Consider the following 72,089-nt stretch of genomic DNA (forward strand, 5'->3'; position numbering starts at 1 on the left):
TGTCAACCCCAAGTTGTAATACAACAGCCTATTGACCCTGCAACACAACCACAATCGCCAACTGCCGGGACGACACAGATACAAACGGGAACCATAACCCCGCATCTTGGTCCGTCGGTTAGTGTCGCACAACAAAACATGGCTTCACAACCATGGATGGTGCAATACCAACAACCTCAGTTTCAACAGGTGTACCAGGGGTCTGAGCAACAGATCTTTGCAAATAGTGGGCAACCCTATATTCAGAATGGGTTAAACCAACCACTTTACAGTGGCCAAGCCCACCAACCATATCAGTCATATCAACATCAGTTGCATTATACTGGTGTGCAAAGACCTACTGCTCAGGCGATTCCATCATATCCTGGGTATGCCTCACCAAACCTGAATCAACAGTTGCCATTCGTGGCGACCTTAGAATTACCAGATTTACATCGATTGACGAACGATCCAATCGCCTATGCCCATTGGTGGCCAGCGATTCCTCACAAACTTCCTTCGGACATTCCCAAATTCAATGGAAATCCTGGCGAAGACCCGTCGAATCATGTGATGACATTCCATCTGTGGTGTTCATCGAATACCTTGAATGATGATTCGATAAGGCTTCGTCTTTTCCAGAGGACATTGACTGGTCCGGCGGCCAAATGGTATATTGAATTACCTAGAGCCTCGTTCGACAATTTTAGTTCCCTAGCCACGACTTTCTTAACACACTTTCAGTTACTTATAAGGTACGAAACTGGAACGGAGATCTTGACCAATTTCAAGCAGACAACGGCCACACATATATCAGATCATATACATGAGTGGCGTCGTCGTCGCAGAATGGTAAAGACCTATGTTCCAGATCAGCTATTGGCTGAGTGGTTTATAAAGTCGCTTCTGCCTGCTATAACAGAAGATGTGGCCAAGGGAGGCGTCGTAACAGAGGAGCAGGTTATTGCTCGTGCTCAATATTTGGACTTAGTATATACTCAGTCGGGCACACTCTATGATAAGATACCTGACGCCCCCAGACCGGAATTTTCAATCCCTCCTCCTCCCGGATCAAATAGTGACTCTCATGCCGGTGATGGCGTGATTGGAACTGCAAACGCTAAGTCGACAAGGGATTCAGATAAGAAAGCCTGTAAGACTTCGAATCAAAAAGCAAATCAAGAGATTCTTGCTTCGGAGGTAAATGCTGTATCTACGGATAAAGGCAAAAACTCCAATCAACCAGGAAGCAAGAAGAATCAAAACAAAGGGAAGAAGAAGAAACAAGGAGAGTCATCTCCTCGAAAAACTTCTTCAAGCCCTCCTCGAGATAGGAAACCACCTTATGGGTGTCAGATATGTGATGAGGATCACTGGACGAGAGAATGTCCATACAAAGCTGATCTAAAAAGATTCTTAAAGAGTTCGCAAACTCCAGCTGTGTTAACTGATCCGTTTCCCGATCGAGGAAAAAATCTGGTTGGTAGTGGAAATGCTTCACCGTCGCAAGTGCTTATGTTATCGATATCGAAGCAACAGGATGATGCTTTAATTTCGACAAGGAACAAAGATTACGGGAATCCACAGGTGTCGAACGATAAAGGTAAAGATCAACCTAGCAGTTCGACAACAACTTCGGCAGAAGTTGTACCCCCCATCACACATGAATTAACAATAAAACCGCCAAAGGGAGTAGTACACAAGTCGACATTTAATCCTCGTGCCAGAGCGGCACAACATTATAATATAGTGGAAGATTTGGCGCAATCGCCATCTGCTATGTCGACTCTTGAAGTACTACAACATTGCCCATCCCAAAGGCAGGCATTGTTATCAGCAATTGGTGGGGTGGATCCTAAAGATTCCAATCTTGTATCCTTTGATCACAAAGGATATGATCCTCAATTACCAGCTCAACTAGCTTTCCTCATCCAAGTGAAAGCCCTCAACAAAACTATTCATCGAACAATTATTGATGAGGGGGCATCGACATGTATTATGTCGATGAGTTGCTGGAAAACTTTAGGATCTCCAACCTTGACGCGATCATCAACAACATTAAAAGCATTCGACGGGAGGACATATACCCCTTACGGTATCCTTAGTAACTTGAAAGTTGAACTAGGGGGCAAAACAGCAGAAATAGATGTTGAAGTCATCGATGGAAATCTTGACTATAACATCCTACTGGGGAGACCATGGATTTATGCCATGGAAGCTGTTGTGTCGACCTATTTTAGGAAAATCGCATTCCCTTTTCAAGGAGAGATTACGATCATTGACCAACAAAATTTCCTCCCTAATGGTTCACAAGTTACAGGAAGCGTTCCTCTGATCCATGGAAGCGACCATTCGTTTCAAAATATCGGAGTAGGTCTCCTAAAAGACCCTGCCTTAATGGGTACTTTCGCCCTACCGCCTCCAAGTAATCTGGCGGGAGTGGCCACAGTGGAAACCTACAAAATGAAATCTAATCCAATCTTCTGGTTGGATTCGGAAGATTCCTAGATATTTTGTCGGCTCCGAGGATAGTTCCTATCTTGTGTCAACCTCATTAAAAAATGAAACAAATCCCCGAGGTAAACCTTCATTCCAACCACCGAGTTGGATGCAATGAAGCTTGGGGGGCATGCACCTCGATTTGCATTATTATGCTGGGGGCATGCAAACTTATCATCAAGCAGTTTTAGCACATAGTTCATGCTCGTTAAAAAATAAACGCAAGATCTGAGCAGTTTTAGCGCATAGTTCATGCTCGTTAAAAAATAAACATAAGTTGTGAGCAATCTTCCCCTAGAGTTCAAGCTCATTCAGAAAAAATGAACCGGTAAATAACCCTGGTGAAAGTAACTTTTGACAGCCATATTAAAACCCTTGGTCGTGTTCTTGCAGTCTCACCTCCATCCGTTCATTTGGCCAATCATTCCTCTCCATATGTTTGTTTACCCATTTTGAGGAACCGCTGCGAAGAGTGATTTCACTTAGCCATCCTTGTGACACTGCCGTAATTGGAATATTCCAACTTGTACCTGGAATCTGCTGCTATCCCTGTTTATCACTCGTTCCTCAAAAGATGAGTCTTCTTTGAGCTCTTTTCACTGACTCGTAAAATATGAAAAGTTTGCCGAGTTTTGGCCTTCCAGCTCGTTAAACGACCGGAACGCTATCCCTCCTCTAAATTTTAATCTTTTTGGACCTGAGGGATTATTGCACAAAAGGATCGAGCGCTTGTCTTGTTCGGCTCGTTAAAAGTACCGAACAACCATCCCTTCTGTATTGTTTTATACTTTTTCGGACTTAAGGGATTAGCTGACGAAAAAGGAATTATGGAGTTAACTTTCTGTACCTTTTCAGACTCTCTAAAGATGAAAAGGACCGAGTTTTCTTTGTCGTTAGACTCGTTAAAATGATTAAATAGCGACAAACTTGTCTTTAGACGAGAACGAGTTTCCCTATCGCTAAGCTCGTTAAATCATAGCGATGGGCTTGCCCGAAGGGCAGGTTATAGAACAAGCATATGTTATCCTCCTCAAGCTTGACAAAAATAAAGAGGTACTGGTCAGAAATGACTGGGGAAAAATTGGGAGAACATCAAAGTTTAATGGTAGCAAGTCACTCTTGAACATGACACTTTTCCTCCGTACCACATCGGGTTGGGTTGTTTCATTCACCGGTCTCATCACCATGGTCCTCGCCAAACCATCCACATTTGGGGTAATGCTACCGATCCATCGTATCAGTGTCGTTATATGTTCAAGAGGGGTCATTCTGAAAGTGTCAACCGTGTCCCATCCACTGCCATACATTATCCTTCATCCATTCATGATCGCCACCCTGAATCATATGTCACAGTTTGTTTTCACCTCCACTAAAATCATTAGCTCAGTTCCGTGTCATTGATGTGGGATTCATTAAGGCCCTCCTTTGACGGATCGCTTCTTGTCGACTTCAGCTCATTATCCAAGAAGTTGATCTAGGAACAATCCCCATCAGTACTTTGAAGCTTGCATGCCTCAATGGCAAGTTTCTCACTTCCGGCGACAGGTATACATCAATGACCTTCAACCAGAAGATTTTGCGTGGCGTTCAACGCCAAGTCCTTTATTCACGCCACGTGAATTGTACTGCAGTACCTTGAGGGTCATCGTCATTATTGGTGATTCCTCTCGCGCTTGTTAACGGTTTTCATTATTGACCGGTAATCAAGCGATGTCTTTCCATGTTCGACTTCAGCGCAATTCTCACATGGATCGACTTGTACTTAGAGTGAAGATCGAACGAGTTTGAAGACCCCGGATCTAGTTTCATCCATCCAGGCTGCGATATATGTTCAGGAAATATCAAAAGCATTTGCCATGTACATCATTGCAGCAGATGATCATCCTACTCAAAGGATGATAATTTCAGCAGAAAATTATCAGTCTATCTTCAGACGATCGTCTGTCATATGTACCAAAATGTATTTATAAAAAGCAGAGCATGGGAATGCCCGCCTCAGCTAGATCATGAGAATAATGATGAATGAAAAATAATGTATTGTATTGTATTGTATTACAGGGCACTCTCCTCAGCACTGGAACGAACTTCGGATCCTCTAGATAAAGCATTTCACCCGATAAACGGCCTCATACTTTAGGGGGCAACTGTTATAGACATTTTTGTGCCTCGCATCATGGAGCATGGAATGTCAATAATTACAGGGATCCTCAGTCCCTAAACATGTTGTTCTTACCCCTAAAAGAACAAGGTCATCAAACAACAGCACTTCCAATCAGTTCTCCACCTGAAAACACTTCAAAACAGGCTTATTTTGGATCATGTCAGCTGCTTAACTGAGCTTCTGCGCTGTAATGCAACTGTCCCACTCTGTACCTGCGCTGGAAGTCAAAAGTAATGAAGGCTACCTGCGCTGGGCGAGATTGGCCAAGTGGCACAGTCATCCTGCAAGGTGTCAACTGCCCAGGAAGCTTCCAAACTGACACTTGGTTCATGAGATTCACCCTGTGATGAGTAAGAGGTACTTGATCACCATGTGTAAGCAAGAATCTCCAAGTGGACTCAAGAACTGAAGATTAACTGAAGAGGGAGAGGACACTAGTCAGCTCTATGCCAGCCTCAAGCTGACTCATCCTTTCTTCTTCTCTCCTATATATAGAGCTCTTCTATGAGGTCTAGGAAGGCTGGAATTTTGTGCAAAGCAAGGAAGTGCTGTTGGTTTATAGTTAGAGCTATTGGGTGATTGCTTTTATAGAGGTGAAGAGGAGATTTCTTGCTGCTGGGGAGGTGCTGCTGGATTGGAGCCATTAATGCTTGTAACTTTCTCAGAACCCTGTTACTTTTATCAATAAAGCTTTGAATGTTCTCCTATATACTTGTATTGCATTGATGTATTGTATTTACTTGTATATTTGATTCACTCTAATCCATGCATCAGCTATGAGTACATGTATCTTGTAGTTTTCTTCTCTCTGTTGTGCAGGATCTGTGTGTAGCTGGACCGGCAAAGAGAGCAAGGAGCTGGGAACAAGAGACAAAGAGAGAGGATAAGGATCGACAAAAAACGAAAGACACCGGTTGGTTAATCTTTTCTTCCTTCTCTCTGTACTTTCATAAAGGAAAACATTAAAGCTTTACTTTCAGTTGTTGCTAAGGACTGTCACCCTTAGAGTAGGGATAGGGTCATCCGAGTCGGATACTTTTCCCCACAACATGCCAACACAACGAATCTTTGCAAAAGATCCGGACCTCCTTGATCACCGCCTTGTTTTGTGCGACTTCAGCCATGACAGCAGGTTAGATCTGAAGGCAGCCGAGCTCCAGCCACGACAGCAAGGCAATCCAAAGGTCGCTGAGATCATATTTATGAAGAACAAACAATTGGACATTGGCTATGGCCAGTTTTGTTAAATTGCCTAATTTTGAGGACCGAAAAGCTAAATTCTGCATATCAGTTATGTAATCGGTTAAACGATTCTTTTGGCCTTTGTCCAAGGATCTATATAACGAGGAATGTAAATAAGACGAGATAGTTCTTGATAAGTTTGTATAGAAAAGAGATATAACCAGGAAGGCAGTAACAGGCTTGTATTATTTTGTTATCGCCCAAATCTGCGCTGGACTATGTAATTATGCATGTATTTGCCTCTATGAATTAATAAGAAGGGAGCTTCGCCTTATGTTTTCATGAATCATATTTTTGTTTGAAAGTTGATGAATTGATAAAGTGCTGAGCAATGTTTCTATTTAAAAGGGAAACGTACTGGTTGGCTAGGGCCTAGCCAACCCAACATGTTTACCCTATTTTATGTTCTTGTAATTTATGTTTATATTGCTAAGTGTGATTTAATGTACAACACATGAATTCCTGTTTGAGTGAAAGCGGATCCGCAATGTGAAGTAGTTAGAATTTATTTTCCTGCATCTGATTTTGGATTGGTTTCCCCGCCTGGTCCAAGCAAGAGAAATAACCCTACACCAGTGCACGTTGGTGTGTTATTCATTTCCTGTAGTTTTGATTGATTTGGTTTTCCCCGCCTGGTCCAAGCAGGAGAAATAAACCTGCACCAGTGCACGTTGGTGTGCTATTCATTTCCTGCAGTTTTGTTTGATTTGGTTTTCCCCGCCTGGTCCAAGCAAGAGAAATGAACCTGCACCAGTGCACGTTGGTGTGATGCAACAAGTCTTTTTAGTTTACTTCCAACAATTTTCTTGCTTTCATTAATGCTTCATGACAGGATAAATTATAAGGATTGTTTCTTTATTTTTGCACTTTGTTAAAATCAGAAACATTCATTTTTATGTGTGCAATTTGATTTCACAACACTTGCAGTAGTTAAGCTCTTATTTCAAGAATTAAATACTAAGTGTAAGAAGCTCTGATTTGGTGCAAGAACTAGTTTCTTGTCACGGGATCTGAGTGCTCTGAACTTGAGAAAGTTCAAGCCCTTGCATGAAGGAAAACACTTTTAGTATAGACACTATTTATACCCTCTTCATAAACTTCTGTTCTTGCACTAGTGCAAGCAGACTGCACCAGTGCAAGATAGATTAGTGCAAGAAGGATATCTTTATATAAGTAGGTTTGAAGGGCCCATCTATTGAGACTGCTAAAGTGTCTCTGCTAAAGAAAACAACACACTCAGTAGTTAATCAATAGTTAGCTAGAGTGATTGCTCCTTTATTTTTAACTCTCTTTTGCAAATGCATTCTTCCTTGTTCCGGTCTAGATTATTTTGACGGTTCAAGTTGTCTTTTTCTTTCTTTAGTTTGATTCTGCAATCTTTCCTTTAAATAAAGTAGGGATTGACATTAGAAATATTCATACCATCTCTGGCATTGCCTCTGCTTCGTCTCTAAGTTTACGAATCCCCCAGGTTGATAATTAAGTGTTGAGGAGTTTTCTTAAGTGCAGTTCCTGCACCCAACAAATCCTTGCTCAAATCCTGCACTCAAAAGAAATATTTAGAGATGAATCCATAAACACCAATCATGCAATCTATCAACAATTATAAACAAGCCCTAATTATTGGAAATTTAAAGAATAAATCCTAACTAAAGAAATACAAACCCTAGTTATTGAAAGACAAAACCTAACTACTAACAATTAGAAAGCAAATACTAACTACTAATTACTCATAAATCTTAACTCTAACTCCTAGTGTAAAATAACTCAGATGATGAATTTCTTGAAAAGTAGCCCTTGAAATCATAAGTGAAAACCAACAGAGACCTATTTTAAATCTTGTCGTCGTTTGTCGAATGCTTTGAAAGAAAGAATAATTTGTTTGTTACCCAAGCCAAAATACAAGATAAGTGTGGAAATAAAAATACAACCCCTTTAAACCCTAAGAGCTCAGCCAAATAAAAATGGTATGAGTATAGTGATCTATGATAAGGAATCATTGCTATGTCTTTTTTGTATTCCAAAGATTAACTTCTCTTGCAATCAAAGAGATGAGTTCACAACTTAATTAAAGAAGAGGAATTATGAATACAACAATATATTTGAACCATTTTATAATCCAACAGTGTTCCAAAACTAACTTTGTAATCCTTTATTTAGTTAATTAGTACCTTGAAGCAAAACAGAGCATAAAAGATATAATATTTGGTTTGAACCTCTTTCCAAAAAGGATAAAATTATAAACTTTGTTTCACACACAAATACTCAATTCAACATGAAATTTGTTTTGTGTTCATATATCGTGATGTTTTCTTTTGGTAACAAAGTTATACTTATTACAATAAGGAATCCATACCTTGAGATATAGTGTTAAACTACAAATCCAAGAACGCTAATGCTCCATCAAATAATTTTCAAAACCGCAAGTCATATCCAGACTCAACAACAAAATATACAATACAAATTTCTACTAGTAAATCCTTGACACACTCACAGAAAAATATGGATCAAACTTAGGGTAGAGTTAAAATCGGCTTCTGAAAAGAAAAAAAATACTTATGGAGGCATTCAAATAAAAAAAAGTACATTTTTGTATGCAACAATTGAAGTCAAGGAGATATCAAGTTATTCCCCAAGATCAAATACATAATGATTATAAATAGATTTGTAATTTCAATGACATTTTTAACACACTGGAATATAATTAGATCAAAACAATGGACTTCTACAATACATATCTTAAATTTGAATGATACCATGCTTAATCTTCCTAATTCGATTTATAAATCAAATCATTAATGAAGAGAAAATCATATGAAAACGGGTTGTGTTGGGGGCTCTCCCAACCAGCTCGTTGTCCTGGTATAGCTAAATCACCAGCTTAAGTAAATACGAAACAACACAAAACAAGGAGCCACTGCCGTGGCGGTAGTCCCTGCCGGGGTCTGCAGGGACAATACAATACAAACGCTTAAAGCTGTAAGTACTAAACATTTGTGGAAATTTGGTGTAATAACCAAATAGAGACAGTGCAGTATGGAAGAGGTATCAGTCCTTGAATTAGCAGGTTTCCTGGTTATTATGAGTAGAAATTACAAGTTAGCTAACAACAACTAAATGTTGACATCTATATGTTGAAGTTCTGCTTTTCTAGACCCTTTGGGGCCAGAGAAAAGAGATATAATACCAGCACTGAAGTGGAGTAATTCAGGAAGATCTATCAACAGAACCTCAGCCCTAATATGCGCCTCAGAACCTCAGCTGGTCATGTACTCTGAGGATTGTAAAGAAAGGATATCAGTTCTGTCCATCAAATCAGTACCACTATTCATGCATTATAAACCATTAAACATACTTACAAGTAGTAAAGTTGAACTTTGAACTATGTGTTCAACATTCAACATATGACAAACCCATCATACCCTTAATAATGACTACGCTTAATATTGGACTGCATGATTGTGTGTTAAGACAATGAAACTAAATAAAATAGATGAAACCTCTATATGGTGCAAACCAAAAATATTATGGATTTCGTGACCCTATAGTTCATATGTGATGCAAATAATCACTAAATGATGTGTGCAAACTTTGTGAAAAAGAGAATGTAATAGAAAACATTGGGAAAACTAATACTCAGTCACTCTAACAACTGTGGACACAAGAAACAGCTAATGTTGGCCAATCATTATGCATACAGAGAATTCAAAATCCTAGCATGTCGTAGCAAAGCAAGTGAAAATGGAGGTAAAATAAGTTGAAAGGGATCTATCGCATGCAACTGAAGGAGTAGGACCAATTGTTAATAAAATACCAGATATAGTTGGTACTAGCCTCCAAAAGAGTTCCTTAAAGAGAAATACGAGTGGAATTGAAACCTATACCTTCTTGAGTCGTAGCTCTTCCTGCCTTTGTTTCTTGAGATAGGAAAGCTTTTCATCCACCTATTCCAGGTATCACAAGAACCATTATGAACTTAAAGAAGCTTTATTTGAATGAAGATGCTAAACAGAAATGCACAAAATCATTTAGGAACAGGGTTTGGAGATACAAAGTGATCGAATTCAGCCCTTTGAGATGCTCTGGATTTTTTGTGAAGCTTTATATTCAATGGCTTAGTTTTCTCTTTCACGGGGGGCTTTCTTAGAACCTATAAATTTGACAAAATGCACTTTATAATATAATTCAAATAAGAGACTTTGGATGGCATTTTGAACTTTTGAAATAGGAATTCAGTCATTCAAAACTATCATCACCATGATACATAAACTGGCTTGCATAAGTTTAAAACTTGCCTGTGGTTCATCAATTGTAAGGGGAAACCTTCGTGCAATTGGTATTTTGGGCTTTACCTCCTCCTCCATTTGGTGTTGTAGCTTTCTCATAAATTGTTGCTCTTTCACTTGGCCTCTTTTCTGCAAAACAGAAGATGTTCCGTTTCTCAAGGTATGCATAGACATTGGTTTATTGTGAAACATTTCACTGCCCAATGACTCCAGCAATAATTGTATAACCATGTCTAGGTATAGGTAGAGGTACAGTGCTGGACATATGGTCATATCAACCCGTAAGTGCATTATTTAAATTAATTGAAAGGGTAAAGAAAAGGATATTATCATAATTATGTTTCTATCTCTGTTAGTAGTCTGAATAATGGGCAGGGAGAGACACTATTTCTGATAAACATATTCTATTCAATGCCTGCCATACTTAAAAAATAGGCACTTAAGACGAGATAAGCAATGAACTAGAGTATGCATTGCTTTGAGAATTTAACATTCACACAAATTCTGTATTTGGAGCCAGATACAGTCTCAAGCTTACAGCCTACATTATCATGAAATTACTGGAATGTCCCTATATGTTGTCCTTCCCAATAGGATAATTATTTTCTTTATCCCATTATAAAGCCAGCCATTATTTTGCAGTGAGAATTTCAATTTTTTTTGTAGCTGGACAATTTCAAGAGCATTCTGTTCATAAGATATAATGAATCGTTGATTCTAAAATTGAAATGAACCATCACAGAATATTTTGATCTACGGAATTTTTTTAAGTAACAATCTACATGGTCCAAAATTAGCGAGGAAAAGCCTATGGAAAATTCTTCAGATGCTGAGATGAGATGAAATTCCAGTCTAGAAATGGATATTGCCTTCAGAATATATAATCTTCAAAGCACATTGACCCAAGTTTGATACTCAGTCTCTTCTCTCTGGAATGATAATTTACTGCAGTTCCCAAATCGGTAAGCTCTGTACTGGTACCAACAGGGGGCTTATGGTGGAACTGTTTTTGTTTTAAAAAACATAAACTTTAGAAAAATTTATTGCAAAATGCAGAATCCTAGAATGCCGTAGCAAAGCAAGTGAAAATGGAGGTAAAATAAGTTGAAAGGGATCTATCGCATGCAACTGAAGGAGTAGGACCAATTGTTAATAAAATACCAGATACAGTTGGTACTAGCCTCCAAAAGAGTTCCTTAAAGAGAAATACGAGTGGAATTGAAACGTATACCTTCTTGAGTCGTAGCTCTTCCTGCCTTTGTTTCTCGAGATAGGAAAGCTTTTCATCCACCTATTCCAGGTATCACAAGAACCATTATGAACTTAAAGAAGCTTTATTTGAATGAAGATGCTAAACAGAAATGCACAAAATCATTTAGGAATAGGGTTTGGAGATACAAAGTGATCGAATTCAGCCCTTTCAGATGCTCTGGATTTTGTGTGAAGCTTTATATTCAATGGCTTAGTTTGCTCTTTCACTGGGGGCTTTCTCAGAACCTGTAAATTTGACAAAATGCACTTTATAATATAATTCAAATAAGAGACTTTGGATGGCATATTGAACTTTTGAAATAGGAATTCAGTCATTCAAAACTATCATCACCATGATACATAAACTGGCTTGCATAAATTTAAAACTTGCCTGTGGTTCATCAGTTGTAAGGGGCAACCTTTGTGCAATTGGTATTTTGGGCTTTACCTCCTCCTCCATTTGTTGTTGTAGCTTTCTCATAAATTGTTGCTCTTTCACTTGGCCTCTTTTCTGCAAAATAGAAGATGTTATGTTTCTCAAGGTATGCATAGACATTGGTTTATTGTGAAACATTTCACTGCCCAATGACTCCAACAATAATTGTATAACCATGTCTAGGTATAGGTACAGGTACAGTGCTGGACATATGGTCATATCAACCCGTAAGTGCATTATTTAAATTAATTGAAAGGGTAAAGAAAAGGATATTATCATGAAAAATGGTGCGTGAAAAACCATGGCGAACATATGATACTTGGATTAGGCTCAAAATCATAACAGAGACAACGCGTAAAATAATGCAAAAATAGGCCTGAGCTTCAGAATTTTGACAATCTCTCCTCAAAAATGTGAGCTGTAACTCAAATATACTCCATAATCATTGTGCAAAACCATACCCAGAAGAAGGAAAAGAATTGAACCCAGAAGCCACTTATTTCTATTCCCTGGCAAGGATGCTGTAGAGGCAGAAGCAGTAGACGGATAGTCTAATAGCCAAGTACTTGTTGTAGATTCGTATGCTCCTCTGGATAGTCTAATAGCCGAGTACTTGCCGTAGATTCCTATGCTCCTCGTTCGAGATGTTATTGTTAGTGGCTGTTTCTTGGTTTCTTTTTTCTTTGTGCTTCTACTTTTACGATGTCCATAATCAGAAGAGTCATGAGAACAAGTGCTAAGAGAAACAATGCTACCATTTGAGTAAATTGGCTTATGCTAATGGATTCCATGTTATGTGAAGTAGAGAAATGTATGTCAATATGTAGGTTCAGAAGGTAGTTATGTTTTGTAGGCGAGAAATTATGCATTGCTTTTGCCAATTTATAAAAGAGTTCAACGTGTTTGCAAGCTGGTTTTAAGTGTGAATGGAACTGAGTTTTTGGGAATATTTTACTGCAAGCAAGAGGTAATCATTTGAAAAGATTGAAAGACAGTGGGTAATGGATGTTTTTATAAGCTTGTTCAACCTCGTGGAACGAGCATTTTTGGAACCTATGTGATAAAAGACATGCAACCGAAAAGTGTTGTACCACCAAATAGGGAAACCCGTGCAAGATCACAACACTTCAATGCAGGATAAATTTCTGACAGGTGCAAAAATAAATACATATACGGACTGATTTGAAATGGAGTTGAAATACTTCAAGATCAGATTGGAGAGGATATAATCCAATATGAAGAGAATTTAAGTGAGCAATCGGTGCAATTAAGTGATCTATCTGACATCGGAGGCAGATGGCATATGAAATGATGTATGTGACAGCAAAAGTAAATCGGAAATTAAGTGATGTATCTGACATCAGAGGCAAATCTCAAATAAAATCTTGGTGTTAGATTGCAAGTGAGGTTTTGGCAGTTGAGTGTGACAGGCTCGAACTTCTCGTTGCACAGAAGAAAGGATATGACAGTCAGCGATATGGCAATCTATAAAGGGAAAGAGTGGAAGTAATGAGGGGAAGATACATACCCATAACTCCACTCTGCATAAGCATAGGGTTCTATAGATGGAAAGCAGAATTTACATAAAATGGCTAAGCTATGGTTTTATGTGTTACTGTCATTTTGTGAAGAGACATGAAAAAGCAATAGGGGTGTAGTGTCCTATCTAGGGTGCTAGACTAGGCTATATTTATTATCGACCAGGATGCGTAGACTTAGAGGCATGCGTCTAAAGTATATAGACATAAAGGATTATTAGCTAAGTGGTTATGATGGTAGGTCACAGGACTTCTTTACAGAAGACTGAGGTATGTTACCTATCACCCAAACACCTAGGTCACTCAGTTAATATACCTAATTACCACACTGTCACTCAATTCATTTATCAAATTAAAACACTGTGTATCACTTCAAACCCAGATTTCAATCTCCTTACAGAGACACCATACACAAAACCCCTGTTTAACAAATACTCAACATTCACTAATATTCATGCAAGCTAAAGACATCTGGAAATTATAAACATACTTTGAAATGAAAGCAGAGTTCATAACATTGCTTTGGAGGACAACAGAGGATCGAATCCCTTACAGGATACGATTCACGATCCCAGTGATGAACTGTTCAAGCGATCTCATAAACATAAACCATACGCATTTGATTGAAATCAACAACCAATTCTAATTACTGTGCATGTCATGTAATACCCTAAGTTGCGAATGAAAAGGAAATAACAGTATACCTGTTTAACGCAGGGCCCGTCCGTGTTCCAGAGGTATACTGGACTGTGCTCAACCGATTATCAAATCAACTCAACAAGACAAAGATCGTAACTGTAACTGTGTTCTTGATATTAAATTCAAACTCTGTTTCAAACGATACAACGATTACCAATACATTGATTACACAGGACTGTATTTACATATGTGTTTACAACCCTTACATTTTGAAAACGAATGTACATTCATGATATGGCTGTTGCCGCTTTTATCATGTCGAGATTTTTAAAATGTTTCTATCCTAAACTTATTTCAAAAAGGAACAAAACTAAATCAATTTAGAATGCTTTGCTATTGCTGCCTTTGTCACCAACATGCTATACTTTGACCACTATTGACCGCGCATGTAGGAGGGTCGATTCTGCTGTAGGATAGGTATTCGTCCATGCTTGGACATTCTACTTTTCATCCCTACCCTTCGTTCTAGCCTAGCTGTCATGCCACATGTCAAACAATGAACCAATTACAGGATGTTGGAACTTTCTGTAGCCATTTTACCAAAAATCCCTAATTCTTTAACATAAAACTCCTAAATAAATTTCAATGCATTTTAATAACTATAGGACTATTAACTAATCAATTTTCAAGGGATCTAAGAGATATATGATGGAAAGAAGTAGGCAAATGATATGTTTTAGGAGGAAACAGGAGGTCATAGGATGGTACCAACATCTCTCCCCGACTTAATGAATTAGCATGTCCTCATGCTAACCCCGAAGTGCTTCCCTTGAACTCTGTCCCTGCCTGGATCTCTGCTGCCTTTAGCAATGTGTCCACATTCTTTTTCACCTAGGCATCTTTCTGACCATGGAGCTCTTGCTTTAATCTTTTGTATTTTTCTTTGAGGGTCTTCTTCTGGTTGTACCACTTGGTGGCCCATTTACAAATATCCGTTTGCTCAGCCTCAAGTTCACTGATTCGCTCCCTTAACTTTTCATTCTTATGCTGGGTCTCTTTACTCTGTGCTCGGAGCATCTCATTTTCTTTCTTGATAACCTTTTCTAACATATTAGCCTCCATGAGTTCTTCCTTCAATTTCTCAATTTGTTTCTCCAGTTTCTTCTGTTTCTTAATGGGAGGTGGTGAACCTTTTTCCTGCCTATTATGGCTTTCAACCTCTATATCAGCTCCTGGTCCTGGTGGTGAGTGGTCACTACTTTCAATATCCATCGGCTTGGGTGCATTGGATTCAAGCTGGTCTTCTTGTAACTGGGCTTTTGGTGCTCTCCTTGTTCTTCTTGAATAAGTGGTGAAAATTTTATCTTGCTCTGCCTTCTGAGCATCTTCTTTTCTCATTTTCCTAGTCCTTATGCTGCTCATAGGTGGAGGTACCTTGCTGGCTTTGGATACTGGGATCTCTTCATCGATATCCTTCATGAAACCTGAGTTCTCCTGCAGTTCTTCTTTGTCTTCCTCATCTTTAATTTGATTAGCAGCTAAGAACTCCTTCCACGGTTTCCCTCTTCTCTGCAATTCATGCTCAATAAGAATTTTAATTAAGCCAAAGTGATATAGGCTCTTGTCCTCATTTCCCTTCTGCTTTTGTATGGTCTGTTAGCTACCTATACCAATAGGTTTCATATTTCATGATTGGCAAAGAAAGTTCCAAATATGCTCTGCTTTGATGATGCAAAGATCCCATATTTCCAAGAGAAGACAATGTGTGTATATAGCTTGATGTTGTCCCAAGTTTGATGGATGGTCCAACAGCCTAATCTGGATCATGCCATGTTTCAATTTTCTGTTGTAGAATAGAGAAAGAAGCCTGTCCAAACTGTTTAATCTTGGCAGGCAAAGTAGCTAGGTAGAGAAATAAGGTTCCCAACTGCTTAATCTGGGACCTTGGAAGCAATAAGGATAGCCTTAGATAGAGGATCAAAAGGGAAAAAGCCAAAGAAAAGAAAAGGCAAATAAGGGTCTGCAAGTCTAAGTGCACCCTCCATGAAGAAACAAAAAATGCTAGGCAAATAGATGGGTAAGCAGTTGGGGTTGCAGAAGTGTCATTCCTTTCTAGTTGAGTGTTTGATAAATTGTTTACAAAGGAATAACAGTGGATTGAGAAGGTCCTCTTCTCCATTATGATGCAGGAAAGCAAAGGAGCATTTCTAACTTCCCAGTTTCCCCTTTCACTCTCACTACTAACATCCCCTCATCAGTTGAGATTCATGGAAAAATTTGAGGTTTCATGGTGGTTCTTACTCCTTTATAAGCCACATTTCTTGTCTAAAATTCTTTTTATTTTGATCTACTCCCTAAGCTAAGTTATCTTCACATAAACTTAGTGATTTCATCCCTCATCCACTTCTTCCATCCATATTAACCCTTAACTTCTATTATCTAAAGTCCCTTATGTTTCCCTTCCCCCTACTATTATAACACCAAGGTGTATAAATCCCCCAGCATTGCATAAATATCCTCCCCTTAGCACTATAGCTAAATAAGTTAGTTGAGGGAGACATTAGTCCATCAGGGGCTATGGTCAACCCTGTCATGGGATTGCTCTGACCTCTGGTTGGAGTAATAACCACCCCCTAAGCCATCCCCTCACCTCTGCCCAAGTAATTCCACTAAAATCCCTTCCCTCTGCTTGAAATCCATTTATTAACCCTTTTTTCCCCGCATATTAACCCCTACCCCCAAAAAACCCACAAATAACCCTAAACCTAAGGTTCTCCGCCCAGATTATTAAATCGAATATTTTAATATGCTGGCGGGACCCCCCCAACCTGCATGATCCGTCGGAAGGCCCGCCAGCCGTCGATCGTCTGCCACCCACGATCCAACGGTGGGTGGGTGTTTTTAGATCTGGAGCTGCCGACCTTTAACGTCCGGGGAAAGGCGGTATTGGGTGCCGTACCCGGGACGCGTGGCAGGCGGCGGGGTTGTTCGGAGCCCCCCTCCCCGATACCGCCTTTCCCCAAAGGTGGTGCGGGGAAACCGCTTACCACCATCCCGTTACCACCTCCCCCTTACGTCATGCATACGTCATCATGACGTAGCACCCTTCCCCGCCCCCGCGCCTTGTGGCCCTCCACGTAGTCCTGCCACCTTATCCACCCGCCACCGTGTCCTGCCACCCTGGCCTACACCTCAGCAGCCACGTCATCCCCGTACCCGGGCCCGCCATGACATCATGCTGACGTCATCGGCGGAAAGGCGCCAATTACCTATTTTTCCCGAATTTGTCGTTAAAGTCACGGTTTGAGCGGTTTTTATGTCATTTTCGCGCAAAAGAAGACATAGCTGTTGCAGCTGGTTCACTGCCAAAGCGCCTCCGGACCTCCAAATTCAAATTTGCAACCGTACCAACTCATCAACTCAGCCTTCACGGTTCGGCCCGCAGGTTTTCTAGGCATTTCTATCCAGGTATTCACCGTAATTCCCCATTTTCGCCCATGCATACCATTTATCTGTAAATTCACCATTAAAACACCTATCAAAATTCCGCAATTAAGCATAGTCTACTACCTAAAAGTGAGCCAAGCTAACCTGCTTACCCCCAGAACTATAAATTCAACACTGAAATAGTCAATTCACGGGCCAAAGCTGTGAATTCATACTCGAGGTGCCAGGCATTGTTCCCTTTTGCCGGGTGTAGACCAGCAGCAGTTTTTTACCAAAGTAAACCTCACATACCCTCTGCAATTTACCCCTAGCAATTCACAACCCCTGTGAATTTACCAAAAACTGCAGAAGCAAGCCTGTTTTTCCACTGTAAAAAACATTTCAGACTTTGTCTACAGTTGGCCTATCATTTAAGCTCTTAAGAGCTTTGCAAACCATTGCACTCATCTTATTCAAAATCAAATCATGCAATGGCTGCCCCTGCACCCACAGCTCTCAGTGTTGCTCCTTTAAATCCACCCAATAAAGACTTGCAGTCCTTGCCTCTTGCTGACAAGGACTACCTTATTGAAGACTGTGTGGTAGACAGGGACTTTCTGCAGACCTTCAGGCAGTTGAGAGAGGACTACCTGAATGGTCATGACACATATGGGATATGGGAGTCAAACCTGCCATACTATTGTCTCCCATCTGTAAATGTCTTTCCAGAAATCATTCGCCTATGTGCTGAAAACTATGATGTGCAGCACAGAGCCATCAACACCCCATCTGGGAGGATCCTCTTCTACATTAATCCTGAGTCCATCAACAAAATGCTACATTTTGATCAGACAGAGCTGCTAATCCCATTCTCCATGAACTATCTGCTGGACACTGGTGCCAAGATGACCAGTGAGGAGATTCAAAAGGTCACCAGGACATTCATGAGACCTGAGTGCCAGCCTGCAGGGCCACCTCCTTATTCAGATGTCCACTTCACTGAAGTAGGCAGATTACTCCTGGACATGATTGCTTATGTGTTGGGATACAGAACCAATGAACATGTGGATGAGACAATGCTAGTATTACTAGCTGTTTACAACCCAGGCCAACCCCCTGCCCGCAAATATAACTTTGCCAAGTTTATAGCGAACAAAATCCATGATCAGTTGGGTGCAGTGGATAGACAGGGGGTCTTTAAGTACTCGGCCTATATCTATCACCTCTTTATGTACTATCAGTCTGAGGCTTTTCCATGCTATATCAAAAAGCTGGATTATAGAGGGGAAAGAAGATCTGTGATCTTCTGGACCTCTGTCTATCACAAAGTCACAAACTCGCCCTATTCCTATTGTGAGTTTGTTGACCAATTTGTGTATCCAGTCTCTTGCCTATTGATGAGGTCCCCTCCTCCCAGAATATCAACTAAAATGCAGAAGGCTCTGCAGCTTTCCAAAAAATGTAAAATAGGTGATTGGTACCTATATGAGGATCATACAGTCATCAGAGTCTATGGCTGTGAGCTCTGTCCATACAGGCTCCCAAAATATGTGCCTATGAGGATGTTTGCCTTGGAGTATTACAGGCAGCTGATTCAATCCAACCTCACCCACTTCCACAGTGCCAAAAAGAAGGCCCACCTCAAGTTCAAACACCAGTTGGGCCCCTGCATCATGAATCAGAAAGAAGGGTGGGAAGATGCTGACCTCATCCTCAAGGACAAATATAAACTATCATATAGTTTTCGGTGGGTCCCTTATGACCCTGAGGGCTTCATTACTGCCAGAAGAAACAAATACAGGCTTCTAGGTTATAGACATTGCCAATACCCACACATTGAAAGATATGCCAACCACCAAGAATGGCAGCAGGGTACTCTAGTTGAAAAGCTAACTGAAGAAGAGATAATGCTAAAGAATATGAAGGAGCTTGAAAAAACCATTGACCTAGACTCTGTGCAGCAGGTACCTTTCAAGTGGCCTTATTCAACAGGAGAAGGGACCTCGGCCTCAAGGACTGCACCAGTTACACAAGCACCTTCCACATCAGCACCAGCTGCAGACAAAGGCAAAGGGATAATGGGTGCAGAGGATGAAACAGTGAAAGAAAAGCCTGCCCCTGCAAATGAGCAGCATCAAGAGCCCCAACAAGGGCAGCAAACAGAACAACAGCAAGAGCAGACTGCCCCCTAACAAACGGAGCTACCAGCAGCTCCAGTAATGCAAACTCCACCTCCACAGACTGAGCCATTGACTGCTCCAAGTTTGCAGACCCCAGCACATGAAGAAAGGGGTATGAAAAGAGATAGAGAAGAGTCCACTCCAATTAGTGGATCCTCCCAACAACCAGGAGCCAAAAGGCAAAGGCTAGACTCCCCAGAGGTAGAAGACATCACTGAAGAATTCCTTGACAGCTCAAGGAAAAATAGGGAGGGCAGCCAGCACACAGGGACAAGCTCCTTTCAGCAGGAGCAAGGATTGCAACTTGGTTTGGAGGTGTCTTCCTCCTCCCAGCAAAGCAAGAAGCCCAAGAGCACTAAGGCTTCTTTCAAACAAATAAAAGCTCAGAATGATCTGCTGAGGGCTGAGGTCTACAAGCAATTTATAGATGCAACACCAGCCTAGCAAGAAAGGCTAATGTCTGTGTATGACATTAAAGAGGAAAAAATAATCCTTAGTCACTTTAAGCCTACAATACCGCAGCCTAAGTCAGCTGCAGATTTTGTGAAGACAAGGGTGGAGGTCATGGCCAAAGACATCCATCCCATGGACCAAATAGAACTCCACAAGCAAGCTGGAGAAATGGTTTATGCAACCTTGGTGGAGAGGGCAACCATGGCCCATGAGCTGAAAGAATCCCTAAAAAACACCAATACACAGTTGGATTTCGAGAGAATGTCCTCCTTGGCCAAAGACAATAGAATAAAGTCTCTTGAGGACATCATCATTGATCTTGGACATGATCCTAGTGATCCAAAGGGTGTGAAGGCCCTTATGAAGAAGAAAGATGATGACCTGAATGCATTAAAGAAGAGGTTGAAGCTGCAGCCCACAGAGCACCCTCAAACCGCAGAGCTTCAAAAGCAAAAACAGGTTGATGACCAATTAGACCTTATAATGCAGCGAGACCAGAGGATCAGGGATTTGGAGAAAGAGCTGGAAGGAGCATTACAAGATAAACAGGGAGAATCCACTTCCCAAGCTCCTCCAACTACTTCAACAACAGCAACAACTTCAGGGGCAGCAGTGGCCCCCACAACAGAAGCAGCAGCAACAGCAGCAGCTCCAGATGCCAGTGCAAGTATAGAAGAATTGACTAAGGCCATCAAGGAAATGGAGCTCCAGGCCAATGAAATAAAGAAGGCCAAGGAAAAATTGGCAGAACTGGATGCCAAATATGACAAGTCAAAAGTAACTGTAGCGGAGCAGGGCAGAGAAATAAAGGCCCTAAAAGACAAGATCAAGGCCTTAGAGAAGGAACTGAATCTAGAGACTGCCATGGCCGACATAAAGAGGATTCTATGGGCCAAAATTGGCCATTCCATCAATCAACAATGGAGGTCAATCAAAACAATACATGAACAGATGGACTTAATGGGCCAAGCACAAGCAGAAATCCATAAGGCCAAGACAACACTGGGAGACAAGCCAGAACAGGCCAACAGGATGATAGACTTCCTGAACAGGCAAGAAAAGGAGGAACTGGCAGCCATAGGCATTGCCAACAGAACCGAGGCTGTCCTCATTGCTAAGAAGGTACTAACTCTCAGGAACTATGTACAAACTGTGGAGAGGAAGTGCTATGAGATACAAGCTGAGGTGGAGGAATATAAAGTCAAGATGGCAGTGCTGCAATCAAAGGGACTGCCCAGCCTCCTAAGTGGTGCAGGAAGACTGATCTCTCGAGATCAATTTGCCAACAGAATGGCAACCACTATTGAAAATCAGATTATTGCATCTGGCAGTACATCTGAGCAAGCAGGGCCCCCCACAGGACAGAGCTTGTATGAAAAACTTGAAGGCCTGTTCTTCATTGAAAATGAGGTAAATCATCTGTTTGAAACTCCTCCTAACTTTTATAGGTATACAGAGGCCGATGAGACCTTGATAAAAATTCGGAGGCATCAAATGCCTAAGGAGGATTGGTGGCAAGCAATGCTTCAGATTTTGCCATGGTAGCCTCTGTTGTTCGACCACTGCCAGCTCCAGGTCACTACAAGACAAACAACATGACAAAGTCAGAAATAAAGGCAGATGAAAGGGTGACTCAGCATAAGGACAATGACAGCTAGCCTAAAGGATAAGCAAATGCGCATATTTGGACAGCTTAGCCTCAGCCAACTTCGACACCCACCAAGTCATCAATTTCTGACTATTTTTGACAGCTAAAGCAATAAAAAGTTACTACAGCTTTTACTTTCTCAGCTACCAAGCTCCAGGAGTTGGCATAACATTTATGAGCCATTAACTCCTTTTCTTGATATTTTTACATGTAAATTTTGTATAAATACTCCCCTTAGTAACGCATAAGGGGTTGGTGATTTTTGACTCCAAGGAGAATCTATTGTATACTTTCAGTTTTATCTAATACAGAGGGCTGGACCAGCTCAGTGATTTCCTGAAGTATCTGATGTCTGGATGATGCTAGATGTGCTGATGCAGAATTCCTGTGTTGCCTGATGAAATAACAAGTTTTCCTCAATCTCTGTTTCTTGTCTTCTTATGTTTATCAAACCATCCTCATGTTGTACTAAGCTAGCAGTGAAGAAAAAGAATAGTACAGGATTTGTTTTATTACACCTTGTGCTCAATTTTTACTGCTGTGAATGTTTGTCTTCAGGATTAACGATGTACATGAATTCTTAACTGCTCATGTGTCTATTAATTCTATATGTGTGAATGTCAACTAGAAATTCTTCATTGCTTCTAGATTGATATTCTTACCGTCTTTTCTTTAGCAGTTTACTGTGAGATTCTTAATTGCCTTACATAAACTGGATACACCCACTTAATAACTATTATGAACGTTTTTCCTCAGACACAAATCTGGCTCTGCAGCATCACTACGGTATCACACAGTATCAGACAAACTAAAGGACCACTGATCCCATGCCCAATGGACTAAGACATGCTAGTAAGTACCTATATATATTAACTGGAATCATCACCAAACACATTTCAAAAACAAAACCTTGAACATCATAGCTAGCCTAAAATACTATCAAAACAGAGCTAAACTTTAAAGAGAGAGCCCTCTCTGATTACAGCTTGGCTAGAGGCTGCAATCCAAAGACTGGTTAGTGGTTACCCCGGCTGTATTCCCTTGGGAGTCATAGGGAACAACCTGGGTGTTAACATGGTCTTCGACATCTTGGTTAAGCTTTGTAATAGAAAATATGGTAGGCTAATAACGCATTGTCTTTTCAAGTGTAGCAGTAACTTAATATGGTATAGATAGACAATACTATAACGGCCTTCGTAGGTTACGAATTTTTGGAGAATATAGACCATCTCATCCCAGGGATGCATCAACCAACTCCTTGGAACACCTTTCTTCCAGTTAACTGATGAGACTCTGGATCTAGACATAAATTGAGTCCACGATTTCTCTTTAAATTGTTTTGTTTTAAAGTACTTCTCCCCTTCTGGGCTAATCCCTATTGACTGGGCTATGGTGTCCTCCGAAACCCTGAATGAGAAGTTACCTATCAGGGCTTTCTCTCCATTGAATGTGAAAGTAAATTGTTTGGTAACCTCTTCATTACTTCCATGAAATTTCTCTAAAAATGGCAACCACTGTATCTCTCTGAGAATCGAAATGCAATCTTCATGATATTGAGAACTGTCAAACAGGCTCGGCTCGACCCTATTGGTCATTTTGGCAGAGGGTCGTGCTCTAGCAATTTCAACAAAGAAATTTCAATTTGTTACCTGGTGGTGTCGCTCCCTTAATATTCAGTATGATGCTCGGTCGGTCGACTGTCTTGTGACTTTGGTGGGAGTCGAAACCGAATGGTTATATTTCCCTCTTGTGGCGCTCACTGCTTTCAATCCTTGTCGAAACCAAATGGTTATATTTCCTCTTTGTGGTGCTCACTGCTTTCAATCCTTACTGTGGAAGTCACGGGAGTCAAATGCTAGCGTGAAATAACTGAGAATGATGGTGAAATAACCACTATACTTACTTCATAGTGTATTCATCCTTTGGAACAGAGGAATGGCTGTACCGCTTGTATAGATGTCATCATAGGAGCGCTGGAAGTGTATATGCAATACTGGGGTATGATTTCAGGGAGTCCTCTGAATCATTTGACCACGTCAAGTGGTGGAATCATAATTCGGCCGTGTGGAATACAATGAATAGGCCCGCTTTAACATTTGTTTCCTTCCCTTTTTTTTAAAACACAATCCACCACGTGTCCTGTTTCTATTGGTACTCGACCAAATGGAAGATGTTGGTATGACTGTAGGGTGCGGTTGGCATAACAAGGTTGATATGAAAAGGGGTAATGGATTTAGAAGTATGAAATAGGTTGGGGTATGACAGATGATAAGAATTAACAGTGAGATAAGGGATGATGGAAAATGTAGTGCCCTTGAAATCGATCATAACAGTCACAGTCATTAAAATTAACATTAAAAATTAATCTAAGAAATTAAATGTTAGGAATAAGGAACATATTACACTTTTGTTGGTTATTGTTGCATTGACATGTTGAGTAGGATTGGCATTGGCATTGGCATTGCTGACTATTCTTTGCTGTTCATCACAGGTCCCCTGAATAGATTCGAATGCAACAGGTCCCTCTGAAATCTTGAAGATGTTCATGCAGCTCCTTATATGTATACAGGTTCCTTGAGCTTGGGTTTTTGATGGAGTCTTGGTGCCCAGCAACCTGTGAATCCTTGTAGAAACTTGATGAAACTTTGTTGAAGTAGCCCTGAAGTATCAATCTCTTAACAGGTCCCTTCTATGTGTCTTAAACAGGTCCCATTACTGCTAGTGTTGGTAGCATGGTATTTTGGACAGAATAGGTCCCTCTGCATAATGTTTATAACCAGGTCCCTCTGAGATAAAACAATGACAAAACAACTTATTTATTGAAATCTGGAATGCTGGAACAAACTGCTTTGAAGATGTACAGTGAGGAGATGAGATAAGAAATCTTTAAGAATTTACAATGGAGAGATAAGAGAACAAAATGCTGATGCTTCTCTCCCCGACTAAAGTTTTGACTTGTCCTCAAGTCATGACTCAGTGGATAAATCAAACAGTGAACAAAAGAAAGAGAATTCTTACCCGCCAACGAATTGGTTTTCAAGTAGGAATTCGGGGTTAGAGTGTGCCAGAGGCTGGTTTTCACATCTAACCCATTGTTATTAATTTTTATTTTATTTTATTTTTTATATATTTTTTAGTTTTTGTTTTGTGTTTTTTTTTTTTTTTTTTTAATTTTCTTTTTGAATTTCTAAATTGAAAGGAAATGAACTAAGGCAGGGATACTGCAGCTGAGGGCTGCAATATCTCAACCTCTCTTTGCTGAGATACTATTTGGAGAAAATCTTACTTGCTGATGGGCTTAGTGTATAGTTTCAGGCGATGACCATTGACAGTAAAGGAATGACCTTCTCCATCAATAGTTTTGAGCTTGACTGAACCATTGTCGTAAGCCTGAATAATTTGGTATGGGCCCATCCAATGGGTGGTAAACTTGGCTTTATGATCTCTGAATTTAGAGTCAAAAAGTAAAGCCCAGTCACCTTCCTTGAACTGCTTCTTCTTGATATGTGCATCATGCCACTGCTTCCTTTGTTTTTGCATGAGGATTGTGGTTTCCTCTGCTTGCTGCCTCATTTCATCCAGCTGGTTTAACTGCTGAATTCTTTCTTGTTGTGCTTGGTCCAAGTCAATTTGAAAATCTGCAGCCAGTTTAAAAGTATGTATTTGAAACTCAATAGGAAGCATTACCTCTTTGCCGTACACCAACTGATATGGTGTAAATCCTGTAGTATCCTTCCACATAATTCTGTAAGCCCAGAGTGCATCTTTGAGCTTCTCTTCCCAATTCTTCCTGTTCATTGCCATAGTTTTAGTAATGATCCCTTCCAAAGTTTTGTTTGTGGATTCCACCTGCCCATTGGCCTGTGGATGGTAAGGGGTACTTTTCCTATGCTTGATTTGGTATTTGTCTGTGATGTCCTTCACTAGCTTTGAGGTGAATTGAGTACCTTGATCAGTCACTATTTCCCTTGGTACTCCATACCTTATAAAAATCTCTTCAAAAAGGAAATTTACCACTGTGTGTTCGGTGGCTCTAACCAATGCTTTTGCTTCAGCCAACTTTGTGACGTAATCAGTACATACTAAGATGTACTTCTTACCATTGGAGGTTGGGTTAATGGGTCCTATAAAGTCTAGAGCCCATTTGTCAAATGGCTCTAGGTGAACTTGGGGCTGAAGGGGCATCTCATCTGTAGCTGTTGGCCTGCCCATTCTTTGGCAGCTGTCACAACTCTTCACATACTTCTTGGCATCCTTGAAAATGGATGGCCAGTAGTATCCAAGAGTAAGAAATTTGAATGCTGTCCGCTTAGCTGCAAAATGCCCACCACACGGTTCATCATAGCAAGATTTTAAAATATCAATTACCTCATCATTTCTTACACATCTTCTAATGATCATATCATAACCAGTGTAAAATAAATCGCCATTAAGCCATGAATATCTAGCACTTTGTTTGACTAGTCTCTTATTTTCCTTTGCAGTAAAGTGTGGAGGTGTCCTTCCTGTAGACAAATAATTGGCCAAATCAGCATACCAAGGATTTACTATGGAAATTGCAAATAAATTTTCATCTGGAAAATAATCTTCAACCGGAACAACCTCACCTAGATTTTGCAGTCTAGAAAGAAAATCTGCCACCTGGTTCTCTTTGCCTGGTCTATCTAACACTGTGATGTTAAATTCCTGTAACAATAATAACCATCTGGTAACTCTGCCACTAGTTATTGGTTTATTCATTAAATGTTTAATGGTAGAATGATCAGTATGTACAAAGACCTCATAACCAGTTATATAATGTCGGAATTTATTCACAGCATATATGATGGCAAGTGTTTCCTTTTCCGTGACTGTGTAGTTTAACTCTGCAGGTGTTAGATTTTTTCTAATGAAATAAATGGCATAATTACAAGATTATTCTTTTTGGCCTAATGAGGCACCCACTGCAGTGTCAGATGCATCTGTAAAGATATGAAATGGTAGGCTCCAATTAGGCCCTCTCAAGACTGGTGCGGTTGATAACTTCTTTTTGAGTAGTTCAAATGCTTGTTGGCAGTTCTCATTCCAGTTGAAAAGTACATCTTTAGTTAGAAGTTTAAACAAAGGTAAAGCTATTTTACTAAAATGTTCAATAAACCTTCTGTAATAGCTTGCATACCCAAGGAAACTTCTTACCTCTCTTTGATTCTGTGGAATTGGCAAATCAACAATGATCTGGATCTTTGCTGGGTCAACTTTGATGCCTTGAAAAGAAATATAGTGGCCTAATACTATCCCTTCATTTAACATCATAAAGCACTTTTCATTGCTGAGGGACAGATTAGCTTCAATACATCTTTTCAAAACTCTCTCAAGGTTTTCTAATGCATGTTCAAATGAATTTCCATACACTGAAAAATCATCCATGTAAACTTCAACACAATCATGAATTAAATCAGCGAAAATAGCTAACACAGCTCTCTGAAATGTAGCTGGAGAGTTGCAAAGTTCAAATGGCAAAACATTGTAAGCATAAGTGCCCCAAGGACAGGTGAATGTGGTTTTGTCCTGGTCTTCTGAGGCTATCCTGATCTGGTTGTAGCCACTGAAACCATCAAGAAAAGAAAATGATGATTTCCCAGCTAGGGTGTCTAACACTTGGTCAATAAATGGTAGTGGGAAATAATCTTTGAGCGTTGCTTTGTTCAGCTGTCTGTAATCAACACAAATGCGCCACTTACCATTTTTCTTGGGCACTATAACCAATGGGGATACCCACTGACTGTCAGAAATAGGATATATGAAATTAACTCTCAAAAGTTTTTGCAATTCTTCTCTGACAATATCTTGGAGCATTGGGTTCATTCTTCTCTATGGTTGCCTCACTGGTTTAATGGTGCTATCTGTATAAATATGGTGAGTGCATGTGTCGGGGTGAATCCCATGCATATCGATGTAGTCCCAAGCAAAGGCTTTCTGGTATTTTCTCAATAGTCGAATCAATTTCTCCTGCTGAGATGAGTCTAGGTGATTGCCTATGTTCAGAGTTTTCCCTGGACTAATCTCTATGATCTGACTCTGTGTGTTGGTGATGGATTGAACTGGAAAAATCTCGTGAAATGTGGTTTGCAAAGATTGAATGGTGCATGTTTCCTGAAAGTTTTGGGCCAAAAGTACATCTGCAGCATGATATTGGTCATTTCTCAAATTTTCGGACATATCAGGTTGAGAAAGGAATAATTCTACCAAATCATTATTGTCTTGTTCTTGGAAATCATAGATTTGGTCAATGCTAAAAACATATTGTACTTCTTCTTTATCATTAAATTTATCATCAAGCCACAAATTGTGTGTTACTGCTGGTGATTGTGGCGATGGATAAAGAGTGAGTTGTTTTCTTTCGGTCCCTCTTGAAATGATCATGTTGCCCGATCGACATCCTATGAATGCATCAGTAGTCACTAACCATGGTCTACCAAGGATGATAGGGTGCCCTCCTAAATTGGATTTGGGTTGAAGAACTAAGAAATCCACTGGATACTCCCAAGAGTCCAGTGAGACAATTATTTCCTCCAAAATCCCTTCAGGAATCACTTTAGACCTATCAGCTAGTTCTAGAACAATCGTTGTATGTTGCAAATTTATGAGCTGGAGTGTTCTCATGGTTTCAAGAGTCATGACATTGATTGCGGCCCCAAGATCTATCAAAGTGTTTGGAATTTGTATGTTGTTAATGATAGTGGTCACTTTGGGAATGCTAGGATCAACATACTTTTCCATGGAGATGGTATTGGTCATAAGGCCTGCTAAATGGCCTATAACATGAATTGTTTGAGGATCAATCCTTTTTCTAGCAGGCTTCTTGAGGCATATGTCTTTGATGGCTTTAGTATAGATGGGAATGTCTTTTATAGCTTGCAGCAGTGGAATTTTTATGTAGACATTCTTGAGTTCATCTAAGACATCAAACTGTGGTATAGACAGTGGAGGTTTTATTTGGACCAATCGGTCTGGAAAAGGTGGATGCAGTGGTTGCATCTGCTTGTCTTTGGTATCATCGTTTGGTTTTCTTTGATTTGTCATTTCATTTTCATTTTCTGTGTTTTCTTCTTGCTTATCTGTTATTGGAGAATCTTTGTGGAGTACCCTACCAGACCTCAAGTTGATATTTTGCAAGGGTAGTGTGGAATATGAGGTTCCCTCTTCTACATTGTAGGCTGGCCTCTCTGCTCTATTATTTGGATTTGGGACAGTTTGAGCAGGAATTTGAGTGGGTCTGGGAGGTTGTGAGTTAGCTGGAAATTGCAGTTGTGGTGGATTTATTGGTGGAGGAGCAGGCAATGCTTGTTGAGTAGGTTGAGGCTGATAAACAACTTGCTGAGGATACTGCTGATATGGTTGAGAATGTGATGAATACGACTGTTGGTATTGCTGATATGGTTGTGAATATGGTGGGTATGATTGAGGGTATGTATGATAAGATTGAGAGTACTGTTGAGATGGTCTCCATTGTTGCTGTGGTTGGTTTTGGTGCTGCCATGGCATGGGTACATTCCATGATTTATGTGCATACATTTGATCATTTATAGGAAATTGCAAATTTTGATTTGGAAACATACCTTGAGGTGCTGGCCTTGGCTGCCATGGTCTCTTTGTGACCATGTAATACACGTTTTCCATCTCTGCATTGGCTGCCATATTACAGTTCTGCAAAACCTTAACTTTAGGACAGTTAAACATATCATGATGTTCAGTACAGAAAGCACAAACTTGGATGTTTTCTAGTGGGCAGTATTTTAATGCATGTTTCTTCCGGCATTTTGGGCAGAAGATAGCCATTATCTGATCTTCATTTTCTTGTTTCTTCTTAGCTTTTAAAGTTTCAATTTGGTTCCCTAGGGTGCTTAACGGATCTGTTTTAAACTCTTCTAAAAGATTCCCTATTTCAGCCCTTGTGACACTTGCAGAGGCAGATTTTGTGACTTTGGATGACAGGGTTCTTTTTCCCATTTTAGCTTTACTCCTTGAATACTTTTCGCACAACTCAGCGATTTATTCAAAGGGTAAGGCAGAAATGTCACCTTTTCCCATCAAGTTAAGATCATCCATGTATTCCTCTCGGATACCTTTCAAGAATATTGTGCGGATCAGATCAAGAGGCATAGTTCGGTGTTTGGATTTTTGTAAGTTGTAGACAAACCGTTCTAAATATTCCTCTAAGGTTTCATCCTCTTGCTGGCTCATTCTAAAGATATCATCTTTAGAATCTTTGGATCTGCAATAAGGCTGATATTTCCTTAGAAATATTCTCCTCATGCCATCCCAATCAACTATAGCATGCTCGCCAAGCCTCATGAACCATCTTAAGGCTGATGCCTTTAATGTCGCTGGGAAGAGTCTAAGCCTATGGGCATCATCTGTATAGCCATATGTTCGACATACAATGTCAAACTTGAACAAGAATGAGTCCGGATCTTTCGAAGCCATACCATAAAAGTTTGGTAGCACGGATGGGGGTATGTTTTTCATTTTAATCTCATCATCTTCTTGTGGTTCATGTATAGGAAACTTAAAAGTTGACTCCTCTTCATCTCCCTGTCCTTGATGTGGTACTGATCCAGCTCCTTCCTCAGCCATTCTAATAGGTCTCTCTGTGTCAGTGTCACTTGTTTGATAGAGGAGATTAAAGAAAGATTGTTCGGTGACTGTGCTACTTTCTCCTTGTGTGGAAGATCTAGGAAAGTGCCTCTTCTGCGATTTATGTGTGAATAAAGTTTGCCTTTCAATGAGAGTAAGTCTCTGTCCTAACTTTTGTTTTTCTTCTAATGCTTGGATGACTTCCTCAGCTAGTGTTGTATTCCCTAAAGAGTCTGCTCCTGATGATGATGGGTTAGTTTTTAGATGGTGGGGGGTTTTTACAAATCTACCCTGACTGTCTCTAAATCTAGGCATAAATGAACATGATTTCTAACTGTGTTTTTGTTTGTTTTTGTTTATTGAAGTTTTTTTCTTTTTAAATCCTTTAAGTATGCCTCCCCGGCAACGGCGCCAAAATGTAGTGTCCTATCTAGGGTGCTAGACTAGGCTATATTTATTATCGACCAGGATGCGTAGACTTAGAGGCATGCGTCTAAAGTATATAGACATAAAGGATTATTAGCTAAGTGGTTATGATGGTAGGTCACAGGACTTCTTTACGGAAGACTGAGGTATGTTACCTATCACCCAAACACCTAGGTCACTCAGTTAATCTACCTAATTACCACACTGTCACTCAATTCATTTATCAAATTAAAACACTGTGTATCACTTCAAACCAAGATTTCAATCTCCTTACAGAGACACCATACACGAAACCCCTGTTTAACAAATACTCAGCATTCACTAATATTCATGCAAGCTAAAGACATCTGGAAATTATAAACATACTTTGAAATGAAAGCAGAGTTCATAACATTGCTTTGGAGGACAACAGAGGATCGAATCCCTTACAGGATACGATTCATGATCCCAGTGATGAACTGTTCAAGCGATCTCATAAACATAAACCATATGCATTCGATTGAAATCAACAACCAATTCTAATTACTGTGCATGTCATGTAATACCCTAAGTTGCGAATGAAAAGGAAATAACAGTATACCAGTTTAACGCAGGGCCCGTCCGTGTTCCAGAGGTATACTGGACTGTGCTCAACCGATTATCAAATCAACTCAACAAGACAAAGATCGTAACTGTAACTGTGTTCTTGATATTAAGTTCAAACTTTGTTTCAAACGATACAACGATTACCAATACATTGATTACACAGGACTGTATTTACATATGTGTTTACAACCCTTACATTTCGAAAATGAATGTACATTCATGATATGGCTATTTCCGCTTTTATCATGTCGAGATTTTTAAAATGTTTCCATCATAAACTGATTTCAAAAAGGAACAAAACTAAATCAATTTAGAATGCTTTGCTGTTGCTGCCTTTGTCGCCAACATGCTATACTTTGACCACTGTTGACCGCGCATGTAGGAGGGTCGATTCTGCTGTAGGATAGGTATTCGTCCATGCTTGGACATTCTACTTTTCATCCCTACCCTTTGTTCTAGCCCAGCTGTCATGCCACATGTCAAACAATGAACCAATTACAGGATGTTGGAACTTCATGTAGCCATTTTACCAAAAATCCCTAATTCTTTAACATAAAACTCCTAAATCAATTTCAATGCATTTTAATAACTATAGGACTATTAACTAATCAATTTTCAAGGGATCTAAGGGATATATGATGGAAAGAAGTAGGCAAATGATATGTTTTAGGAGGAAATAGGAGGTCATAGGATGGTACCAACAAGGGGCCACGTTAAATCTTGGTTGACTTTGATGGAAGGGTACTCCATGCTCATGCATTAATGTTAATGCACTATTTCAAAAATATCTCAGAATCTGGTCAGAAAAGTTAAAAATAAAAATAAAAACAAAACAATTCATGGCATTTTAACTAATCCAGAAAATCTCTGAAACGTATTTTTGCTAATCTGAATCAGTTACATTGTTGATGCAAATGCAGATCTGACAGTTTTCTGTTCTATGAACCATGATTGGTCATGAAGATCAAGGGACTGACAAATTGCCTCATTTTGTTGAACAACACTAAGATATTGAAAGAGAGGAAGTAATGAGAATATATATAAAGTCTAATAATAGAGTGCATGCAATAGTAATTACTGTAAAGTAAAGTACTGTAGTGACAATAGATAAAGACAAAGTTTACAGGCCATGAAACTTGACAAATATTTTTGATAAGTTACCCTACTTTGTTAGGGCTTACAAAATAATGAATTAAACCTGACTGCCTTCAATACAGATATCATGAACAATTCAGAGTTCAGTTCGAAGTCAAACATACATTTCAGATATCATCAACAATTCAGAGTTCAGTTCGAAGTCAAACATACATTTCAAGATTGTTAAAATATTTTAAATGGTTATTACCTGATGTTGTTGTGGCTCATGCCCATTGCAAGAGACATATGTATGAATAACATCTATTGCCCCGTCTTTAGACTTGGCAATAAGATTGGACCACATCTGTTTAATATACTACAAGGATTACTCCATATCCTTTGATTTATTTTATAGTGTTTCCACAAATCTTTGTGAACTCTCTAGGCAATGCCCAAGCTTACCTAAACATATATTAGATAACCAAGTATGGTATAGATCCTGTGTTTGGAAATTCTGTAGACCTGGGAGCATGAACCTAATCAAAATGATGTCGCATTTTACAAAAGGACTGTGGGCAATAGATTATATTACACTCACTTTCTGGCGGGTCCAAGGCATTCTAATAAGTATGGCAGTAACTAATAGGAAATTAAAGTTTAAAGGGAAAAACTTGGTTGGGCACTATCTGAATTTTAGTAGTTATCAACCACAAACAATTGGCTAGACAAGACAAGTAATCAGTCTATGAAAGACATGTTTAGATTCTAGAAAAAATATGGTAGCCCAGTTCTAAGTGCAAGAAAAGATGACATTTGTAAGGTTCAAATCAATAACAGCAAAGATCAGACAACAAGTTATCATGCCTTATGGGGCAATTTACAGCCTTTGTTCATTTCATTCCTCTCAATATTGATCTAGATAGAACATAGGAATAATTGGGGGAAGCATATAATAAATTACAATAATGCACAGCCCAACTGGAAAAAACACAAGCACAGACCATGCTACAACAAAAGCACAAGAAACTGCCTCAATCTTTGAAAATGACCGAATTTGGAAAAACACAAACAGGAATCAAGCTATATCACAAGCACGAGAAACTGCCTCAATCTGAAAATGGGATATAGACATTTCAAATTCAAGCCTAAGAATATGAACTCTAAAATTGAATCTCACAATTATAAGAAATTAAAAAAGACTAGGAATTAGCCTTGTCAACGTAAATTTGAATTCACGATTTCTGGACGAAGATCACACTTACAAAGGGAAAATGTGTTTCTCCCCCTTCTACATCATTACTTAGATACATCAGCATTGTTGCAACTCTTTGGCTTCGTTTCAAGTTGAACTGCACAACCAAATATGTGTTCTCAGCATAAAATAAATTTCTAGAGTACAGTTGGAAAGAAATATTAGTTTGAACATCTATAAGTAATCCAAAACTTCAAAACAAAGGTTACCGGGACATTGGCTAACTCATAAGGTCATACCTCATCCGAGAAATAATCATGATGAGATTTATAAAATTCACCTTCCTCATACCTGTGTTCATGTACTATCACTTAGATATCCGGTTATGGAACTATATAATAATAAAACGGATTGCAAAGATGAGTTGTACATAACTAACAGAAATACAATCTGCAATGAGACAAAAATGGTTACATTAAAATTTAACTGCATACCGTAGAACCTGCATAAGTTCTCCATTTTCTATTGGTACTTGAGAATAAACTGAAATGCGCTTCTCAATTGCCTTTCAGATAACAAACAAAATGAAATAAAATCAATCATTTGTACCAAATTGGCTAGTAAAGTTTATAACAGACTATCATGATATACAGTCACAAAGTATGTACAAGGTAAAGACAGAGCTTTTAAACAAGTTAAAGACAAAGCTTTTAAATAGACACTTGTCACACATGCAATGTATAATACAAAAACATATTTCAAACACTTAAAATACCGTGGGGCCCACAACTTTACCTCTGTCTCGTTTGAATGTCCAACGTGTCTACCTCCTAGCTAACCAACGCGAAAACAGGAGTTCCGGGTTCACCACTGGATACTACAAGGCTTAACCCTGAACCCGGGAATGCACCAGATGACCGGGAAATCGCATTTACGGGGCGGTTGGGGGAGCGTTGACCTAACTTCATATCTTTAGTCTGCAACAACGGTATACCTTAAGTTTGCAAAGTGGCATACCTTCAGTTTGCAAAGCCTCATCTAAATGGGAAGCTTGAGACCATGTTTACAAGAAGAAAGGATTAGAGTTTTAATGGCATCAACAATGCGAGCCAGGTGCCAAAAACAATCTGGCCATAAAACAGACAGCTAGCTAGCTAGCTTCGAACATTCTATTTAGAGTTTTAGTGGCATCAATAATGCGAGCCAGGTGCCAAAAACAATCTGGTGATAAAACAGACAGCTAGCTAATGGGGAATGATAGCATACTAGTTCTAGGTTACCCGTAGTTCTCAGGTTTGAGGCTTTAAAAGTGTTTGCATGATACGCATAAGTATGCTGACTATGCTTCTTGTTATGTGCAGCATACATTTCTGTATGCTGCTGATATTCTGCTATTGACTTGCAATTTTTGTTGATGAACTCAGGAAGCAAGCAGCTGGTACTGAAGGTGTCTGTGGCCCTCATACAAAGGTCTGTAGCGGACAACAGAAAGCATACAACAGCGGGCATCATACAGACTTAAAACAGGCATAAAGCATACAGGAAGCTCTTAAGGGGAACCAATCGACTCAGTGCTCGTCACTTCATATATTTATACGGTCAGGACATGGGGTTACAAGGAAGGAGATTCACTAAGATCTGAGCGGGTAATTACATAAATAGTTAAGATTTTTCCCATCTTTTTTTCCGGCCGATAATGAATATCTTTCCAGCTAGTCATTGCCTCTCTTGCCTCGCTGAACTGTGCTCTTCAGGTTCACTGTGCACTGTTGGACCTACCCGTGTAGGTTCGTTGTGCTGTGTTGGTTATTGGTTTGCAGCGACGAAGCTGTGCCATCAAGTTATTCATCGGAAGGAAGGCAGCCAAGAGAGAAGGTCGAAGGAAAGGTTCAATAAGCAGGATTCGAACGCAAGCTAGGAGAGGTAGGGAAAAAGGCCCCCAAGCAAGCCCGTAAACTCTCAAGGTGCGCAGCAAGTAAGCATCTCAAGTTCCTGCTAGCAATGTAGTCAGAATTCCTTTCCAAACAAGTAAGTATCCGTCTGCTCATCACAGGAAAAAGCTTATGATCCCAATATATATTTCTGTTGGGAAGAATAATGAGATGAATATAACAAAAGCTTACCTGAGTCCGGATTGAAGAGATTATAATGGCTACTGAACGAGATATTGGCGATGTAGGCAGGCAGGCAAACTGGGCATGTGGTGGGGAGTCCGTAAGCTGATTTTCTTACGACCAGGTGCAAACCCACCTCCGCAGACTACCATCTGCTTTTTGGATTCACATGGAGTACCCATACCAATTCTAAAGTCTGGAGAATCAGCAGGTCTCAGTATAGGGCATTATAACAACTGGCACATGCAGCATGCAGGACACTGCATGCAGGACACGGAGAACAGGTACCAAAAACAACTTAGGATAAATGAACTTGTCCTCACATCGGGCCAAGTGAGGCGGGAAATAAGAGGGTAAACTGAAAACTTTGGTTAAAGTTTTCTGGCTAACAAAGTGCCCAGCATAAAGTTTGGTTAACCAGTGAATAACCCGCAGAAATTGATGGTCAACGCGCATTTTAATAGCCAGTCAATGGCCTATCGAACGCTATAGTCCCTGCTATGCCGGAGGCAGGGACTAATAACATGGCATAATTTTTTTATTATATTGTGATAGAGTCTTTACATGTACAAGGAGAGATCAAACTCCAACAATTTGTAGAAAGTGATCCCTTGATTGATTACATTACAATAAATTTAAATTGGAACTGTCTCCCCTAACAGAGGGCCATGATTTTCCATTTTATAAAAGAATTCAAACATTACTAAGCTTTCAACCAGCCAATCAGATACAAAAGAAATGAGAATAGAATCATAACAATTTTCCATTGAAATGATATCTAGCAGGACCATTAATTAATCGAGGAAACCACAGATCTGATACATAATTTTACATTTTTTGCAAATCTAGGCATGATCTTAGAATTTTGGAAAAACATGTTTTTTTTTTCACAAATTTGCCTCAAATAACCCTTCATATATCCCAAACCATGGTGAATTTTGGAAAAATTCACCTGTATTTCTCAATTTCCTATATTTGGATAAAAACCCATGTTCCAGAATTTTAATATTCACCCTCATTTGCACGCAAATCGAGGAGGAAGTTGGCAGTTTGAAATCTCTTGCAAATTTGGGGCTGAAGTATCCATTAATTTTTAAAAATCCATCTCTATGACCTGGGTGTGTTTAAAATCATGTGGGAGCATGAAAATATCATTGTGGACACTGGTCAAGTCTCGGTTTCCTCCTGGAAGTGCATCAATATGTGAAACCCCAAATCAATGCAAGAATTGTTGTTGGTGCAAGAACGTGATAGTGAAAGATAAGCATGCCTTTGACTGTCATATAGGCTCCAAAATAGTCTCAAACAGGTGCTCGTATTGTCGGCTAGAATTTGCCTTTGTGGCAAGCTCAGATGATAAAGAAGTCCACATGTATCTTAACTTTGGTGTAGGAATTGCGTAACAAATAAACGAGGGCACTTGATTAAAAATAAAGATTTAATTTTAAATAAAATACACATTTAAACAAAAATATTCATTTTTGCATCAAAATGATGTAGAAATGCAAGGTAGAGGTTCAAGATTGGTAAAACAAGGGAACAAAAAAATAAGTTGTCATAGAATAAAAAGTTGTATTAAATACAACAATTTTGGGGCCTAACAACTCTTCCATGTCGATCATTTTGCATGTCCTCATGCAAGAGAGTTAGTTGTTGTATTGTCGCCCCCTTTCAAAAATCAAAATTGAAACATTTCCTTGGTCATTAATACAATGTTGAAAAAGTATGCAGTTACAATGACAACTGAGTAGTTTGGACTCTAGAGGTGATCTTGTGCTCACAATAATGTTTGTGCAATTTTGTACAAACAAAAATTCCTTTGTAGATAAATGCATGTTGATTTGTTTTTGTACTGGATTCTTTATTCAGTAAGACTGATCCAAAAGAAAATTTGATGTCAGGGGTGCCATAGGAATGCTAACAATGTTGTTACTGTAAGGATATTGTTATCATGAAATAGCCAGCCATCAAAATCTCCATAAGCATCTATGAAGCAGCCTTAGTCGGTAGTTTTTCACCTCATTGTCCTCATTACAAATAAAAGTGACATAATTTGAAATTCGTGGCGTTAAAGATGAACAGAAATACGGAAAAACAAAGATAACAAAGTGATACCTTCCCAGGTGACCATATTACCATTACCCAAGTGTATAGTTTAAGCTCCTCTTGTTTAAGAAAAGTGAATCACCTGCACTAAGGGTCCCACATCCATCAAAACCTTCTTATTCCAAAAGATAAAATCCAAAGCAAAATACCTGAAGCATCTTAGGGCCATTCTCTGAGAGGTAGAAAGTTCATTTCCTAGCTTCAATTTTAATGATGATTGCTTCAGAATGCGACCTAGGGTTTTTGTTTTGAGTGTGCAAATGTGTGCTCTCCATCTCTCTTCCCTGACATAGCTCTGCTGCCAACAGGCATGTTCAGTGTCCCAGTGATTTTTCCTTAGTACCATACAAGCATAACCTCGTTTCCATCAGCCATTTTTTTTTCCACTGGAAAAATCCGTAATTTTTCATTAAGATTGAAAAATTACATATTGTAGATGCTTTACGCATATGCGATTTCCACTGTGTGTATAATAGTGTTCCATATTTACATAAATATATTGTGCAGAGCACTATGTAGTTCTCCGAGAAATGGTTCTGTCATATAAGACTGTTTACATTTTGCCATAAGGCACAAAAATATGCAATTTCTGATCATCATAGATAAACATTGTTTGCATGACAAAAAACAAAAATCCTTTCAATAATTAAGATTCCGGTGCATGTTGGTATTCTTGGTCTATGTATGGTTGGTGAAAATATCTGTATTCATTCCATCCCTTCACCTCTGCGATCTCCCATATGCCTCTGTCCATCAACGCGGCCTCCTTGGATAATTTGTCAGCATGGCCGTTATGTTCCCTGTAAATGTGGGAGCACGAGATGTTGTTAAAAGCTGCCTTGAAAACAAAAACTTCATTTAGGATGATGTTGAGTGTGTGTATGTGACAGTCAGATATGCCATTGAACCAATTTATTACAGTTTTTGAATCCCCGAAAATATTGATGCTGGTGCAATGGTGGTGTAGAGCAAAGTGGAGAAGATGTCGCAAGGTTATGAGCTCAGCAAAGTTATTAGTTCCTGTGCCCAGGCCCGATTTTACAGTGTAATAATGATGTTCATTCAAATGTAATATAAAACCTCCCCCACAGCTTTGATGATTTGCAGCCCCATCAAAGAAGGCCCAAGGGATGTTTTTGTCAATGCAAGGGGGCGGATGAGGATGGCGTTCTTTTGGGGGCAGAGGGTCAGGGAGTTCCTTATAGGCAGCAGTGATAGCGGCTTCGATCAATGGCCAGATGATAGGTCTGTTCTAAAAAATAGAGCGATTTCGAGCCTTCCAAATCTGCCAGTTTACAAGAATCGGAAGGAGTATACATTTCGATCCCTTATGTTTTTGTGCCCAATTTTCCCAAGCCTCGATCAGGTCCGATCCTTCCCAATTTCCATTGAAAGAGAAGTGATTTGAGAGAGATCGCCATAATTCTAGTGTAGCATTGCATCTCAAAAAGAGATGCTCTGTGGATTCCGATGCGTCTTTGCACAACACGCACCAAGTTGGCCCATGTATTGCTCTGTGCATTAGGTATTCTCCTGTAGGTACCTTATTCCTCAATACGCACCAGAAAAAAAGTTTTGATCTAGGCGGAGCTGATAGTTTCCAAATGCTTTGCCACCAGGTCGGGATATGGTCTGGTTTTTTGTGACTGCTGAGTGTGATATATCCGGCCTTTGGAGAATATTTTCCATTCTCTGCCTGACTCCAAACTAATTCATCTGGACCGTCTCTGATTCTTATATGAGATTCGGTTAGTGCAGTTCTGTAGTCTTGCCATTCCTGATGCCATCTGAGTGGCAGATTCATTTGATGCGCCGACTTCCATGCTTGATGAAAGATCCCAGAGTTTCCTTGATCAGCAACATGTGCGATTACATTAATGTCACGGGAGTGTAGGTACTGAATCAGATCTTGTGATAGGGTATGCCTACCTCCGCTGCCAATCCATGGGTCCATCCCTATTCTAGCCAGAGATCCGTCGTTTATTCTCCAAACCAGGTTATCCCTGATTAGGGGCAATGAGAATAGCAAGGCCTTCCAAACAGTTGATATGCCTGTCCTATTCCAACTAGGGAGCCTTACCCAATCCAGAATATCTTGTGGCCAAATGTATTTATGGTATGATAAACGAGACCATAAGTTCTGGCTAGTTAGCAGCGACCAGCTCATTTTAGCTGCCATTGCTTTTGCAAATAATGGAAGATCCTTTAGGCCCCAGCCTCCCCACCTTTTTGGGAGTGCTATCTTCTGCCATCCAATCCAAGCAAAAATGCGCTTGTCCTGGCTTCCAGCCCAGAGGTATTTGTTACAAATTTGTTGAAGTCGAGCGAGAATATTTCTGGGAATCCAGGCAAGTGCCATCCAAAAGACTGGGGTTGCTTCCAGCACCGATTTAATGAGAACGAGGCGCCCAGCTCTGGATAGATATCTGTGACTCCAACAATTTAGCCTTTTCTCCAATTTGTTGACTAACCAGACCCAGTCTGCAATTCTTTGACTCGCAGGTTTTAGCCAGAATCCCAGATATTTTAGGCCCCTGTCCATAGGGTGAATGGAGAAAGGGAAGGCTTGATGAGCAATTTGAGCTTCGTTTACCGAGGATCTGGCGAAAGTGATCGTGGATTTTTGCTGGTTAACCATCATGCCAGTGGCCTTCATGAAGAGTTGGAGGATTCGGGAAAAGGATAGAGAGTCTCGGATGCTACCATCCAGTAGAATGAGGACATCATCCACAAAGAGTAGATGTGTAAGATAGCAATCATCTGTGATCTTGAGACCGCTGAGGGATCCCTCTCTTTTAGCAGATATGATTAGACGGCTCAAGCCCTCCATGACCATGAGGAATAATAGAGGGGAGAGAGGACATCCTTGTCGGAGTCCCCTTTCAGAGTGGAAGAAATGGGAGGCCGATCCATTGATGAGCACACTATAAGATGGGGTCATAATGCAGGCCATGATCCAGTTGATAAGAGATATTGGAAAACCCAGATGAATGAGTAGCATTTTAATGTAAAGCCAGCTAACCCGATCAAAGGCTTTTGACAGATCAATCTTGAGGAGAATGCACTTTAAGTGTCTAGACCAAATAGAATGCAGGGCCTCTTGGGCAGAACCGATGGCTTCATGGATTTGTCTATCCTCCAGGAAAGCAAATTGCTGAGGGGCAATGTGTTTGGAGAGGATGGGTCTAAGACGATTGGCAATAATCTTAGAGATGATTTTGTAAAGACAGTTACACAAGGAGATGGGACGGTAGTCATCGAAGGAGGAAGGGGAGTCAGTCTTGGGTATGAGGGCTATGAAAGTTGAGTTGATAGCATGATATAAACAGCCCGATGCTCTGCTTTCCTCCACCACCCTCAGCAAGTCTTGACCCAAGAGTTCAAAAAAGGTTAGGTAAAACTCAATGGACCATCCATCCGGTCCAGGGCTTTTATCTTTCTTGAACCATTTTAATGTGCCCTCCAATTCTTCCATGGTGACCGGAGCCGTAAGATCTTCAGCGTCTTCCTCATTTACATATCTAGGGAAATGATTTGCCACATTAATAATTTCAGCCAGGTTTGTTCCTGGTGGAGATTTGTATATGCTTCTGAAGTGATTAGTACCAAGCTGGGAGAGCTTATTGAATGAGTCTGCAAGACCCCCCTCTGGTAGAGGCAGATTCCATATAGTATTTGAGACTTTCCTTCCTTTTGCATAGTTCTGAAAAAACTTTGAGTTTTCATCTCCAGCTTTCAACCATATAGCTCTGCTTCTCAACCTGTTGGATTCCTCCCTTAGTCTGAGGATGCTTGCTTTTTGGTTTTCCAGCTCAATCAATCGAGATTTTTCCTCCCCCGAGATGAATCCCAAATTCCGGTCATCCTGTAGAGAAAAAAGCTCAGCTTCAATGTTGGTGAGCTGTTCGGATTCCTTTCTGTTCTTTTCCTTTGCCCAATTGATGGTTAGATGCTTTAGCAAGGTGAGGTTATTACAAAACCCCTTTGCCAGGGAAGCCTCTCTGTCAATGGGATGTGCCTTCCAGAAGTCATTGACCAATTTTATGAAACCCTGATCTTGTATCCATGTGTGATTGAATTTAAATGGGGCTTTTGGTTTCGGGTGTGGCCCAAATATCTCCAGATATATGGGGGAATGATCAGATATACCCCCTGAACCTACCCATTGCTTATAATGGTGAAATTGCTGAAGCAGAGGGCCCTTCATCAAGAATCTATCCAGTCTGCGAGCTAAAGCTGCCGAGCCCACCCTTCTGTTCCTCCAAGTGGGCTGAGGCTTCTGCATGGGGACGTCAATGAAGTTTTTCTGATCCAGAATGTTCCTCATGAATTCCGTGATGGCATCCACCTGTGCCGAGGACCCCCATGATTCACTGAACCCCAAAGAAAAATTTAGATCCCCCCCCAGAATGGTGTGATCTTGGGCCAATAGTGAAAGATTAAGGAGATGCCTCCAAAAAGTCTCCCTCTGGTGACAGGGACCATAAACGTTCAAGATTCTGAGAGATTTTCCAAGCTCCGATGAAAAAATATCAATACCCAAGAACCCCAGTCCACCCCAAGCTGCATCAATTCTGATGGTTCTGAGATTGTAGCCGATAGCCAGACCCCCTGATCGTCCAATAGCATCGGTTGCCATGAATTTCCATTTTGGGGCTAGGGCTTGTAAGGAGAGGGTAACGTTCTCAGCCGGACCTAGAGTCTCCTGAAGTAGAATAATGTCAGGCTGTTCTACCTCGAAGAGCCTCTGTAGGGCTAGTTTTTTGGGGGGACTAGCCAAACCCCTGCAATTGAAAGATAAGCATTTCATGGGGGAACACTTCTCGGGGTTGGAATTGCTCTAAGGACCCCTTCGAGTGTAGATTGACGACCTGATGCTACCTCTGCCCCAGCCCGTCTGATAGCTTTTGAGAGTTCGGTCTTCCTGCCTCTGGTGGTCATAGGTCCCGTCCCTGATTGGATGATACCCAACCCCACCTGACTACCTGGTAGATCAGCTTTGTGCGCACGGGATCGAAGTGCATAAGGATGGGAGGTTGATTTACGGGGAGATGACTGCGAGGTAAATGAGGAAGAGGGTGGAAAGGAAGGCTGAACCGAAGAAATAGTCGGGGGAGGGGATGATATGATGCAGTGTGCAGATGATACATGAGCTTTTGATGTAACCAAAATCGATGAAGTATCAAGTGAACAGGGAGATAGGGTTAGAGAGGTACCCGAGACCTGAGCAGCCCCTGCTGCTGCCCGAGCCCTGGTCATCGGCGGGGAGGACGATCCGAATCCCTTCTTTCCTGATTTCTGCGGAGTAGCTTGAGGAGAGACCTGTGAGACAGGAGAGGGACCCTGAGGCTGTCGAGTTATAACAGGGGAGGCACCTCTGGATGGGATTGGAGTAATCTTAGGTGACTCCTCCGATTTTTTATTGAGCGGACAATCCTTGAACAGGTGCCCCACCTGATGGCATCGATTGCAGCGAAACGGGACACCTTCGTAGTCCAGGATCTGTATTCTGCTGTATTTGCCCCAATGCAGTGTGATCTTTTCTTCCAGCCCTTCTCGTGTGTCCAGGTGAACGAGCACACGAGCAAGTGTACGCTTCTTTGATTCCACAAACGTGCGGTCATGGTCCAGGTATGTGCCAAGCGCATTGCCAATCCTTATGAGTACATCCTCGTTCCAGTATTGTAGCGGTAAACCCGGCAATCGAACCCACAGGGGTCCCGCCCCAATCTGTTCACGCTCAGGGTCAAAAAGGGGACTCCACCTCTTGAGCAGGACTGGTGCCATTTCGATGTGCCAGTACTTTGCCAGAACCAGGTCCGTGTAGATTTCTTTTGCGAAATGAAGAGAGAACCATCCACGGGGGAGAACATGGACATCCGGCAATTCTTTTAGCAGACCACCCCAGATCTCCTTTACCCATAGCGTCAATCTGTTGGCTGAGTATGCCCGCCCTCGCACATGTCCTACCAGAACGGTACGAGCCATAACCGCCACTTCCCCGATGGCTGATGTTTCTCCAAACCTTATGTTAATGTCCTTTGACGTCACCTTGATGCACCTGGATTTCCGCTTCTTGGTGCGAGGAGCCGAGGGATGATCCACAAAGGGGTTCTGTGTCCCCTCAGGAGATGTGGATTTTGTGGCTTTTACTTGAACCGCCGGGGTTTCAAAACAGCCGGACGGCCGAAACCCAGACACAGGGGGTGCTTGTGATCCAGAAACAGGGGCCGCCACCGAAGGGGTTGGAAGAACTGTGGAGAGGGGCGGGTGCGGATCAAAGGATAGCTGGTGAGGCGTGAAGGTAGATAGGATATGGAGGGTACCAGGTGACAGGGGAGGTGCTTCCAGACCCGGCGAGAAATCAGAAAACCGTACAGAGGCCGATGGTTCCGGTATATATTCGGGCAAAGAGACCCCGGAAATCGTGAAACCGACACTGAGAAATTAGGGTTATCGAAAATGACCTGGTCTTCGAGCGGATCTGCGGAGTAGTCGACTAGGTCGGTCTCCATGTGACCTTCCATCTTTGCTAGCGGGAACGGAACGGACAACAGCGATGCGAGGACGGCGGGGAAAACGACGCGGGTGCAACAGTGTGAAACGGCGAGAAACGGTGAGAGACAGTATAACCCTCATGCGCCTGCGGTATCTACAGGTGCCCTAACCCTTGTTAACCGAGACCGGCGCGCTCCATCATGTCCAAAATCCCATTGTCTCGTTTCCATCAGCCATGTTTAGCACCTCGGTGGGTTTCCTTGTACTTCCTGATACTTGTTATATATCACTCGAAAGATTGGAAATAATGTATATTATTTATTGACATCTTTTAGAGTGAAAGGAAGGCGGGTGGTATGAGAGTATATTAGATTTTCCAAGAACATAATTAATTATTTATTTTTTCCATGGGAACTATCATCCACAATAATCCTAAATATCAGTTATTCAATGTATAATAGATATCTCAGATAATGACTGAAAGATTCCTCAAGTTAATCATGCTAGGGTTTTCATGAAATTCCATTAGGGTTTTACAGGAGTGGTCCGCCATAGGAGGATTTTCGATAACACCCTCTAAGGGAAACTTGAAAGAATTTCTTGAATAGTAGCTTGTTCAAGTGATTAGGCTAGGATTACGATCTTGGGCTTATGAATATAAAGTTTAATGACAAATCCCCTGAATTGGCCCAATGGATGATCTCATCAACGTAACATCGAGAGAAAAACCAAATAATCAACAATAAAATTCACTTTACAAAATATGAGGCATTAAGAATGAATTTCTTTTGACAAGACTTACCACAGGAGTGCATAATAATATAAATTTCAATAGTTGTGCCTTAGGGAATTGCACTGCTGCTATAACAGTTTTATTTCAGATGGCATGTGTATTAATTGTTCTTATACTACCCTACCCTAATTTAGAGAGAGGAAGATCTCCTTCAAGTGTAGGAGTACTTCCAATGTAGCCATGTGCTTAAGTATAATTACACTCAGTTTTAGAAAGTAAAATTCAACGCATATCGGAGTATTAGAAACCAACTACTTTGATTGATATGGTATCAAGAATTTTTAAATGATGAGGGAACGGGGTGTGTTGATGGTTATTTGAAATCGTGCTTCAATAAGATCTACATACTCATGATTCTCCAACTCATACAAGTCTTTCACAGCTTGATAATAGCTCTCTTAGAGGCATAAGGAATCTAGCGAAAGACAAGAAAGAAACTCCTCAATATCAAGCTCCAAAGGTTGTTCCTCATATTGGAAAGGATGGTTAAGTGAAATTATGGGGTTTTGAGCTTCAAAAACAACTTAAGAACAACTTCCAATCATAGATTTTTCCTCTAATGGTCTTTGAATTAGATCTTCCCAGGTTAAATGTTCTATAGTGATAGTGGAAGCTCACAAATTCACTCCTTTATCCAATTTGGAGGATACAATATTGCATTTAGTATGGGAGTCAGTGGGAATAATAGATGTTTTAAATTTTTGTGCAGCCTCCTTGTCTGAATTAGGGTTTGGATTAGAGTTAGGACTAAGGTCTAGATTAGGGTTTGGTTTAGGGTTGGGTCTAGGATTTGGATTAGATTCAGGTCTAGGGTATGGATTAGGGTTTGGGATATGGTATGGCTTAGGGTTTGGGCTAGGGTATGAATTATAGTTAGGTATAGGGTTTGGATTAAGGTACGAACTAGGGTTTGGATTATGGTAAGTTTTATGGTTTGGAATAGAGTATGGGATAGTATTTGGATTGGATTATGGTTTGGGGTATGGATTAGAGTAAGGTTACACAGGTGGTTTGTACCATGAAGGATGATAACTTGATGGTGCATTGAATGGAAATTGTGGTTGTTGTTGTTCAGGCAATTGATTTTGCATGGGAAACACCCCTAGAGAGAAGGCTCCAAACCATTCTTGAGGCCATGGAGACATCTAACTCGAGGAAGAGGGCCATTGTGACCATAAATTAGGGTATTCAATTGAAGGAGAACTAAAAGTTTGGCATCGAATTGCAGGATTATAAATCTGTTGAGGAACCTGCTCGTGATAATAAGCATTACTCCAAGTATTAAATGATGATGGGTTGTGAGTTATACATAGCATTTAATTCGATACCTTACTCGATTCCCTTAATACTTCTAGTAATCCTAGCAATGATGGATAGTGTTATGTTAAATGAGCCTCCTCACAAATCCTGCAAACTTTCAGGCTACTAAGTGCACACTCTCTAAGGGAGTGCTTCTCCCTATAGTTGGAGCAGAATCTCAAGAGTGGTTCTTCAATTTTACCCTGATTTGCTCTTCCTGCAAATCATCTAATTGGGAAATAAAAGAGAAAAATACATCATTTTCAAATTTTCAAACAAAATATTGATTTCTACACTTGTAAGCTTCTCATCTTGTATATCAGCAATAACATCAAAACTCCTCATTAAAAGTTTTCTCAAGGCCCATTTTTTCGTTCTCAACAAGATACTAGTATATTTTTTCATCACATGGATGAGTATATATATGGGTTTCTTACAACACCTTAGAAATTAGAAGATAAAAATGTGCAGGAAAGAAAGAAAAACTTGCAAGAAAAACTAGGTAAAGAGAAAATCAAACTACAACAAGCTTATCCCCTACGCGCCTCCCCGACAACAGTGCCAAAATGTTGGGTGTAGTATATGGTGGACTAATGGAACAACATAAATTTTCAAACCAAGGTCCATGGACTTCGAGATGCACCACTAGAAATGCCAGAGATAAACTTCAGGAACCTGCAGGACAAAAACCTAACTTGTCTAGAAACTGCTCACACCTTGAGTTCTTGCACTTAATCAATCCTTGCTCAAATCCTGCAGTCAAAATAAATATTTAGATATGAACGCATAAACACCAATCCTACAATCTATTAAAAATTATAAGCAAACCCTAATTATTGGTAATTTAAACAATAAACCCTAACTATCGAAATACAAAACCTAGCTATTGAAACAGAAAACCTAACTACTGACTACTCAGAAATTTGAACTCTAACTCCTGGTGTAAAAGAACTCAGCTGATGAATTACTTAAAAAGAAACCCTTAAAATTATTAGTGAAAACCAAAAGAGACCTACTTTAAATCCCGCAATTGCTTTTTGAATTCTTTGAAAGAAAGAATAAGGTGTTTGTTATCCAAACCATAGTACAAGATAAGTGTGGAAATAAAAATACATCCCCTTTAAACCCTAAGAGCTCAACCAAATAGAAACGGTACAAGTCTAGTGATTTATGATGGGGAATCCTTGTTGTGTCTCTTTGGTATTCCAAAGATTAAATTCTCTTGCAATCAAAGAGATGAGTTCCCAACTTAATTAAAGAAGAGGAATTATAAATACAACAATATATTTGAACTATTTCATAATCCAACAACATTTCAAAATTGAATCTGTAATCCTTTATTTAATTAATTATTACTTTGAAGAAAAACATAGCATAAAAGATAAAATCTCTGGTTTGAACCTATTGCCAACAAGGATAAAAATATAAACTTTGTTTAAACACAAATCCTCAACATGAAATCTGCTTTGTGTTCATATATTGTGATGTTTTTTTTTAGTAACAAAGTTATATTTATTACAATAGGGAACCCAAACCTTGAGATACAGATTTAAACTACCAATCCAAGAACGTAAACGCTCCATCAATTAATTTTCAAAACCATAAATCATATCCTGGCACAATAGCAAAATATACAATACGCATTTCTACTAATAAATCCTTGACACTCTCACATAAAAACATGGATCAGACTTAGGGTAGAGTTCAAATCAACTTCTAAAAAAAACCTTATGGAGGCATTCACATGAAAAAATGTACAGCTTTTTATGCAACAAATAAAGTCAACGAGATATCAAGTTGTTCCTCAGGATCAAATAAGTAAAACTAAATCACCAGCTTAACTAAATAGGAAAATACACATTAAAGAACCTAGCAAAAACTTCTTATTAAATTGCGATCCAATCTTTACATCGTACAAGGAGAGATCAGATTCTAGCAATTTGTAGAGAGTGATCCCTGGATCGATTACATTACAATAACTTTACTTTGGAACCGCCTCCCCTAACACAGGGCCATGACTTGCCCTTTTATAATTATTTTCAAACATTACCAGGCTCCCAACTAGTCAATCGGGTACAAATGAAATGAGAAAAGAATCATAACAATTTTCCATCAAAAGGATATCTGGAAAAATCATTAACTAATCAGGGAAACCATAGTTTTGATACATAATTTTACATTTTTTTGCAAATTTGGGCATGATCCTAGAATTTTGGAAAATTGTAATTTTTCATAGATCTGCCTCAAATAACCTTTCATATCTCTCAAACCATTGCAAATTTTGGAAAATGATTTAAGTATTACTAAATTTCCTATACTAGGATAAAAACCCATGTTCCATAATTTTAAGATATGCCCTCATTTGTACTCAAATCAAGGAGGAAATTGGGTGTTTGAAAACTGTCGCAAATTTAGGGTTGAAGCATTAATTAATTTCTAAAAATACATCAGTACGACCTTGTTACACAGTAATTTGTCACCATTGGTCACCGTCCCTGTTACCCCTTTCCCGTACTTTGGAGGACTCATTCCGGGACCTGTGAACAGTGACATAACTTAAAAACACTTGCATTATGTTCCCCTAAGTATGGACTTCATGTGCCCAGAAGACACCTCCTACAAAATATCCCTGAAAAGTGCCCTTTTTCCATTAGCGCGGGTCCACAGTGTACTACCCGCGCCAATGAGGGAGATCCTCAAAAGAAGGCGCGCCCATTGGCGCTCTGTCTTAGAGTAACACCCGCGCCAACCGAGTTTGGAAAATATTTTTAACAAACGCGCGCCCGGATGTTTTTTCCCTTCAAGTCATGAAGTCTTTTGAGGATAAAGCTAATCTTCTAGATGTCGAGATTCATCATCTATCCCTTACATCTATCCACAGCGGCTTTTTGGAGATAATGCCAATCCATAATGGGTGTCTTGATGCATTGTATCTTCCTCCCCTTCTCCATCTATAAAAGTCTGTCCTCATGCATTTGACAAGCTAGTTTTTGAGTAGTGGTGATAGTGCTAGTAGTGATAACGCTTGTCTTGAGTGATAGTAAGAGTCTTGGAGCATAGGGAGGTTATGCTGCCAGAAGTCTGAGAGAGAAAGGTCTATTGCAAGACATATGTAGCTGCTCGCCCAGCCAGAGGAGAGATTCAACGTCAGAACTTTGGTTGTACTTTTCTCTGTTGATTATTCATTAATAAACGACTATCATTATGGTTTCGATCTTATTGTGCGTTATGATAATGTTTGATCTATATCTTTTCTGACTGATATATAGTTGTATTTAGTGGATTTTATGCTTGTATTTGCTTCGTTCTTTGCATGTGCAGGTATCCATTCGCGGAGATCGTGAGGATCGTGACCTGCCGGAGCAAGGGAACGAGAGTATCAACTCGTCTACGACACTAGCGTTGGACTCCAGGTTGGTTCTCATAATCCACTTTCAATTTGCAACTAGGAACTTGCATGGTAGCGTTAATTGATTGTTGCTAGACCCATTTTGGGCTAGTGGGATCGCCTCTGTCCGCAGAGGGGATTTACCTCTCCAACAATTTGGCGACTCCACTGGGGACAGCTATTTGTTGTTTGATTCATAAACCTTGGACGGAGCCTGAAGTACGGCCAGGAAGCCTTCGAAACGCTATTGCTTTGCATTAGCGGAGTAGATCAACGCCGCTTCAGTCAATCTCCGGGTTGGTTTACGAACCAAACAGCTTGGAGTTTGTCATGCACCTTGATCTCTCTTGTTTGCTTGCTTAGATGAGTTTTCTGAGCTGGATTTTTATGCTTGGTCTGCCTGTCTGTATATTTAATCTGTCTGGTTTCTGTTAGTCAAGCCGTGAACTGTTGGTTTTTATTTTTTTAGTCGGCAAATTTGATTAGCGCGTTTTTAGGCCTGACATTCGTGCCAGTTGGCGTAGGTTTCACATTGATAGACCGCGCCAATCCTTAATTAGCGCAATTTTCTTCCTGACAGTCGCGCCAACCCTGTGAACTTGTTCGTTTTGCTTGTTTACAGCCTCCCAAGCTTGGGTTTCCTGTTTTGTTCAATCATCTGAATGTATCAGAGTCTTTTTTGACTGGTTTTGAGTCTTTTTCTGGCAAATTATTAATTTGATTTCCTTTGATCATTACTTGGAGGTTTGTCTCGATCTTTTCACAATTTTGCATCTTTTTGCTTTTGTTTTTGCAAAAAAATTTCCCCCTCATTTGCCAGGGGGGGGCTAAATTGTGTATGAGTGTTAATTGACTTTGAGTGTTTTTAGTTTATGATCTTTGGAACTCTCACCCATTTTTCTTGGTTTGCACTTGATTGGTTCTTAGATTACATTAGAATCATCATGTGTTTGAGAATTCTCTTGCATAGATCACACTTGCATAATTAGAATTCTTATTTTCAGGATATGAATGAAAAGTGTGCATAGATTACATTTGCATACTTTGGGTGTTTTCCAGTTTCTGTTTCGGTCTTCTCTTGATCCAATCAACTTTTTGGATACTCTTTTGCATCTGTTTGGTGGTTGTTGAAGCTTGTTTTTGGGTTATTCGAGCAATTTAGTTCTTTTTGCTTGATTTCCATATGGCTTCGTTTTGAGCCTAGATCACATGGCTCATTGAGATTTTGGAGTTTTTCTTGGTTTGAAGGATTGCCTTTCTTTTCAAAGACTTGATTGTGTCCATTGAGTGAAATTTGATTTTTTGCTCTCTGTTATCGTATCTCTCAAAAATTACTTAGTGCATTTTGCCAATAAAAGAAAAACGAACAATCTCTTTTGCGTTATATTAGTTAATGGAAATTAAAGTTTTTCGTTGTTGTTAGTGATTAATGACTTTAAAGAAAAGTTTCTTTTATTGCCATTAGCTGCATTAGAGTTATCATTGTTTGTTTTATGATCATTTTGTTTGTTTGAAAGATCTCAACTCTTCTGTAGTTAGCATTCATTGAATGAAATGATATATTTTGGCATATAGCTTGCATTTAGGAATTCTAAGAGATTACATACGGTAAGGCCTGAAAATCGAAACCTAATCAAAGATCAACCATAAAATGAACTAAATGAATCTAACAACGCATTGGAACTTAACGCACACATTTAGAGGTCTAGGCTAGAGACGTGTTCCGGCGTTGTTAAACCTAGTCAGTATTGTTTCACATTACGGTTGGGTGATTCCTCCTTTTGTGACTCGATAGTGGTCTAGCACGGATTTGTGCTCCCACGTACCGTCGAGTATATGTGGAGACCCCACTAGGTTATCATCCTTTATCCACAGGAAGCCGTGTCTGCCGCCTTACAAACCGTAATGCACTGAACACAGCATTCGGGAAGATTGACTGTCGTACGAGAAGTCCTTGGTTTTCATCAGATTGCCAAGGTGTATAAGTAGTTTTACAGATTGTTTGGTAAACCTTTTGCCTAGTTCTCCAGAGTAGTCACTTTTGATCCTTTTTGGATTCCCTAAAAGAAAAGGTTCACCTGAGCATTTTGTCACTTCGGGCTCACTAAATATTCGAAGGAGACTAGAGTCATCTTTTCGTCCTTTTCTCGACTCTTAAAACATGAAAAGGTCAAGTTAAGTCCGTGCGTCTTAAAATTTATTCAGCCACGATTCACATTTACCCAGTTAGATCTTGTTTGCGTTAGCCTGAGTAGGGTTATTTCTCGTTTTCAATGGCATCCTTCCCTGAGTCTACCAGCCAAGGTGTTCCCCCGGATGGAAACCCTAGTCCATTTCCTTCTTTTGGAAATGTTGGTGCTCCGTATATGGAAACTTTGTCTTTGCCTGGGTTAACCATCGGTTTGCCCGTATGGTTGCTTTCGACCTCGATAGTCCCGAGTGTGATGACTCTTGTTCCACCGTCTCCTCCACCCGAACAACATCATGTTGATTCCAAGGTGGACCTCTCCCCTTCTTCGCCTATTTCTACGTCCTCATCTTCTACTTCGCCTGGCGAAAGTTTGGATTCAAGTAACCAGGTGGCTAAGAAGAAGAAGAAGACTCCTACGCGAGAGGTTAAAAGTACAACTCAAGTCGAGCCACCTTCTGCTCCTCCGCGGAAGGTCAAATTTCCTTGTAAGTTGTGCAAGGAGGACCATCTTCTTTGTGATTGTCCTAGCATTCCCAGGGTTTTAGAAGTATGGTCTCATGATCCGGCCCGCCCCTCATCATCCTCTGAAGCTCATGACGATGCTACTCTATTAGCTGGAAATGGTAAGGGAAAAGGGAAGATTCGAATCCCTTGTAGACTTTGTGAAGGTAATCATCCCCTTCACCTTTGTCCGCTCATGGATAAAGCCTCTGTTGTCTTGGAAAGTCTTACAGCTCCTTCACCCCATCTTCCCGTTGGTTATCAACGTCTCTCTGCAGCCGCAGATCGTCCCCCTGCTGACCAAGAGATTGATTCACATTCTTCTCTTGTCCAGGCCCCTCTTCCCGAACCTGGCTATGCCCAGCCTATTCCAGACCAACCATTGGTCGGAAAGAGTGTCGACTCGAGTTCACCACCCATCGACCACTCTGTTTCGGAAGAGCATAATTCCCATGTTCTTCTCGTCTCCTCAGATTCTCCTGAGTCCGGAAATGACTCTCCTATCCCAGCTGCTCCCGAGAGTCCTACTTCGGTCCCTTTAGAGCAGGGGGGCAATCATACGATTCCCCCACCAAATAGTTCAGTCGTTTCCTTCGACTGGAGTCGTTTGACTACCTCCCGCCTTCCATCCCATGTGCCTTTCTGGGTCACGGTACACGCCTTTAATAAGGCGATACCTGGCACTGTTTTGGATGAGGGTGCATCTGTTAGTCTTATGCCTGCCACTACTTGGCAAGCTTTGGGTTCCCCACAGCTTGTGCCAGTTGCGCCGAATCTGATGGCTTTTGACGGAGGAACTAGCCAACCATTAGGGATCCTTCCAAAGTTCCCTATTACTTTGGGAGGCAAAACCGTCTATATAGACGTATCGGTTACCCACGGTGCTTTAGATTTCAGTCTTCTCCTTGGCCGTGACTATGTTTATGCCATGGGGGCCCTTGTCTCTTCACTTTTCCATGTGGTTTGCTTTCCACACGATGGAAGAATGGTGACTATCGATCAATTATCGTTCGTTCGTCCACGGGTCCCTCCTGCGCAGTCGTCATCCCCTCCTGGTTTTCATCCACTAGTTGCATCTGCACCACCACAGATCAACTACGTGGCCTCCTATCCCGTGCCTGTATCCAGCGATGCCGCCGTCGTGCACAGTGTCCTGGGGGCATTGGGTCCTGACTTCCGAGATGTTGTCCTTCCACCGGGAGTGGCACTCTTGGAAGCCCCGACTTCCTGTTCATTATGATGAGGTTCGGTCGGAGCATAGTTCTTTTCCTATGTCAAGCTCCTTAAAAAATGAAACTAGGTCTGGTCGGAGCATAGTTCGTTGTCCTATGTCAAGCTCCTTAAAAAATGAAACTGGGTCTGGCCGAGCATAGTTCCTGATCTTGTGTCAAGCTCATTAAAAAATGAAATGAGGGTTATGAGGATAGTTCTTTTCCTAGGTCAACCTCATTAAAAAATGAAACATCTCCTCCTTTCCAAATCGAGTCTTTGATTAAGATCTCGTAAAATACAAGTCGAGTCTTTCCTAGATCTCGAGAGTGAACCTTCATTCCATCCACTTTGTTGAATGCAATGAAGCTTGGGGGGCATGTACCTCGATTTGCGTTATTATGCTGGGGGCATGCGAACTGATAACAAGCATAGTTTTTCGTTTCAAGCTTGTGTAAACATGAAACCGAATCTAAGCAGAGTTCTCCATGGTTCAAGCTTGTGTAAAAATGAACCCATACCTGATTTACATCTCGTGATTGCCTTTTATCTGCTAAATTCTGTTAGATGAGCCTTGGTTGTTTCATTCCATCGCCACCATCTCTTTGGCCGATCATATGCTTTCACTTGGTTGTTTATCCTTTCCTGAGGAACCGCAACGATGAGTGGTTTTATTAGCCAGCCTCTTGACCATTACATGTTTGAGTAGTTCCACCATTGCCGGAACCAGTTGCTACCCTGTATACCACTCGTTCCTTTAGGACGAGTCTCCTTTAAGCTCTTTTCAGACTCGTAAAAGATGAAAATATTGCCGAGTACTTTTCCCTTTTTGACTCGTTAAAGAGAATAAAAATGGAGGTCCGCTTTCATCTCTTTTCTGACCGTTTAAAGACGAAGAGATTGCCGAGTTACTCCTCTTGACTCGTTAAACGTTAATAAGGGGCGGTTGTTTTAATTTCTTTTTGTCGACCGTTAAAACATAAAAAGATTACCAGGTTTTTGTCGTTTCAGACTCGTTAATGGTTACGAAACGACATGGTTTTGATCGCTTTTTTACTTTTTCAGGTCGAAATCACTATTTATGAAAAGTACTCCTCGATCGTAATGGTCGGGCGGTTCTTTCGAGCATTGTTTTATACTTTTTCGGGCTCGAGAGACACAACTTTACGAAAAAGGACACCCTTGGAGTTTCCTTTTCTGCTGTCTTTTCAAACTCTCTAAACATGAAAAGACGCCGAGTTCTTCCTTTGTCAGACTCGTTAAAACCTGATGACATCGGATTCTGTCGAAATGACACACCACAAGCATATGTTATCCCCATCAAGCTTGTTAAAAATGATTGGGGTACTCGCCAGAAATGGCGAGGGAAAAATGGAACCATAATTATTGTCGTGTCGGCAGTATGTCGCTCTTGAACATGGCACTTGTCTGCTTTCGTGTCTGGGTGGGGGTATCTCATCTCATTTTTCACTTGCCTCCGTGGATTTGGGTAATCCTGTTTGACCTCTCATCTGCTCATTGCCTCGTCACCATGACCTCTGATCCATTGATGTCAAATGCTGCCAATTCCATTATCGTGCCGCCGATATGTTCAAGAGAAGTTGACCTCTGCAGAAAAACAACCTCCCTCTAATAGCTCACATAATCCTGATTCACAAAATTATCTCTCTGTCTCGTGTCGATGATGTGGGAAACATTATGGCCCACCTTCGATCAAGGTCACTTCCTGTCGACTTCAGCTCATTATCCAAGAAGCTGATCTAGAGACTCCCTTTCGGTGCCTTGGAGCCTGCATGCCTCAATGGCAGGTTCTTCATGTTCGACGTGAGGTTTTCATCATTGGCCTCCGATCGAATGATTCTACGGGTGTTCGACACCAGATCACTAATTCGCACGTCGTAGATTGTACCTATAGTACCTTGAGGGCCATTGTCATTATTGGTGGTACCTCCCGTGTCTGTTAACAGTTTTCAATATTGACTGGTAATCAGACGGTGTTCATGCATGTTCGACTTCAGCTCATATATTCGCATGCTTTAACTTGTACTTTTGTTCGGGTCGAGATGGAGCGCAAGACCTTGGATTTTGTCTGTTGTAATCCAGGTGTGATTCTTGTTACATGACTCATTCACTGGATGGCTGCGACCATACCTGAGTCGATTCATTGATCCTAACCAGATGGCTGCGCCCATACTATGGATCTAGATTATTATGTACTCTCTTATGGATGGCTGCGACCATACCACATATATCATGTACTTGAGCTATCAGTTGTATCTCTCGATGCAGATTCTTGGCGGCAGCTACATGTGTTCTTGTAAAGCATTTCACCCCTCTCTCTCTCTCGGGCCTCATGCTTTAGGGGGCATCTGTTACACAGTAATTTGTCACCATTGGTCACCGTCCCTGTTACCCCTTTCCCGTACTTTGGAGGACTCATTCCGGGACCTGTGAGCAGTGACATAACTTAAAAACACTTGCATTATGTTCCCCTAAGTATGGACTTCATGTGCCCTGAAGACACCTCCTGCAAAATATCCCTGAAAAGTGCCCTTTTTCCATTAGCGCGGGTCCACAGTGTACTACCCGCGCCAATGAGGGAGATCCTCAAAAGAAGGCGCGCCCATTGGCGCTCTGTCTTAGAGTAACACCCGCGCCAACCGAGTTTGGAAAATATTTTTAACAAACGCACGCCCGGATGTTTTTTCCCTTCAAGTCATGAAGTCTTTTGAGGATAAAGCTAATCTTCTAGATGTCGAGATTCATCATCTATCCCTTACATCTATCCACAGCGGCTTTTTGGAGATAATGCCAATCCATAATGGGTGTCTTGATGCATTGTATCTTCCTCCCCTTCTCCATCTATAAAAATCTGTCCTCATGCATTTGACAAGCTAGTTTTTGAGTAGTGGGGATAGTGCTAATAGTGATAACGCTTGTCTTGAGTGATAGTAAGAGTCTTGGAGCATAGGGAGGTTATGTTGCCAGAAGTCTGAGAGAGAAAGGTCTATTGCAAGACATATGTAGCTGCTCGCCCAGCCAGAGGAGAGATTCAACGTCAGAACTTTGGTTGTACTTTTCTCTGTTGATTATTCATTAATAAACGACTATCATTATGGTTCCGATCTTATTGTTCGTTATGATAATGTTTGATCTATATCTTTTCTGACTGATATATAGTTGTATTTAGTGGATTTTATGCTTGTATTCGCTTCGTTCTTTGCATGTGCAGGTATCCATTCGCGGAGATCGTGAGGATCATGACCTGCCGGAGCAAGGGAACGAGAGTATCAACTCGTCTACGACACTAGCGTTGGACTCCAGGTTGGTTCTCATAATCCACTTTCAATTTGCAACTAGGAACTTGCATGGTAGCGTTAATTAATGAATAATCAACAGAGAAAAGTACAACCAAAGTTCTGACGTTGAATCTCTCCTCTGGTTGGGCGAGCAGCTACATATGTCTTGCAATAGACCTTTCTCTCTCAGACTTCTGGCAGCATAACCTCCCTATGCTCCAAGACTCTTACTATCACTCAAGACAAGCGTTATCACTATTAGCACTATCACCACTACTCAAAAACTAGCTTGTCAAATGCATGAGGACATACTTTTATAGATGGAGAAGGGGAGGAAGATACAATGCATCAAGACACCCATTATGGATTGGCATTATCTCCAAAAAGCCGCTATGGATAGATGTAAGGGATAGATGATGAATCTCGACATCTAGAAGATTAGCTTTATCCTCAAAAGACTTCATGACTTGAAGGGAAAAAACATCCGGGCGCGCGTTTGTTAAAAATCTTTTCCAAACTCGGTTGGCGCGGGTGTTACTCTAAGACAGAGCGCCAATGGGCGCACCTTCTTTTGAGGATCTCCCTCATTGGCGCGGGTAGTACACTGTGGACCCGCGCTAATGGAAAAAGGGAACTTTTCAGGGATATTTTGCAGGAGGTGTCTTCTGGGCACATGAAGTCCATACTTAGGGGAACATAATGCAAGTGTTTTTAAGTTATGTCACTGTTCACAGGTCCCGGAATGAGTCCTCCAAAGTACGGGAAAGGGGTAACAGGGACGGTGACCAATGGTGACAAATTACTGTGTAACAGACCTGAGTGTGTTTGAACTCATGTGGGAGCATGAAAACATCATTTTTTACACTTTCCAAGTCTTGTTTTCCTCCGCAAAGTGCATAAATATGTCAAACCCCAAATCGGTGCAAAATTTGTTGTTGGTGCAAGAACAAGTTAGTGAAAGCTAAACACGTCTTTGACTGTCAGATAGGCTCCAAAATAGTCTCAAAGATGTGCTCACACTATCAACTAGCATTTTTTACCATGGAAATATTTAATGATAATGCGGTCCACATGTATTTTAACTTTGGGGTAGGAACTGTGTAACACATAAACAAAGGAACTTGATTAGAAACAAAGATTTAATTTTAAATAAAATACCTATTTAAACACAAATATTTGTTGTTGCATCAAAAAGATGTAGAAATGTGAGGTAGAGGTTCAAGATTGGTAAAACAAGGGAACAAAATAAGGTGTTATAGGGGAAAAGGTTGTATTAAATATGAAAATTTTGGAGCCTAACATTGATTACAGACAGATGCATTAGTCTAGACAACAGAGTTGAGGATCATAGGTTTTTGAGGATGTTGAGGATGCTTAAAAGGATGGAAACAACTTTTAGTGGGGTAGGATGTAAGGCTCTCACCTAAAGTGGCATTGGGAACCTTTGTTACATCATCACCTTGGTGGTTGCTTACTAGCACAAATGGACATGAAAAATAGATAATGCCTAGATGAATTGGTTTTGCACGCCATGGCCTATTGCTAAGGCATGCCTCATAGAAGTCGAGCACCTCCTTTAATAAATAGGGCACACAGTAGACAATGATATTGTTGATTAGTTAGATGCAATGAGATAATCTTGGAAAAGGACTTGAATATAGGAGGCAAAGAAAGTTGTTGTAGACAACCTCGTTTAGAAATATGCACTTTACATGACAAACAAGAGGAAATATAAGAGCTTTCATGGTCCACAATCGTGGGTTACAATGGAAAATCAAAGTGGTCCACAACTTGGGGTTATAATGAACAATCAAAGTGCCTTTGGGCACAAGTAGTCATGGATTGCAATTGTGTGGTGCACTCGTTGGATGTACACCATTGAGCATGCATCCATCAAGTGCACATTAACCAGATGCACTTGCTCATGTTGGTGGGCATCCTTTAGTGAAACCAAGTGATCTTGAATGGTTTAGGCTCTCACTTGGGCACAACTAAGTGGACTCAAATACTTTGGGCATTGATCTGGGAGGATCCAGATATAGAAGTGGCCTTGAAAATATCTCAAAAATAAAAGTCATCAGATGGAAGTGAAACCAAAACCAAATCATAGTGCTCATTGCCCTGATTCCAACGGTGCAAACAACACTCATGTCGAAGTTTGTATGCTCAAGTTATAGTTTGTCAAAGTTTTGGTCAAACTTGGCTAAGTGGCAGCGACTAACGAGACAAAAATTTGGCAGAGTCCAGACGCATGGAATCTGGCGGTCAGAACAGGTGAATTTTTCACGTACTTAGTTTATCTAATATCCCTTAAAAACAGGTGGGTAAATTTGAATTATTGTGTTACAAAAAAAAATTGGGGTGGCGACCCACCAACCCCGCCACCCCTCTCAACGATATCACATATATATCGTATATTAAATGGGCCACCCGTGGCGGACCCACCCAACCCCCGACCGAATTACACAAAACAAAACAATACCACAATTAACCAACAGTAGGACCTCATACGGGAGGCACGGGGACTTGAAACCATAACCACCTTCATGTTATGTGCCACTGCCACCAATGGGCCAATAGGCCCACGTTTGTGGCTCCACCTGCCAAATTATATAAAAACACAACGCATTTTCCCAACAGGCCGGTGAAGGGTGGACGACGAATCCAGGAGCCATCAGGGGTAGTGGAACCATGAGCGAGGGAATCTCCAAGATGCTGAAAAGATTCCTTTAGAGGGCCAGAGGTGCCAGTGTCAAAATTTGACAAGTTTATAGTCGATTTTGCACTTTTTTGTGCTAGGAATCCAACTGTGCAGTCCATTTCTCTAGCCGAGGTCTCCATTTTCAGGCCATCATCAGAATTGGAGGTATAAGGGTCATTTTTATAAATTTGCTTGTAATTGATTTCTTTGTTGCCACTTAATGAAAGAAGGCCTCCCCACTTTGAGCAGGGCCCGGAGATGTAGCCCACATTGGGTGAACTCTGTAATCAAATTGTTTGTGTTCCTTTGATCCCATGGTTGCTTTATAATTTCCATTTTTTTCATGTGTTAAGTTACTTGGTTAATATGCTCTTTTATATGCAATTTTGAATGCATCCATCCTTGAAGTTACAATATTTGGATCAAGTTTGGCATCAAAGCAGGTCTTCTTGATGCAAGTTACATGAGTGAATGCTAGCCAAAAACAAGCATCAAATAGGTGAAGGAAAACTTAAATCATTTAATCCCAAAGTGGGGCATGCACCACGAAGACGAAGCATGTCAGATGAGGAAGCTCGATTGGAGGAAGAGCGAAATTATCACAATATCTTCTTCACCATGGCAGAGAAAGTTGACAAGTTGTTTGTAGAATATGAGAAGACAATCAAGCCTAAGAAGAAGTAACCAGAAGATCATGCCTCGGTAAATCATGAAGGTGGAGGAGAAGAGCCTCCTCCCTCTCTATCCTCCAGTGAAAGTTATCTTTCTTCCTCTTATCATCATTCTAACAAGAATCAGAGGAATGTATCTAAAAATCCCTTTTTCAAGCTGGATGTCAAATTTGATTTACATGTATTTAGTGGAGACTATAATGTAGAAATACTAGATAACTATCTAATACAAGATGAAGTGTATTGCCGCATACAACAAATCAAAGAGGATGAATCCAAGATCCAGTTAGCATCCCTTGGATTGAGTGGCAACACTCTCGTCTGGTGGGAAGGAAAGTTGTAGAAAGGTGGTAAGAGTACTCGTAAAGTTCTTTCATCTTGGTCTAAGTTCTTTTCCTTATTTAAGAGGACAATTTTACCCATTGGGTTACAGACAAAAGTCCATGATGGAATGGCAACATTTGAAGCAAAGCAAAGGTCAAATTGTTCAGAATTTTATAGAGGAGTTTAGAAAACTAGCATTAGCATTGAATGTTCCACTAGACATTTATGAGACGATGAAATATATTGGATATTTTCATAGTTATTTGTGTCATTCATTGTTGTTATTTCAACCTAAGTCTCTTGATGAAGTTAGTGTGAAGGTTGTACATCTTGAAAGCAGGGAGAAGCATGAGCAAGATGACTGCCCGAAGAGGGCAGTAGTAGCCAAGAGAAGAGAAGCAAGGCCCTCTTGTACTCATTGTGAGAAATAAGGGCATGATGAGGAGAATTGTTGGAAACTGCATCCAGAATTAAGACATAGGAGGAACAATAGAAAAGAGAAGCAGAAGATAGTTGCAACTGTGCAACAAGACCAAGACTTTGAATCAGAGGATGATGAAAATATCACAGTTGCGGGTTTTACAAGCGGTGGAACAATTGACCTGGGATCATATTCCAGTGAGGAAATGAAGATTGTAGCTCTTGGGATTGCAGCAAATGGACTCATCAACTTGGGTTATGATTCGGGCAATGAGACAAATATTTCATCAAGTGTTGTGCCAAAAATGAAAAGAGCATTAAATGCGGCATGGCTCCAAGAACTCGAAGAAATCAACCAAAGAATTCAGGCGAAGAATGTTGAACTAAGGAGACTCCTACAAGAAGCAGAGAAGGAGAAACAAAGGTTGCAACATTAGTTACAAGCCAAGGAGGAGGCCTTGGAAAAGTTGCAGCATAACAAGCCTGAGGTAAAAAATGATTCTTCAATTTCATGTACGTTTTATGATGATGATTTCATTGCTTTTGAGAAACATACTACAGGAATTGGATCAAAATTGTTGAAGAAAATAGAGTATCAAGGAAAGTGCCTCAACATTAATGGCAAAGGCATTGTGAATCCCATCAAAGTGGAGAAATTGCCTCGTTATGCAGGACTTGGATATGTCAAAAAAAAGGTTGGAGAATGCTCCAATATAGCCAATGAACAACCAACGACAGATGATGAGAGCACTTCATCACATTCCAGTGATAGTGAGGGTTCCACGGGCACTTATCAGAGGTGCACCAGAAATAAGCGTTCCAAGATGATCTGAAAAGTTTGGAGGAGAAAGAATCATTGTAGTCACTACAACGAGTTTGGACACGAGAGATTCATGTGTCAGGTGCTCTAGGGCCAGAAAGCACCTCTAAAGAAACCAACGAGAAAATTTAATCTTCAAGTGAGTCAATTCGAGGATGATGACCCCTTCACTTTTTAGTAAGAGATTGTTATACTAGATATAGTAGCTTGTCATGACCACATTTTGTAAATCATGTGTTGCAAATAATTGTGAAAGTGATGATGTGTTTTCCATCTCTTATTAAAGCAACGGTGATGTTTTTGGCCTTTTCTTGATAGTTGGGGTATCGGTTTTTATTATGATGTAAACTTGACAAAAGGGTGTGTGTTATAAACTCTTGGCAAGTATGGGGTTGTTTGCATCATGTGTGGATTTGTATGTGATTGCAAAGAATGTACCAAATTTGCATGGAATACATATGATGAAAGTGTAGCTTGACAAGGACATAGGCAGTGTGTAGGATTTGTGCATGCTTTTCGAGGACCAAAAGCTCCTCAGTGGGGAGGAATGATCCGGGAGGTTCCAAACATAGAAGTGGTCTTGAAAATAGCTCAAAAATAAAAGTCATAATATGGAAGTGAAACTAGGACCAGATCATAATGCTCATCATCTTGATTCCAACAGTGTGAATGACACCCAAATCCGAGTTCATATACTCAAGTTATAGCTAGTTAAAGTTCTGGTCAAACTTGGCCAAGTGGTAGTCACTAACGAGGCAATGATTTGGCAGAGTCCCAGCAACACAGAATTCGATAGTCAGAACAGGTGAATTTTTTGCCTACTTAGTTTGTCTAATATCCCTTAAAACCTGACAGGAAAAATTAAATTATTGTGTTATAAAAAACAAAACAAAACAAAAAATTGGGGTGGCGGGCCACCAACCCCACCACCCCTCCTAACGGTATCACACACACACACACACACACACACACACACACATATATATATATATATATATAGATATAGATATATATATATATATATATATATATATATATATATATATATATATATATATATATATATATATATATATATATATATATATATATATATATATATATATTAAATGGGTCATCCATATAGAAGGTTGATTCATCCATATACCATTCACCTATGCCTTCCAAGACCTTGATTGTTCTATTGGAAAACCTAGGGAACCTTTTACCAAATATTAGCTCATTCAATGAGGCTAAGAAACGGTCACAAATCCACCCATTGACAGAAGTGTACTTGTGTTACAAACACAGTCAATATGCATCGGAAGGACTAGGCTGAACGATTACCAGAGGCTTTGTGGGCATACATAATCACTTGGAGAAATAGCACGGGACATACACCATATGAGCTGGTATATGGCAAACAGGTTCTGTTACCAATTGAATTCCAGATCAAAACTTTCAGAACTGCAGTTCAGTTAGGACTAGATCTCTCTGAGGCACAACAACAACGTCTTCTCCAATTAAATGAGTTAGATGAATTTCGTAGGGATGTTGTTTAGTAGAACATACTAATTCAACAGAAACCTAAAAGATGGCATGACAAGTCTATTCAGAAAAAGCAGTTCCAACCAGGTGATTGGGTTCTCGTTTATGATTCTAGATTCAAAATCTTTAAAGAGAAATTCCATACACGTTGGATGGGACCTTATGAAGTGATCCGAGTATTTGAGAATGGAGTAGTAGAAGTTAAAACTATTGATGGACAAAATTTAGTATTCTTGGTAAATGGACACAGGCTAAAGAAGTATTTTCAGCCACCTACCAGGAAGGATTTTACACAACAAGTCCAACAACAATTTGGGACGGTAGTGGTGAATGGTAATACCAACCTTTTGAAAACATGAATTCTCTTTCTTCTTAAAAATAAAAAATAAAAAATATATATATAAATAATAATAAAATAAAAAAAAGTAAATAAAAAATATTTTCATGTAATTATGAAAATCAGTTCGCTGACATGATTGCAGAAGGATCAACCTGAAAACCAACTTGTTGGCAGGAAATGCAAAAATATCTAATAAAAAGAAAATGTCGCTTGATCTTTAGATATGCTAGCTACCACCAAGTAAAAGTAGGTTCAGCAGAACCAACCTTTATACAGTTGGGATAATTAGCATGGATATTTTTACTCAAGTAACGCTTAATTTTCGCTGCAGTTATTTTTTCTTGCACCAGTGCAGGTAGACCTTCCAAAAAATTTTATGTCTTTCTTCATATTCCACTTTCATAATATTCCCTCAGTTTTCTTCTTTAATCCCAGAATGATTAACATTCCCACATTCTTATAAATTTACCCTGTCCGCTTTGAAGAAATCCCACTTTACCCTTGAAATTTTTTTCTTATCCCACTTCTATTTATTCCCTCTTTTGGTACTATTCCTGGAATCCCTGTAACATAATTCCTTCCCATTCTGAAAAATCCCCTTTCCCACTTCTTTATTCCCTCATGAATTTATTGTAGGATCTCGCATAAATAGCAAAGGATATGCTTTGAAGCATCGAGAAAGGGCGAAGCAAATTTTCAGTATAAGTTGAGGAAGTCATGTGAAAATCCAGCCTATATTTTATTTAAATTCTTTGTTTTAGATATTATGCTTACACTAGTGCAAGCATGTTGTCCTATATGATAAAATAAGCAAAAAGGTACCAGCAGATTTAAGCGGTGCAAGCAGATCAGTGCAAGCATGCACCTCGTCAGCAACATAGTACAAGTTATTTTTATAGCATACGGCATAGGAAAGTGGTCATCATGAAATATATATGAAGTCCTTTCACTTAACTGACGAAGTACTTATGCTATCATACTAACTAGGAGAAATTATTTAAAGTACAAAGTGTTTTTAAGTTAGAAATCATGATCTTTTTTTAATAAATGCTAAGTTCTTTTCTTAAATTATGAAGGAATACAGAAATATTTTAACTGTTGCTTGGACATGATTACCCCTCTCCGCCATAATCCTAAACATCCTTCACTCATAATTATTAACTCACCTAGCCATTAAACTGCCGCCGCAAGTACTAATCCGGCCTGACCTCAAAGATGACATGCAGATACGGCGAATGAACCGGTGATACGAAGGTTGATTCATCCATATACCATTCACCTATGCCTTCCAAGACCTTGACTGTTCTATTGGAAAGCCTAGGGAACCTTTTACCAAATATTAGCTCATTCAATGAGGCTAAGAAACGGTCACAAGTCCACCCATTGACAGAAGCGTACTTGTGTTACAAAGACAGTCAATATGCATCGGAAGGACTGGACTAAATGATTACCAAAGGCTTTGTGGGCATACAGAACCACTTGGAGAAATAGCACGGGACATACACCATATGATCTAGTATATGGCAAATAGGTTCTGTTACCAATTGAATTCCAGATCAAAACTTTCAGAACTACAGTTCAGTTAGGACTAGATCTCTCTGAGGCACAACAACAGCGTCTTCTCCAATTAAATGAGTTAGATGAATTTCGTAGGGATGTTGTTCAGTAGAACATACTAATTCAGCAGAAACATAAAAGATGGCATGACAAGTCTATTCAGAAAAAGCATTCATCCATATACCTTTCAACTTTTAGTGGGGTAGGATGTAAGGCTCTCACCTAAAGTGGCATTGGGAACCTTTGTTACATCATCACCTTGGTGGTCGCTTACTAGCACAAATGGACATGAAAAATAGATAATGCCTAGATGAATTGGTTTTGCACACCATGGCCTATTGCTAAGGCACACCTCATAGAATTTGAGCACCTCCTTTAATAAATAGGGCACACAGTAGACAATGATATTGTGCACTAGTCAGATGCAATGAGATAATCTTGGAAAAGGACTTGAATATAGGAGGCAAAGAAAGTTGTTGTAGACAACCTCGTTCAGAAATATGCACTTCACATGACAAACAAGAGGAAATAGAAGAACTTTGATGGTCCACAATCATGGGTTACAATGGAAAATAAAAGTGGTCCACAACTCGGGGTTATAATGAAGAATCAAAGTGCCTTTGGGCACAAGTAGTCATGGATTGCAATCGTGTGGTGCACTCGTTGGATGTACACCATTGCGCATGCATCCATCAAGTGCACATTAACCAGATGCACTTGCTCATGTTGGTGGGCATCCTTTAGTGAAACCAAGTGATCTTGAATGGTTTAGGCTCTCACTTGGGCACAACTAAGTGGACTCAAATACTTTGGGCATTGCTCTGGGAGGATCCAAAAATAGAAGTGACCTTGAAAATATCTCAAAAATAAAATTCATCAGATGGAAGTGAAACCAGAACCAAATCATAGTGCTCGTTGCCCTGATTCCAACGGTGCAAACAACGCTCATATCTGAGTTCGTATGCTGAAGTTATAGTTGGTCAAAGTTCTATTCAAATTTGGTTAAGTGGCGGCCACTAACGAGACAAGAATTTGGCAGAGTCCTGACGCACAGAATCCGGCGGTCAGAACAGGTGAATTTTTCACCTACTTAGTTTATCTAATATCCCTTAAAAACAGGTGGGAAAATTTGAATTATTATGTTACAAAAAAAAATAAAAAAAATGGGGTGGCGAGCCACCAACCCCGCTACCCCTCCCAACGATATCACAGATATATCATATATTAAATGGTCCACCCGTGGTGGACCCACCCAACCCCCGACTGAATTACACATAAAACAAAACAATACCGCAATTAACCAATAGTCGGACCTCATATGGGAGGCACGGGGACTTAAAACCATAACCACCTTCGTGTTACGTGCCACTACCACCAATGGGCCAACGAGCCCACGTTTGTGGCTCTGCCCACCAAATTATATAAAAACACAACACATTTTCCCAACAGACCGACGAATGGCGCACGAAGGAACCAGGAGCGGCCAGGGGTATTGGAACCATGAGCAAGGGAATCTCCAAGATGCTGAAAAGATTCCCTTAGAGGGCTAGAGGTGCTAGTGTCAGAATTTGACAAGTTTATAGTCGATTTTGCAATTTTTTGTGCTAGCAATCCAACTGTGCAGTCCATTTCTCTAGCCGAGGTCTCCATTTTCAAGCCATCATGCAAATTGGAGGTATAAGGGTCATTTTTATAAATTTGTTTGTAATTGATTTCTTTGTTGCCACTTAATGAAAGAAGGCCTCCCCACTTTGAGCAGGGCCTAGAGACGTAGCCCACATTGGGTGAACTCCATAATCAAATTGTTTGTGTTCCTTTGACCCCATGGTTGCTTTATAATTTCCATTTTTTTTTCATGTGTTAAGTTACTTGGTTAATATGCTCTTTTATATGCAATTTTGAATGCATCCATCCTTGAAGTTAAAATATTTGGATCAAGTTTGGTATCAGAGCAGGTATTCTTGATGCGGGTTACATGAGTGAATGCTAACCAAAAACAAGCTCCAAATAGGTGAAGGAAAACTTAATCCTTTGATCCCAAAGCGGGGCATGAACCATGAAGACGAAACATGTCAGATGAGGAAGCTTGATTGGAGGAAGAGCAAAATTATCGCAATATCTTCTTCACCATGGCAGAGATAGTTGACAAGTTGTTTGTAGAATATGAGAAGACAATCAAGCCTAAGAAGAAGTAACCAGAAGATCATGCCTCGGTAAATCATGAAGGTGGAAGAGAAGAGCCTCCTCCCTCTCTATCCTCCAGTGAAAGTTATCTTTCTTCCTCTTATCATCATTCTAATAGGAATTAGAGGAATGCATCTAAAAAGCCCTTTTTCAAGCTGGAGGTCAAATTTGATTTACATGTATTTAGTGGAGACTATAATGTAGAAATACTAGATAACTATATAATACAAGTTGAAGTGTATTGTTGCATACAACAAATCAAAGAGGATGAATCCAAGATCCAGTTAGCATCCCTTTGACTGAGTGCCAATGCTCTCGTCTGGTGGGAAGGAAAGTTGTAGAAAGGTGGTAAGACTACTCGTAAACTTCTTTCATCTTGGTCTGAGTTCATTTCCTTATTTAAGAGGAAAATTTTACCCATTGGGTTATAGACAAAAGGCCATGATGGAATGGCAACATTTGAAGCAAAACAAAGGTCAATTTGTTCATAATTTTATAGAGGAGTTTAGAAAACAAACATTAGCATTGAATGTTCCACTAGACATTTATGAGACGATGAAACATATTGGATCTTTGCATAGTTATTTGTGTCATTCATTGTTGTTATTTCAACCTAAGTCTCTTGATGAAGCTAGTGTGAAGGTTGTACATCTTGAAAGCAGGGAGAAGCATGAGCAAGATGACTACCCAAAGAGGGCAATAGCAGCCAAGAGAAGAGAAGCAAGGCCCTCTTGTACTCATTGTGAGAAAGAAGGGCATGATGAGGAGAATTGTTGGAAACTGCATCTAGAATTAAGACCTAAGAGGAACAACAGAAAAGAGAAGCAGAAGATAGTTGCAACTGTGCAACAAGACCAAGAATTTGAATCAAAGGATGATGAAAAGATCATAGCTGCGAGATTTACAGGTAGTGGACCAATTGACCTGGGATCATACTTAAGTGAGGAAATGAAGATTGCAACTCTTGGGATTGCAGCAAATGGACTCATCGACTTGGGTTCTGATTCGGGCAATGAGACAAATATTTCAGCAGGGGTTGTGCCAAAAATGAAAAGAGCACTAAATGTGGCATGGCTCCAAGAACTCGAAGAAATCAACCAAAGCATTCAGGTGAAGAATGTTTAACTAAGGAGACTCCTACAAGAAGCAGAGAAGGAGAAACAAAGGTTGCAACATTAGTTACAAGCCAAGGAGGAGGCCTTGGAAAAGTTGCAGCATAACAAGCCTGAGGTAAAAAATGATTCTTCAATTTCATGTACTTTTTATGATGATGATTTTGTTGCTTTTGAGAAACATACTATGGGAATTGGATCAAAATTGTTGAAGAAAATGGGGTATCAAGGAAAGGGCCTCAACATTAATGGCCAAGGCATTATGAATCCCATCAAAGTGGAGGAATTGCCTCGTTATGCAGGACTTGGATATGTCAAAAAAGAGGTTGGGGAATGCTCCAATATAGCTAGTGAACAACCAACGACAGATGATGAGAGCACTTCATCACATTCCAGTGATAGTGAGGGTTCCATGGGCACTTATCAGAGGTGCACCAAAAATAAGCGTTCCAAGACGATCCAAAAAGTTTGGAGGAGAAAGAATCATTGTAGTCACTACAACGAGGTTGGACACCAGAGAGTCATGTGTCAGGTGCTCCAGGCCCAAAAAGCACCTCTAAAGAAACCAACGATAAAATTTAATCATCAAGTGAATCAACTCCAGGATGATGACCCCTTCACTTTGTTAAGTAAGAGATGGTTTTACTAGATATAGTAGCTTGTCATGACCACATTTTGTAAATCATGTGTTGCAAATAATTGTAAAAGTGATGATGTGTTTTCCATCACTTATTAAAGAAACGATGATGCTTTTGGCCTTTTGTTGATAGTTGGGGTATTGGTTTTTATTATGATGTAAACTTGACAAAAGAGTGTGTGTTATAAACTCTTGGCAAGTATGGGGTTGTTTGCGTCATATGTGGATTTGTATGTGATTGCAAAGAATGTACCAAATTTGCATGGAATACACATGATGAAAATGTGCCTTGACAAGGACATAGGTAGTGTGTAGGATTTGTGCATGCTTTTCGAGGACCAAAAGCTCCTCAGTGGCAAGGAATGATCCGGGAGGTTCCAAACATAGAAGTGACCTTGAAAATAGCTCAAAAATAAAAGTCATAATATGGAAGTGAAACTAGGACCAGATTGTAATTCTCCTCACCTTGATTCCAACAACAATTTGGCAGAGTCCCAGCAACACAGAATCCGACAGTTGGAATAGGCGAATTTTTTGCCTAGTTAGTTTGTCTAATATCCCTTAAAACCCGACAGGAAAAATCAAACTATTGTGTTATAAAAAACAAAACAAAACAAAAAACTAGGGTGGTGGGCCACCAACCCCACCACCCTTCCTAACGGTATCACAGATATATATATATATATATATATATATATATATATATATATATATATATATATATATATATTACTTAAATGGGGTGGGTGGACCGCCCCCATCAGACCCGCCCAACCCTCAACTGAATTACACATAAAGCAAAATAACACCACAATTAACCAACGGTCGGGTCTCATATGGGAGGCGTAGAGACTCGAAACCATAACCACCTTCGTGTTATGTGCCACCGCCACAAACAAGACAACAGCCCCACATTGGTGGCTCCGCCTGCCAAATTATATAAAACCTCAACGCATTTTCCCAGTAGACTGGCGAAGGGTGGATGACAGAACCAAGAGCAGCTAGGGGTAGTGGAACCATGAGCTAGGGAATCTCCAAGATGCTGAAAAGATTCCTTTAGAGGGTGAGATGTGCCAATGTCATAATTTGATAAGTTTATAGTCGATTTTGTACATTTTCGTGCTAGGAATCCCAATTTGCAATATGTTTCTCTAGCCGAGGTCTCCATTTTCAGTCCATCATTTGAATTGGAGGTATAAGGGTCATTTTTTATAAAGTTAGTTGTAACTGATTTCTTTGTTGCCACTAAATGAAAGAAGGTCTTCCCACTTTGAGCAGAGTCCGGAGACATAGCCCACATTGGGTGAACTCCGTAATAAAATTGTTTGTGTGCCTTGGATCCCATGGTTTCTTTATTATTTATGCTTCTTTTTCATGTATTAAGTTACTTGGTTAATATGTTCTTTTATATGCAATTTTGAATGCATCCTTGAAGTTAAAAGATCTAGATCAGGCACAACCATGTCGGCTCTAACAAATCAGGTAGGATTGGGACCACTAGGTCGATTGAGACAAGCTAGATAGAGATGCATTTGGTTGAGTTGTGGTATATCCCTAGTTATTTTCCACTTATGTATACAATGTAAGTATTGATAAAAAAGAAAAGGGTTGAATCAAAAGGACATTAATTCGAGAGTTGAGGAGGGTAATTGCTTGGGATTTGATGGAAGCTTGATTGTTTCATGACAACCATTTAAAGATGGTAGGTGTGTGATAAAATGGACTAGTTATTCCATTAATCCAACTGAAGAAGAAGGACGAGGAGCCATGCTTTCTTTGGAAAAATTCGCAAGAAGGAAAGGATGAAAATTTATGAAGGATGGGTTGCCTGGGCAGCTAGGAGGTAACAACTAGTAAAGAAGGAAATGATATTTAGCAGGAAGAGGAGGAAAAAAAATGGAAGGGGATCACAAACAGTGACCTTGGAAGGTAGTAAGTGCATTCGAATATCTTGGTATTAGGGATACAGATGAGAAATTTTTTGGAGACTGGTGTTGGCTAGAAAAAACTCATGCATAGCTTGTGAATTCGCAAGTGAGAAGGGTCTCTATGTTTTTTCCTTGAACAAAAAAAAAATGCAGATGCATTAGAGAGAAATCATTTTTTGGTTGGTAAGAAGGTAGGAATAAATTTATCTCAAGTGAGGAACAATGGCCTCTCGATTCACTGTTAGCCAGAGGGTGGAAATGGTTTTCTCTGGAGTTCCTTAATGGATCAAGTGAAGAATTGTTCCTTGGATTCCTAAAAGGAGGATTTCTGAGAACCTCTCTTGTTGTGGTTGTTTTAAAATGGGTTCTAGATTCTCCAAGATGGGTGGAACCACTTTTTTGTAGATTGAAGGGTGGAGATATGTATCTCTGTATTGCCTAGTTTATGCTAGTTGTTGAATAGTTGAAGGGTGGAGGCAACTGGCATCTGGATTCCCTATGCTATTGTTGATTTCTTAAATAGTTGATAGGTGGATGTGGGAGACCCTCTGTAATCTATGTTCCAACTAGCAGTTGGATTTTAATCCCTTTAGCAAAATTATCCTCAGTTTTTGGAATCCGGCTTGGAGGTGATAGCTACAAGTGAAAATTGGTTGCATCTTGTCTATGGTTGGGTGGAGAGGTTTTGTCCATGAATTCGTTACCCAGTCTTAATTCAAGATAAGTTTCCTCATATGTATCATGTGCCATGAAATATATGTTTATATTTTTAAACTAATATTGTATTGATTGCATGAATGGTGCATGGCTCTCTCATTCTTAAAAGAATGAAATTT

At 40.2% G+C, this 72,089-nt stretch overlaps 1 long non-coding RNA gene across 1 annotated transcript; it reads right to left on the reverse strand.

Annotated features, from left to right (window-relative positions):
- Positions 1-33,703: 33,703 nt before the first annotated feature.
- LOC149207522 (uncharacterized) lies at positions 33,704-34,201 on the reverse strand. Its single transcript, XR_016252014.1, has 3 exons — positions 34,129-34,201; positions 33,934-33,985; positions 33,704-33,791 (listed from the first exon to the last, which is right to left on the reverse strand). It is a non-coding gene; the product is annotated as an uncharacterized LOC149207522 (long non-coding RNA).
- Positions 34,202-72,089: the final 37,888 nt, after the last annotated feature.

Source organism: Pinus tabuliformis, chromosome 1_2 (genome assembly GCF_031772625.1).
Source record: "Pinus tabuliformis cultivar Carrire ecotype Pingquan chromosome 1_2, CPIR1, whole genome shotgun sequence".
Lineage (NCBI taxonomy): Eukaryota > Viridiplantae > Streptophyta > Pinopsida > Pinales > Pinaceae > Pinus > Pinus tabuliformis.